The sequence below is a fragment of the Papaver somniferum genome, chromosome 3 (assembly GCF_003573695.1).
Source record: "Papaver somniferum cultivar HN1 chromosome 3, ASM357369v1, whole genome shotgun sequence".
In the NCBI taxonomy this organism is placed as follows: domain Eukaryota; kingdom Viridiplantae; phylum Streptophyta; class Magnoliopsida; order Ranunculales; family Papaveraceae; genus Papaver; species Papaver somniferum.
In genome coordinates, this window is record NC_039360.1 from 5,018,193 (window position 1) to 5,090,281 (window position 72,089).

At 36.1% G+C, this 72,089-nt stretch overlaps 4 protein-coding genes and 1 long non-coding RNA gene across 6 annotated transcripts in view; all 5 read left to right on the forward strand.

Moving 5' to 3' along the window:
* The window catches only part of LOC113355195 (60S ribosomal protein L18-2-like), a 2,223-nt gene extending 804 nt beyond the window's left edge, over window positions 1-1,419 (forward strand). Inside the window, exon 4 of the mRNA XM_026597983.1 lies at window positions 1,004-1,419. Within this exon, the coding sequence (XP_026453768.1) occupies window positions 1,004-1,159 (156 nt within the window). The 3' untranslated portion in view covers window positions 1,160-1,419. The remainder of the gene's footprint in view (window positions 1-1,003) is intronic.
* Window positions 1,420-1,519: 100 nt separating this feature from the next.
* Window positions 1,520-6,654, forward strand: LOC113355194 (protein GAMETE EXPRESSED 2-like). Of its 2 annotated transcripts, none has more exons than XM_026597982.1 (17): window positions 1,520-1,775; window positions 1,884-2,213; window positions 2,293-2,631; window positions 2,733-3,059; window positions 3,155-3,361; window positions 3,446-3,498; window positions 3,566-3,707; window positions 3,788-4,096; window positions 4,205-4,329; window positions 4,421-4,638; window positions 4,737-4,964; window positions 5,050-5,285; window positions 5,374-5,612; window positions 5,695-5,851; window positions 5,972-6,147; window positions 6,235-6,332; window positions 6,426-6,654. In XM_026597982.1, exons 1-17 carry the CDS (start codon window positions 1,568-1,570, stop codon window positions 6,454-6,456), a joined length of 3,423 nt encoding a protein of 1,140 aa, XP_026453767.1. In that variant the 5' UTR covers window positions 1,520-1,567; the 3' UTR covers window positions 6,457-6,654. The 2 variants fall into 2 exon arrangements, with proteins under 2 accessions (XP_026453767.1, XP_026453766.1); XM_026597981.1 differs by having other exon boundaries at window positions 6,433-6,654.
* Window positions 6,655-36,743: 30,089 nt separating this feature from the next.
* LOC113360879 lies at window positions 36,744-39,084 on the forward strand. Its single transcript, XR_003364839.1, has 5 exons — window positions 36,744-37,241; window positions 37,660-37,769; window positions 37,851-37,930; window positions 38,137-38,791; window positions 39,011-39,084. It is a non-coding gene; the product is annotated as an uncharacterized LOC113360879 (long non-coding RNA).
* A 4,477-nt stretch (window positions 39,085-43,561) lies between these two features.
* On the forward strand, window positions 43,562-45,879 carry LOC113355197 (probable acylpyruvase FAHD1, mitochondrial). Its single transcript, XM_026597985.1, has 7 exons — window positions 43,562-43,931; window positions 44,106-44,271; window positions 44,386-44,438; window positions 44,555-44,617; window positions 44,791-44,841; window positions 44,996-45,113; window positions 45,502-45,879. The coding sequence occupies exons 1-7, from the start codon at window positions 43,818-43,820 to the stop codon at window positions 45,615-45,617; spliced, it is 681 nt and encodes a 226-aa protein (XP_026453770.1). The 5' UTR covers window positions 43,562-43,817; the 3' UTR covers window positions 45,618-45,879.
* Window positions 45,880-46,066: 187 nt separating this feature from the next.
* Window positions 46,067-47,956, forward strand: LOC113355196 (epoxide hydrolase A-like). The gene is made up of 4 exons (XM_026597984.1): window positions 46,067-46,874; window positions 46,972-47,154; window positions 47,258-47,493; window positions 47,579-47,956. The coding sequence occupies exons 1-4, from the start codon at window positions 46,584-46,586 to the stop codon at window positions 47,871-47,873; spliced, it is 1,005 nt and encodes a 334-aa protein (XP_026453769.1). The 5' UTR covers window positions 46,067-46,583; the 3' UTR covers window positions 47,874-47,956.
* The last annotated feature ends 24,133 nt before the right edge of the window (window positions 47,957-72,089 follow it).

The following is a 72,089-nucleotide window of genomic DNA, read 5'->3' on the forward strand; positions in this document are numbered from 1 at the left end:
GATGAAATTGTTTTTAGTATTTTTATCTGTTTACTCTGGGTATGTTTTGATTGCTTTGAGATGGAAATGGATGTTTTTAGTATTTGTTGAAATTATGGTTAATAGTATTGACATTTAGTTGAGACACACAAATAAGCATTGTCATGAATACCATCAATATCTACTGTACTGAAATGAGCTCGCGATTGCTTTTTTGTGTTCTGTAAAGTGATTTGTTGTTCTTTATATTTGCTTTTGTGGAGTCAAGAGAATGGGCTTATTCATAATTTTTGTTTGTTGTTTGTAATGCTTATATGTTATATCTTTCCGCTACTTGTTGTTTTTTGTGTGCTTGTTTAAAACTATGAGGAATGTCAATGCTAATAGCAACATCTGTGTTTAGGTAATAGATCCGTTATTTTCCTCTTGTTCTGACCAATGTAATGGAAGAGCTAAGTTTGCATGATGTTGAATTCTGTTTGAAAACTTAACCTGTGATTCAAAAGGTAAGTTTAGTGATTTCAGTGTAAGTGTTTCGATGGACCCGTAAGCAAATAGGAATCTGATGTTTGGGTAAATCACGTTGTCTCTCCCAAAGATCCAGGATGTTGTTTGGAGGGTATCAAATGGTTTCATACTCTTGTGAAGACTCAGTCTTAGATGCAGGAGCTCCATCTGTGTGTAATAGTAATAGTCAGTTGATGCTACATGTAGCATAGCATGTGTTGCAGGTTTAGCACCATTAGCAGTAAATTTGTCTTGTTTGGAGTCTATTGTCTTCTATACATGTTTGCTTGCTTCTACTTCATCGTGGTACATGCATAATGAGGTTTCTAAGTTGGTCATTTATGTTTCTTACATTTGGTATTCGTTTTTGGGCGATCTTATAAGAGTTAAACAACAGTTCGATGATGTTTAATATTGTGAATGAGTCATCACTGGTTCTGTTTTATTTTTGCTTTCTCCAGTTTTTTTCAATACTTATTGGATTCAAATTCCTTAACTTTTTGTCGGTCCATTTCAGGTTCTTCTCAGAGGTCCAAAGAACTCTCGTGAAGCAGTGAAGCATTTCGGAGCTCCTGGTGTGCCACACAGTCACAGCAAGCCTTATGTGCGTTCCAAGGGAAGAAAATTCGAGAAAGCCAGAGGAAAGAGAAACAGCAGAGGTTTCAGAGTTTAAGTGGTTGTTTATCACATGCTTTTATCTCAAGTCAGACTTTTCAATCCCAAGTGTTAATCCTATCTTATATACACTGTGGGCACTCAAATTTTTGTTTATCTAGAATTTACGTTAGTAAATTTTCCATTCGTTGTTTTTGGTGGATTAGTGTTAACTTTTAACAAGACATCGATCTATGTTATATCTGGATTTCTTATCTGTTCTAGTAGTAAAATTGTGGTTCGGTGTGAGTTTGTTATAATAACTCTTTATATGCTGTTCTACAACTTATTGCTCTGAGTTTCTGACACTTGTTTAAAATAAATAATCTAGAAAACCCTCGTTTGGGCTTGATAAAACATGGTTTTCACAAGCCACGTTTTTGAGAGATCTAAGTTGGAATCATAACTGCCAGTAACTGCAAGAGCAATGGTCAACCAACATGACCCAATAAACTTAACCCGCCAAAAGTTTCATAATGCATCTGATACTCCACAGAATCCCAAATTGTGGAACCCTAAGAACACAAAAAGATTATTTTACTTGCTGGTTCTCCAAATGAAACCTTACACTCTAAGCATCCTTGCCAGCACAGTCTCCATACTTGCAGCTTTCACCACCAGATTTGCAAATTCAGGTAGGTTTCTTACAGTTGCAATTCTTTTGTAAATTTTAGTGTTTCTGTTTGTTGAAATTCTTAATGTATTCATGCAATTTTGAAGACCCATTTTTTTGATTTGTGCAGATAATTTTTCTTCTGTTCCTAGTTTTGCTTTTAGTTGGTTGGATGGTAAGGATACATTTCAAGCAGGTGAAGTAGCAATCATTAAGATTAAAGTACTAGACAACAACAATAACACTCAAATTGGTGGTTATAATCCTAATCCAACAATCACAGTGAATCGGAAGAAGGGTAATAGTTCTTATATATCTGGTGTCTTTTCATCTCTTCAAGGTGATTCTACTCAATGGAACATTTCTTTTGTACCAATTCTTGTTGGTGTATTTAATGTTCTTATCGATGATGAACATTTCAAGATATCCGATTCTTCACTTCATTTCAAAGTATCAGCAGGTAATTGAATTGAATTTCCTTCCATTTTTTGTTTATTCTTTTTCGTGTTTAGTAAACTAACCATTGCTAATGGTTGCAGGGAGAATGCATCCATCTGTGTCTGTTGCTTCGTGGAGAGGACTTGTTAATGAATTTGTAGCAGGAACAAAAGCATCCGTGTTAATACTTCCGAAAGACGCATTTGGGAATAATATCTCGTCAACTGTTGAAGAACCAAACTCTTACAGATTTGTAGTTTCCGCATTTTATGTCAATGGTACATTTTTAAGTTTTCTCAATGTTACTTACTTGGGTTGGAATGGATTTGGTTATGTTGGTATCGAATTTATCGCTTCCACAACTGGAAACCTCTTATTACACATTGAGGGAGAAAATCAAACTTTGAATGGTTGCCCCTTACCTTTCAAAGTGAAACCAGGTAACTTTTCAGTTTATTTTTGTTCTCTCTACCGTGGAACTGAGAAGTTCAAATTCAGTTCTTTGACACTTTTTTTTTTTTTTAAATTGGCAATGTAACAGGATCAGTGGATATTTCCAATTGCTTGGCCAAATGGAATTACGACACATATGTCTTGCAGATATTCTCTAAGTTAGAAATCTTTGTTTACCAGCAAGATGAATTTGGGAACCTTGTCCCAGGCTTATATGATTTTGATGCTCTAGTTATTGAGAAAGAGACAAAGTTGTCCATTCCTATACCTGACTTGCATTTTAAAGAATTGGCACCAGGAATCCAATTGCTTTCGTTCAGCGTGTTTGAACCAGGAGATTTTGTGCTCAGTATTTTTGATATGAAACAGAACCAGAGTATCTCTCATATGCCATATAACTTTACAGTATTTGTAGGTCTGGAATATTCTTACATAGCTGTGGTTCATTTTCATGGTTTAAGTTAGCATTGATTTTCTTGCTCTGACTAAAATATAAGTTCCTTGCATTAGGTTATTGTGATGGAGTGAATAGCGTCGTCAATGGAACTGGTCTGACTAGTTCTACTGCTGGAACTAATTCAAGTTTTTCAGTTTATTTGGAAGATATTTATCATAATCCCTCACCGGTTGAGGCAGAAACGCTGCAAGTGAAAATCACAAGGAAGAATGATTCCTACAGTATTCTGCCTACCATTTACACTAAGCAGAATGTTGATGGTATGAGATTTCTGAGAATTGTGTGGTTGCTGAATTTGCTGATCAATTGTTATCTTACGTATGACCCTTGCATTTCTGGAACAGGACCTGCACCCGAAGGAAGTGCCCCTGCACCATCTTTTGAATCAAAGAACAGTGTAAGCTTAACTTTAATGGTCTTAAGATATTATTTTCTAAATTGCTACTGACGATAAGCATTTTTAGTCTGGCGCAAATTCGACACTTCAGGTGAGTGCCTTTGATGTCACTTACACACCTGAAAAGTCTGGAGCCTATGAGATTCGAGTGTTTTGTGGAAATATTCCATTGAATGGTGGTCATCCATTTGCAATGGAAGTAAGAACAGGTATATCCATTGATTGGCTACTAGTTAAGTTACATATCTGACATTCTTCTAATTCTGTTTTTCGTTGTCAATTATTGCAGCCGAGGTTAATATTGAACTCTCAAAAGTTGTCCAATATGCAGCCAAAGTACCAAAGCTGGTTGAAAATCACTTTTCAGTGGAACTAGTTGATTCATTCTTAAATTTTGTACCATTCCAGCAAACAAAGTTGAGCCTTGAGTATCGTGTTGTTAATAGTTCTGGTTTGTTGTTCTGGACATTTGAAGATGAAATGAATGGGTCATATGTTGGCCACTACGCGGCGAAGGATATTGGCTCTTATGAGATATGTGTATCTTTCGAGGACAAACATTTGCCTCCTTGCCCTTTTTGGGTTTATGTATACAGCAGTAAGTTTCATTTTCCTGCAATATGTTATCTAGCTCTTCTGCTGAATTTTTCTAAGCATTTGGCATCCTTATCTGATTATAAACTACTTAATTCTTAATGCATTGTAGGCGAATACTTCCCTAAAGCTTTTAATGATGCTGTTTTTGTTTGGGAAGATGAATCAGTCTCTTTTGATGCCTTAGGAAATGATTACTTTGCTGGTGGCGCTGCAAATATTATTGAGTCATCAATGGTAAGTTTTTGCTGTCCATGGAAGCAAATTTCGACACATTTTACTCCACACAGTAGCTATTATGAGTACATACTCTTTGTTATGTTGGCAGCCACTTCATGGATCACTTCTCCAGTACGGCCGGTTGTTCAGATACACACCTTATAAAGGTTTCTTTGGCAATGACTCATTTTCTTACACAATATCTGATATAAACAACAACAGTGCTTCTGGAACTGTAATAATTTCGGTTCTCATTACTCCGCCCGAGTTTGTTTCCTTACCTTTTCAATTGCAAGCAACTGAAGATGTCATTAGTCCCAGAATTGGGTAAGGTATCACTTCCCAAATTATACCTTAAAATGTTACACAGTGTCTTTCGTACACACTTATTATTGCGTTGAAACACATTTCACATATTTTTGCAGTGGTTTTGTTGGGTTTGAGATAAAGTATTCAGATTTACTGGAGAATATTTCAGTGACTCTCAGTGCGAAATCTGGGACCGTCTTTCTCTCCCCCATGTTAATGCAGTTTTGGCAGCCTGCTTGGAGTGGACTGGTAGTGGGCCGAAGAGGAAATGAAGAAAAGGCTTTGGTATTAATCGGTGGTGTTGAAGCTATTAATTCCGCCCTGCAATCGATTCAGTATCTCGGGTAATTTGCGTTGAATCACATTATACATGCCTGAAAATCACTTACAAAGTTCCAGTTAAAAAACATCCATCTTATCTAATTGCAGAAATGAGAACTTTTGCGGAGATGATGCCATCAAAGCCTCGATGACGAACAAAAATGGAATGCATGACACCTATGTTTCTATTTTTGTAGAACCCGTAAACGATCCACCATTTATCCATGTTCCTGAAATTATATTAATCTCAGGGAATATCAGTACACACAGTTCGCGTATCTCTGATGAAAAGAGAGACAAGTTTGAGTTCTTAGTTGGAGATCCAGATGTTTTTTGTTTCCCCGGTATGTTCATTGTATTGTTTTCAGGAATGCACTCTGTGATGCATTGTTCACTATATTGCTATTGTTCATTGAGGAATTTTTGTTTCAGGTGGCGAGTCTCACTTTATGATCACGTTCTCCTTGGAAGTCAGTGATGGGATTCTAATAACCAGTCTACCATCCTATCTTAGTAATACTACTGAATTGAAGCTTAAGAACAGCTGCGAATGGCAACCCCTTCAGACGTTTGTCTCTATTTCTAAACATTTTACCCTGAGGGCCAAAGGTGTTAGATTTCGCGGAACACTTACAGACTGCAACACTGCCATGCAGCAACTGCTATATCAAGTGAGTGAATTCATATCTCTTTTCGCAAAATATTTCAAGTTTCAACCCATTCTGGTAAATTGAATTCTTTTTATTTGTACAGGGTGAAGGTTATGGGGCAGTTTTAACAATAACAGCAAATGACATGGGAAACTATGGGTGTTACCCAGATTGTGCAGATAAGATATCATTACCACTTTATACCGAGGCCACAGTAAATCTAATTAGGAGACAACAGATCAGTTCAGGATTGTTTTATAGTAAGTCTCCAGAAGTACTGCGTCTGCGCTTGGGCTTCTTAATTTTTTCTTTTTTATAGCTTCTTCAACGTGTGTTCTTATGCCGTTCAAACTCAGATGAACTTTTTTCCCTTGTTGCAGCAATAAATTCGGTAATAGTGACCGAGTTCATAATGATATCTCTTCTTGGAGCAGTTCTTCTGTTTTACTTTTGTCGATGTGCGCATAACCTGAGAAAGAAAATGAAAATGAAAAAGGAAAAGAAAATGAAAAAGAAAAGTAGTAAGGGGAGTGCAGAAAAATCTGCGGAACCATCTGTAAGTTCACTTCAAATCGCATTTTAGTACTCAAACTGTTTTTCGAGTAATTTTATTCATGTACTTAGGTTTCCTTTGGTATTGCAGGTAATTCCAACTTCATTAGACAACACAACTCACTTACCAACAGAATGTTCTTCGAACCCTTCCTGGCTCAAGAGCAAGTTTGCGAACTTCCGCCAATGGTAAGAACATTTCCGCCAAACAGCACATGCACAACAGGAATAATTTCCTTGGTTTTCTATCAGCTAGTCATATCTAAGAAATTGTGTTCTAAGTTTTCAGGTCAAGTCGAAAATTTGGAAATGATGAAGCTACAAAGAAGGACGAAAAATCTTCCTTTACTCCGGCCAAGTGATCAGTTTCAGTTGACAACAATCGGCAATGCACCACCACCTGCCATCAAGGAGAGGGATAAAAATTATTAAACTTAATATCATGTATATACAGATCAAAGTAATATCTAATATAATCTATTTATCTTTTTTATTTTTATTTTTTTTTATAGTGGGGCCTTAAAAAAATCAACGGGCCAACAAATAATATAAGAATTACTGTTTAGTCCAGTTTTTCATGATCCAGTTAATGGCTAATCCACCCGTGAAAAACATTTACTCCCTCTCCCAAAAACATGTTTTTGGACTAGATTATTTACTCTCTAGTCCAAAAACTTCGTGGAGATTATAAAGTGTATTTTCTAAATGTCTAAAATACCCTTCCAGGTCTAATTAGTATCAACATGTAAATGTTACTAGTAGTATGTTTCTACATACTAGTAATATCAATACGGTGATACTACATATTAATATGTACTATACTAGCAGTAATAAAAATATCTTACTAATTTGTTACTAGTAAATAAATTAGATAACTACTTTACTATACTAGTAGTATACTACTATACTAGTAGTAACATATGTAGTATCAATACATAACAATTTTTTGATATGTAGTATCAATACATAACATACTACATATCAATATATAACACATAACATACTACATATCAAACATACTGCATACCAATATATAACATACTACATATCAGTATGTAGTATCAATATATAACATACTACATATCAATATGTAGTATCAACATATACTAGTATAGTATAGTATGCTATACTAGTAGTATACTAGTATACCAGTAGTAACTAGTACTAGTAGTAACATATGTAGTATCAATATATAACATACTACATATGAATATGTAGTATTAATAAATAACATATAACATATTAATTTGTAGTATCAATATATAACATATTACTACTAGTATACTACATACTACATATGTTATTACTACATACTACATATTGACGATATATAACATATTACTACTAGTATGCTAGTACACTACTACTAGTAGTAGTACTATACTAGTATACTAGTTACTACTAGTAGTAACTAGTACTAGTAGTAACATATGTAGTATCAATACATAACAATTTTTTGATATGTAGTATCAATACATAACATACTACATATCAATATGTAGTATCAATACATAACATACTACATATCAAACATACTACATACCAATATATAGCATACCACATATCAATATGTAGTATCAATATATAACATATAATATATTAATATGTAGTATCAATATATAACATATTACTACTAGTACTAGTACTAGTTACTACTAGTATACTACATATTACATATGTTATTACTATATACTACATATTACATATTACTACTAGTATGCTAGTATACTACTACTAGTAGTATACTATACTAGTATACTAGTAACTAAGTATATTACATACTACATATGTTATTACTACATACTACATATTTAGTAATATATGTATTAATATACGTAATATTATATGTAGGGTTAGTAGAGTAATTTTACTCTTTTCAAAACTTTTCAAAACTCTTTTCAAAACTTTTTCCACTGGACTAGACAGAAATCCGGGTCAGGTTTACTGGACTAAACAACAAAGTTCTCACAAATAATTCGTGCTCGTGCCATTATAACACAGGTTGAGGCCTAGCGTATGGTTTACATATATATAAAACCTGCTGCATATCCTTTCCCATTCCTCATCCTTCCGCCTGTATTTAGAAATCACAGAACAACTGGGAAATGATAGAAAAACGATGGCGGATGAATCTTCTAGGTCGAAAACTGAAGAAATAATGAGCTGTGAAACGGATTTTGAAAGGTCGGCTTTGATCGATTTGGAAAATACCGTCGCGCCTATATTGATTGTAGATGTGGAAAATCCTACTACTACATCCAATGGATCTCAAACACACATATTGAAAATAAACAACAAGAGATGAACATGAACACAAGATATACGTGGTTCGGTATGATTACCTACATCCACGGGGGGTGAAATGATGATCTTATTACTCGATTCAGGGTTTACAAGGGATGATTCTTACACACAAATTTACTATTCTCTCACAAGGATGCTAGTATTCTTTTCCCTCACAAACTTGCCCTCTTTAACTCTTTACAAAGCTCTCTATTTATAGGCTCACATGATGATACACCCAAGTTACAGTGTGAGTCATAGTATATCTTATTTGATGTTCTTCTCGGGTGATGAAATGATGTTCCTCCCTAGATGTTGACCCGAGCTTGGTAAGTGTGGCTCCCAATATTTTTCCTATCCGATGTGGGTTGCTTGGTGTAGTATAACCCGATGTCGCCTTCTGTTCTGGTCCGATGTTACTAGCCCCGGACCCTACTTTGACCAGATTCATCTTATCTCCACAGCTACCTTGTCAATGCATTTATTACTCTAGCGTCCGACAGACATCTCTTCCATCACATCCGAGCTTTGCCTTTACACGTGCTGGATTCACGAGTCCTTATGGTATCTCTTTCTTTGTGCCAGTCTTTAAGAAGATGATTCGGTGCTTCACTTCTTCCTTATCATTGGTACGACATTGCTTAAGATCGCTCCACCTGGGTCTGTGGATTATTTACACCTACATTTATTCCCCTTCTTTCATTCGTGTATTAGACACGAGGGGAAGAAACTGCTTCGGCTCCCACGATACTAGCTATGCCGCGTTTCCCGCCATGCAGTTCCCCATTAACTCCACCTTTATGACCTGCTACCTTCACTCCCGGTCATAGCCACTCAGATTATAAATCAGTTAAACCCTTGATTTTCCTTTTCATTTTATTTTCGAAACCCAACCTTCTCTCTTTCATTATCTCCACCACTTTCTTTCACTGCCGCTTCTTCGTTACCAAACCTTCCCCTTCAATACCCTAGTTTTGTTTAAGTCCCGTCACTACTCTTCCGTTGTTGTTGTTGTTGTTGTTGTTGTGGGTTTTGATCTTCACCGTTTTCTTCCAACTTCGCATCTTCCGCTTCCCGTCTCCTTTCCAATTCTTCCATGGCTTCTTCAACTCCTTCTATGACTGAAAAAAGGTGTGTGAGTTATACTTTTCGGATGAGGATGGTGTTTCCCTTGATTCCTTGTTTATTGTTGATAGTCCCTCCAAACATGATCATCGTGCTCTTCATTCTCTCTTCCCTGACGATTATCCTCCCTTTTCATGTAGGAATGACAAGCGAACCTCCAAAAGCTTGACTGATGAGCAGTTCATTAATCAACTGAAAGATGACTACAACCTCCATGGTTATGACGTCAGATTGTTATCGGGTCAGAAAGGTACTCTAAAGAAGGAGGAGGTAGAGAGATTTCAACATTCGGCCGAGGAGACTATTATCACCAAGGGTCAGCTCGAGCTCCAGTTACGCATTCCACTGTATGACGCAAATCGCCCCTTTGTCTATGAGGTCTTATCTCATATTCGTCCGTTCCGTGCCTTGACTCAGAGGAATGGTAATACCTTTCGCCTCATGGTCGAGTGGGAGAGACGAGGAAGAGATGAATGTTCTCTGACATCTTGGTCAACCTACGATCCTTCTCAGGCGAGTGACTACACCTCCGCTAGCTTTGTTGGTAATTACCGAAGTGGGACTACCACCAATAGTGATCTTGCTGGTTTTGCTGCTAGTCCTCATCGTAACAAGGTTCCTACTGGGGGCTTTAAGAAGTTAATACTGGACGAAGACCCCGAAGGCGGCACGACCTCAAATAAGCATGCTCGTCATACTAGTGATGCTGTCTGGGATCGGGTCCCTCTTGCCATCCACGACCCTATTTTGAGTGGTAGTCATCCACCTCCCGAGTTTCCTGTTGAGCCTTTCCCGTTCTGGGTGGTTAATGCTGATCAGGTAAGGTTTTATTTATTTTGCTCGGCTGCTCGGCCCGATTATCCAATCAATTTTCTAATTATTTCGTTCTTTCATAGCCCAAATCCCAGAGTGGTCAACCTATGGTTACAACTACTCGGAAGAGAGATAGAGGTTCTAACACAAGAGTCGAGGAAGAGACAGGAAAGGTAACAAATATACTGCTCTATTCTCAGTACATGTACTTGCCCTTATTTGCTTCCTTGAATGGATCTGACAATGGCTCTTGTGCAGAAGTCCAAAGCTGATAAATGAGGAGTTGAGAGTACTTCGGCGAAAGTTGGTGAGGATCCCGATGATCGGCTACCCTTGTCTCAATTTCTGAGGAGATCGCCTCGGATACTTTCTGATGTTTCGTCTACCATTGTAGGTGGTAATTCTGAAGAAAAGGGTAAACAGTCAATGGGAGAGGAGTCTTCCCCGAGCGGGATCATGCCCCAACAATCTACTGGTAAGGGTGTTTCCGTAACTGGTGACAATATCGGTGTTGTGATGTACGACGACGAGGACGAAGAGGAGATCTTTGGCATGAAAGAAGAAGTTGATGGTCTGGACGGAAAAGAGGAGCCGAAGCAGACAAATGATTCTTCTTCTGAAAAAAGCTCTGCCCCAGAGAATGAATTATTGGATAACCAGCGCCCTATTTCCCCTATCCCGAGCTCGGGCGGAAATACTTTCTTTACCTTTTCGGGTCCTGTCTGCGATTCACTGGGGGCTCTTACTTCTCCAGACTTTAGCTCGTATTCTTCCGACCAGATGATCGCGGCTGTGCCCCTCTACGCCGGTTTGAGGAATGCCTTTAACGCCATGGTAAGTAACTTATTCTTAACATTATGATCGATGCAAAAATTTGGACGGATGTTGTTTAATGATCGGGGTCGAACTGTTCTAGATCGAGAGTCGGTCACTGCTGGAGGCTTCCCTTCATCAAAAGGAAGTAGAGGCTATGAAGAATCTTCGTATCCAACTGCAGCGGGAGCAGAAGCGAGCCCGAGGCCTAGGGAGTCAGCTGGCGAACACCTTACACCTTACGCTTGAACACCTTACGCTCCCGTGTGTCGGGCTGTAATTTTCTAACCGCTTGAACACTTTACGCTTTTTCAAACATGTTGTTTTAAGTGGTGTTGTGTCACCGAACGGCTGCTCTTTTGGAGGGCTTGTTTATTGTGACTTTGTTATTTTGTTGCCTTTGTTGACATCATTCATAATTGTTGGTTTTTTAAGTTCCTGCATTTTGTGTCAATTATTCACATGTTAGTAAAAATTCCATTTCTGCCGAACACACTCAACAGGGAGGGTCATCGGACCCAATGCCATGTCCCGACTGAGGTATCTCATCACTGTCATTCTGATTCAGTGGAAGGGTACTTAGTCATTCCTAGGTTCTATGTCCCGGTAATCCCGGGTCAGTTATCAACCAACTGTCCCGGGCAAGTGGGTTCGATCACTTGCGATGGGAGCAATGTTGTATGCTCGGTTATCAAGTAATCATGCCTTGATAACCGGTTGCTGGCTTCCTACCACCAGAACCCTTAGACTACCTCGGCACTTGCACACTGCCACCGCCCCGAGTTCGAATAGTCCATCGAGTGTAAGTCACCCTGGCACTTGCACAATGCCGTCGCCCCGGGTTCGAAACGACCATTCGTGTGTGAGTCACCTCGGCACTTGCACATTGCCATCGCCCTGAGTACGAATGACCATTAGTCGCAGATGTCATATTCCCTACCCCTCGTGGATTTTTAAAGGAATCGGATGACAAAGTACCTGCTTACGCACTACTCATGGGTGATACAACTTCAGGTGCTGAGCATTCCATGGTCGCACTTCTGGGGTTCCGTCTGGTTTTAATATCTTATACGCTCCCTCTCCCACTTTTGACATGATAGTGTATGGTCCGCCCCACTTCGTCGCCAATTTCCCGTCCTTTTTGTCACGCTCATAACTGGGTAGTTCCTTCATTACCAACTTCCCTGGTTGAAATTCTCTCGGACGGACACGCTTGTTGTATTCACGCTGTAATCGTCTCTGATAGTTTTCCATTCTTTGCAGATCCATTTCTCTAGTCTCTTCTAAGTCATCAAGCTTGGCCAGAATTATGTCCGCCGAGATGTTTCGCCTTCATGCTTCAGTCCTTGTGGTGGGTATCATCGCCTTGGTGGGAAGGATGGCTTCAGTTCCGTATGTAAGCATGAAAGGGGACAGGCCAGTCTCCTCCCTTCGGGTGGTTCTGTAGGACCATAGAACATTGTAAAGCTCTTCACACCATTCGCCGTATTCTCCATCCAACTTATTTTTTAGGTTATCCGCTTTTGTCTTGTTTGTAATTTCTGCTTGCCCATTACCCTGTGGGTAAATGGGTGTTGCCTTACTATTTCGAATTTTATAAGTGTTAAACAGTAGGTCGATGTTCTTTCTTGCAGTTGTTTTCTATTATCAGAGACGATTGCTGCTGGAATGGCAAAGCGACAGATGATGTGCTCCCAGATGAACCGAAACACATCCTTGTCCCGGATATGTCTTAATGGTGTGGCTTCCACCCATTTGGTGAAATAATTTGTAGCCACGATCAAATAATTTTTCTGCCCCGACCCGACATGTAATGGTCCCACAATATCGATCCCCCACTTGGCGAAGGTCCAGGGACTTACCACTGAGTTTAATGACACTGCTGGTGCATGTATCTTCTTGCCGAAGTTTTGGCACTCGTCACAAATTAATGCCATGTGTTTTGCATCCTCATTCATGTGCGGCAAAAATACCCCATAGTCTTGGATCTGGCCGACAGACTTCTACCCGAGCTGTGATTCCCCGCGGCACCATAATGTAGCTCATTCAAGATTGAGTTCCCTTCTTCTTTGCTTAAACATCTTAGGAGCGGCCCCAGATAGGATTTCCTGTATAGGATACCGTCTCGCAATTCATATGCTGCTTCTTTACTTTTGATCTTATTGATCTCGGGTCGTCCCTTTGGTAGTTCTCCCGTCTCTAAGTATTGATGGATGGGTTTGCGCCAATCACCGACCTCATATTTATCAGTCGTAGTTACGACCACATACGCCTTTGTGTCTTTTATTTCAGGTATGGATGGCATCAGGACCCTCATGACTCGGATGCCTTCAATACTCGAGTCTGTTAACATTGAGGAAATATAGGCTAAAGCGTCTGAGTGTTGATTGTCTTTTCTGCAAATGTGTCGGAACTTGATATTGGGGATCTGGTCGATGTAAAATTGGGCGAGCTCCCGATACTTCTGCAATACCGGATCATAGATAGCGTATCGCCCACTAATCTGCCGAATCAGTAACTGCGAATCACTATTTAGTCTTACATCATGAATTCCTAGTTCCACAATCAACCTTAAAAACATGTATCACAACTTCATATTCAGTGACGTTGTTTGTTACCTTAAACTCAAGCCTAAACGAGTGGACCATCTTCTTTCCTTTCGGTGTAGTGAAGACTAACCCTAAGCCCGATCCGTCTTTATTGGACGACCCATTTACGAAAACTTCCCATCGTGTCGGACTGCACGTCTCGAGGAGATCGGATGGATCCTCTCGATCTTCTTCCATGCCCGGGATATCCTCAATCTCGTCCTCATCGTAGGCCTAGCAATGCTGTTATGCATATAGGTTTCAAGAAACGTTTCCACCAAGACTCCATAACTTCTTATTGACTCATCAGGTAGGGTGTAGAACCAGTTCCTCGCCTCTCCTTCCAGACTAACTGGAAAAAACTTACACATGACCACATCACTATTCTTCCATTGTAATAGCGACATGGAATACATCTTGATGTGCTCTCCTGCGTCACCGGTGCCGTCGAATATGGAAGGGAATGTGAAAACTGTACATTTCGGGGGGAATGAAGTTCGTTCTAGCTCTTGGGTAAAAGGAGTCTTCTTTGCTTCACTAATTACTTCTGCCAACTTGTTGTCCTCTCCATCTCCAGCCAGCTTCTTAACCATTTGTTCAAGCTGTTTGAGTTTAGCTTTAGTCGAAGCATCGGATCTCCCATTGTGTACTTCTCCATCGGTTTAGGAATTATCGGGAGGACCATATCCACTTCTCATCCGGTTCGGATCGGCTATACGCCCTCGGCCAGGGGTTTGTGTTCGGGTATGCCCAGATCGGGTGTGGTTGCTTGAGGCTCCTTGACTCGAGGACCCTCGTGATCTAGATCTCTGGTTTCAGAGCTGATAATTCTCATTCTCTAGTGCCAGATTTCTTCTCTGTAATTATATCATCAATTCTTCTTGCCTTCTATGATTTGGAAGGATTGCCATCAAGGCCGGGTCCGTGCTCTCGTGGCTAGAGTGGCCATTTGGATGGGTTCCTGGTACAATTGGTGGTGCCGCTGGGGGTGCAACAGGTGGTGCGGCTGGTGGTGCTACTAGTGGGAGGTTTTGGGTTCCATTCCTCTTTCCTAGCCGGATTTGCCTAAGCCTTTCCTCCTCTCTGTCCAAAGCTATCCGATATTCAGCGTGCTGTCTGGCTCTCCTTCTGTCCTCCTGCATCATGAGTACTTCATCATCGTCTTCGTTGTCAGATGCTGTCAGTCCATCTATCATGTTTGCAGGTCTCCTCTGGCTTGGTTCAACATCTCCTAAGATAATGTTGTCGGCATCCTGTCCGAGATTGACTTCCTCATCAACTGTAGTCATCCCTCCAGCAGGTGCTTGATTTTCCTCGGGTAAGTGTCGATGATCACTCCCTTGTCGCGAGTCAGTCACTCCCTGTTGCATGCTGGTGCCGGACACAGTGCGGTTCCTCAGAATCCTGCCCGTCCCGGATGTGCTATCCATCGGATCGGGTATGTCTTTTCTTCCGAGATTCGTCCCTACCTACGTCAGCAAACATACAACTCCTCACTTTGACCTGTTTTCGAGAAGGTTTACTAACGAAGTACAGACAAAAAAGTTCTGACATCCAGAAGAAAGTCCAACCAAGTACGATCCCTTCTACAATGCCATGCTGAGCTCAAAAAATTAGGTGGTTTTGACTAGTAAAACGGTTTTGAAAAAGCGCCTTGCTACGTCACTTTCAGTACTCTTACCATGCATTAATCATTATTTGTCCTAACATTCCTTGTACCTGAAATCATTAACTGCTCGTACAACTGGTCGAAAAGTTTCTTTCTTGGCCTAGTTTTGAGGTGGTGACATCCTTCAATTATTCTACCGATGTCACCACCAACATATTTTATTGGAATGAGATTTTCTCGACTGTTCTCCACAATTTTTCCTTGGAATTCCTCAAAGATAACTCTACCTTGGGATTCTTTGGGTTTTTCGTTTTAGCTACGTTGTAAGGCTCTTGTCACGAGATCAGAACGAGATTGTCACTAAAGTGCTCATCAGATCCTTTCGAGCCATAGTTTTGGTGACCCTAACTCAATGGTTTTGAGCCGATTCACCGGTGTTAAGGCTACGTTCATAGTTTTAATGAACATCAAGGAAAGAAAACAACCAGCGAGAAGAAGTTTTGATCTAGCTACAACCAAACATAAGAAATGTTATTTTGGGAGCTTTGAATCTTTCTAACAACTCGTCACAACGAAGGAAATAGGAAATAACAACACTACCAACCAAAACTTAATACCGAGATTAAAAGAATGTAAAGAACAACCATCGAGATGAAGTTTCACTTTAGCTACTACCAACATCAAAAGATGTTATTTTGGGAGCTATTGAATCTTTCTAACAACTCGTCTTAGTAAGGGAAATAGAAAGAATGATATCATCAAACAAAAATCAACACCGAGAAAGAAGTTCTACTATATCTAACTCAAAAAGTATAAGTAAAAAGATCATTTTTTGTAAAGAATAGCAATTCGTAAGTTCCATCTACTAGGATGTATGACCAAAAATGTTCTTCCCTTAGCTTCAACTAACACACAAGGTGATTTAGGAGCTGTGGATTCCTCTCTTTTAGCGACTGATTTCAAGGTATCCGAAGATGTTATACGATCCCCATAGTCGGCGCCAGAATGTAGATGTGGAAAATCCTACTACTACATCCAATGGATCTCAAACACACATATTGAAAATAAACAACAAGAGATGAACATGAACACAAGATATACGTGGTTCGGTATGATTACCTACGTCCACGGGGGTGAAATGATGATCTTATTACTCGATTCAGGGTTTACAAGGGATGGTTCTTACACACAAGTTTACTATTCTCTCACAAGGATGCTAGTATTATTTTCCCTCACAAACTTGCCCTCTTTAACTCTTTACAAAGCTCTCTATTTATAGGCTCACATGATGATACACCCAAGTTACAGTGTGAGTCATAGTATATTTTCTTTAATGTTCTTCTCGGGTGATGAATGAAGTTCCTCCCGAGATGTTGACCCGAGCTTGGTAAGTGTGGCTCCAGATATTTTTCCTATCCGATGTGGGTTACTTAGTGTAGTATATGTCGCCCTCGGTGAAAAGGCAAGGGTACCCAAATATACCTCAAGCTAAAACATTTCCTACCTATAAGTCCTTTCTCCGAAAGTGATTGTATATGGACTGAGTCGAGACAATGCAACTAATCGATTCACACTTCGTGTGATCGTCTATGGATACGAGATCAAAACAATACAACAACGAAGTATGTTTATTTGATAAAAAGGTCCGGAGTTAACCAAACACAATAGGATTGCTTATCAAGTAAATAGGAATTAACGTTTGTGTAATTTACTTTAATTATAATAAAACAATTATAATGCGGAAATATAAAGTAAATGACTTAACAAGATTTTGTTAACGAGGAAACCGCAAATGCAGAAAAACCCCGGGACCTTGTCCAGAATTGAATACTCTCAGGATTAATCCGCTACACAAAATTAAACCAACTTCGTATAGTTGAGACTAAGCAACTAAACCTATAGTTCACCTAGTTCCGTCTGTATTCCCACGCCTCCAACTTATGAATAAGTCACGTACTTGGAACAATTCCTTTGGTTAGTATTCCAAACAGTAAAGGAACAACAAATTTGTTTGGTATCAACTCTATTCAACCAAGTGATGTGAGTCGGACAAAGGCTCTTCTGTTTATCTTAACATAAACTCCTTTATCAGGTTCTTAGATCTATCTTATGTTCAACTACCAAATGTAATTGTTAAGACTTTGCAATCAATACTTTTAATCACAAAGAATTGTATTGATGTCGATCTGCACAAATAATCAATCCAATCTACCACAAGGATAAACCGATTATAGTTGGATCCTCTTATACCGAAACAAGTATTGTGCACAACAAAGATTATGAACCCCAAATCAGAAATCTTCGATATCTTCTTTGTCTTCAAATCTTCTTAGATCTTCAATAAACACCTGCACACAACAACTTGAATCTCTTGTAATCAATCATGCATAGAATGGAGTTTGTTAACAATGGATTATCACAAGATCGTCTTTAGCACTAACAACAGTCTAAATATCCCTGTCGAAACTTCGATCTAGTTTGAGTGAATCTTATATCAGAAGAGAAGATTCTCAAGCATAAAAAAACTAGGTGCAATCAAAGTTCAACCACCGTTAGTCAATCAAATCAATCTAAAACACAAGATAAACCGCAATTATCTAGTTTCCCACCAACAGTACTCGTAGAACTTCTCAATCCCAAAGAAGACTTTAAACTGAGCGGATGTAAGAGATTTCGCCTAATTAGGTTACTCTCCTCTCTGAATAGGCGGCTACACCAGTAACAACACAACCGAGGAAGTTTGCTGTCACGAAGGATTAGTTTGCTAGAAATGAAAACTTCAAGTATTTATAGATAAGGAAGTTTGGGCACCAAGGAAATTCCAAAACCGAAAACATTCTCAAAGATATTCAATATATTCCAAATTCGGTTTCCATAATTCCTGGAAATGCTCTGTCCAAAATAATGACCGAAAATCTCTTTGGAAAATCTCAACTAGCAAATGCACATTACTAATTCTCATTTTTCCTAAAACAAAATTAACAACCTTAATTAAAAGATTCTTAACTTATTTATATTTCGATCCTAGGATTTTCTTCCTGTAGCTATTAAGGAATAACTTTGAATAATAAAAGATAAACATTAAAAGATAAACATTACTGTACGTGTTTAAAGTATGTCGACATCCTTACTTTTTAAGTCCTCTTTCATATTTACAACCTTGAAACCGATTTGCCACACTTCCGCACAAGTTTAGAATTGGTTCATCTGACTTTCAAGAACTATGTGATTGATCAAGAACACTCAATCACAAATCATGGGTTTAACGATTCTACAAAAACAAGTTTCGTTTCTACCTCCATGTGAGTACTGTGCATAGTCACACTAGCTTTACAAAATTCGGTTGACTAGGTACTAGTATCGGTTCCCCACATATATATGCTATATAACTTATATGTGTTGCACATGTCCATAGGATCGGTTCCCCTTTCTGCTACAAACTTGCCGCACCTCATACAAGGATCGAATCCCCTTTGTGATGTGTTGCACCTCTTCATAGGATCGGTTCCCCTTTACCCATATTCGGTTCAACAAATCACAAACTCGATCACACCATCTCAGGTGATTACTTAAGATCGGTTTCACTAATAAAAGTCATACCAATACATAAGTCAGGCCTTTGTGAATAGTTTTACCAAGAACACAAACAAGTCGTGAGCGGTTATACTAAATCACACATATTGGATGTTTACAAGATATACAATGAATAACAATCCCAATATGTCTGGCGATTTCCTTTTCGATTCATAAACAAGTTTATGAACTTACTTCCTTAAAACACATGTAAAAACATTGTTTCCTAGGATGAAATCCTCACCTCATACCCATACATAATCACGATAGCATTTAAACGATTATGTCAATGTCTTATCTACAAAGTTTAATGGTTCAAATAAACTTCATATTGTATTCCTTAATACTATGTCTATCTAGAGTGTTCATGCTTCACAGTTTCATTTTCAATATGCACGACTTGAAAGATACGTTAGGGAATGAAACAGTTCAAGTCAAATATCATTAACCTCAAGTGGAAGCATGATGTTGTCGGTGTAGCTTCTTACTTCTTTACTTTTTCACTGCTTCAAGTCTTCTCAATACTTGTAATGTCTCATATCCTAATACTTTCAATCTAACCTATACGAAGTTGACTCTAGTACATAATCAAACGACTCTTAAAATGAGTTTTGATTCACTAAAATATGACAACCAAACTTGACATACCAACACTTGGTTGGTTCAACCGAGCTATGCTCTAACACTCTGTTCTGGTCCGATGTTACTAGCCCCGGGCCCTACTTTAACCAGATTCGTCTTATCTCCACAACTACCTTGTCAGTGCATTTATTACTTTAGCGTCCGACAGACATCTCTTCCATCACATCCGATCTTTGCCTTTACACATGCTGGCTTCACGAGTCCTTCTGGTATCTCTTTCTTTGCGCTAGTCATTAAGAAGATGATCCGGTGCTTCGCTTCTTCCTTATCATTAGTACGACATTGCTTAAGATCGCTCCACCTGGGTCTGTGGATTATTTACACCTACATTTATGAAGTGATTAAAAAGTGTCTGCTGCATGGTGGTTATAAAACTGCAAGTGAAGTGCTTGAAGATTACAAAATCTTCAACACTATTCGTATAACATTGGAAGACGGAAAAGATAACCTTCGTTATATAACCTGTGTTGATGAGTATATCTATCGCCACACACTGCATGTCAATGCCAAGATGCTTTGTGTGTTTTCTACCCTGTTATCATTACCTGACGGTGCCCTCGAGGATCAACACAAAAATTGGATCCATAATCAGTTAGAGAGAGTTGAATATAAACATGAGGAACTTCTTTCGGACTCCATGAAGTTTTTTGAATTTACTTGGTATAAAATGATGAATCGGGAGGACGAGGATGGTCAGAGGGAAATACATAAAACAAAAGGATGAAAAGCTCATGCATTTCCAGAAACATGATAAGATTGAATTCCTCGATGCTGATAACGTTGGTAAAAAGATGCAAGAGTTCGAGGAGTTCGAGTCTGAAATCTCTTGCAGGAAGGAGGGTCGGGTTTTGCTAGCTAGACGTACCAGTACTTATTATAAGACATTACGTAATGTAGAGGATCAATCTTACAGGCTAGTAATTATATTTTCTAAACTGCTACCTGAGGGCGACAAGGATCTTGCAAAAAAGTGGGGCGAGGAAAGCCTAAGATGGTGGAAAGAGGAACTGAGGAGGAGTATAGGAAGGCACGAGCTGTTTGTAAGAGGAGGAAGAGTATGAACTCTTCTTCTGGGTTTCTTTGATGTGCTCATCTTGCACCAAATCACATCTCATCAAGGTACCCACATTATAGATACCTCCGTGAATTGCGGATACTTTTTGTTACATCCGACATAGGATTTCAGCGACGATTGTTGCGGTTGGTATTGAAAAACCATGTCGACTGAAACAAATAAGTATCCTCCAATTTCCCCACCTTATTAAGAACTTCGAACTAGCTTCTAAAATAGAATTGGAACATGTATTTCTTTCTGAATCTTCAACTCTGGTGATTTTTCACCTTATAAACATTCAATAATATTTTCACTGAACAACTACAAACATGCACACCATGAAGAATTGGCTGTGTTTTCTACTCGTGTTGGGCTAGATAAAATTAGGAGATTGCGCCACCTCTAGTCCATCCAAGTGATCACTTTCAGTTGATAGCAATTGGAAATGTGCCACCTCTTTCCATCAATGATTAGAGGGACAGAAATGATTGAACTTAAAACTAAAGATATTACCCATACGGGTCGTGCTATCCTTCACGGTCGCGTATGAAGGATTTATGAGCTAGCAACTTGCTGGTCGTTCAATAAGCTGACATGTATTTATTTTGTTACAACTGGCGACAACCATGAGAAATATACATAATTTTTAGTATATCCTCAAACTTAATTTATAACATGTACAAATAGTTTAGTCGAAGGGGCGGAATCCTACTCTAAAAAGTAGCACATGATTAACCACAAGAAGTTAGTTCTGAGTATGTTAGACGAGAACAGACCCCTATTTATAGAGAATTTCTGATTTGAGAATGTCAAACATGTGTCCTTTCCTATCTTTCCTATTCTTATCTCTGTCCTTACAACCGTACAGGTGTACTTTAAATTCTTCTTTATGAATCTACGTGACATAGATTGTACACGTGCCTGTCAATAAGGAAGGGGAGCTATACAGTTCCTTCTAGTAAGTTATGAATTTAAAGTGTATTATGAGTGTATTATCATCAATGGAAAAAGTCTGCTAGAATTTTTGCATCTTTTTGTATCTGTTAATTCATCTAAGTTATTTTTTTGAATAACTTTTTGTATCCCAATTTAAGTGGGTACGTATCTGTATGATTGTCTGCATGCTGTATTTTATTGTTAGTTTAATCCAGGATGTATCCAGTTTTATCCTAACTATTTTTTGATTAATTGTTTTTCTAAATTTAAGACCAGGTATAACCAGTTTCATCCTAATTATTTTTAAATAACATTTGTTTTATTTTAGTTTAAGTCAAAAGGCATATGATTTCATCTTAGATTTTTTTGAATGATTTTCCTAAATTAGGTTAAGCTATGATGCATCCAGTTTCATTCAAGCTATTTTCTGAATAATTTATTTTTTCTTTGTTTAAGTCAGGATGCATCTAGTTTCATCATAGTTATTTTCGAAAAATAATTTTATCTTTGTTTAAGGCAGGCTGCAATTATTTTCGTCCTAGCTATTTTTTCGAAAAAAGAACTTTCAAATTTATTGTGAACAATGGATCTTGTTTTGTAGATCATTTAAAACCCTTCCCATACATATGAATTGTAGTTGCAGGAAATCTTACACTACACTCTTCATGCGATTTCATTATTAATCAACTCATTTTAGGTTTATATTCTTAATTTTATTGATTAATCTTTGGATGTTCTTACAAGAAAAGATAAAAGACTCAAGAATGATCTCTACTCTAAACTTTCTCTCTCCTATTTACTTATTTCTTACTCAAAAAGATCTCTCTCTCTTTACCACTCGAACGACTATTTATAAGGAAATACATAGTGGCTGACAGCTAATCTGTCCCTTATTTTCGGGTATGGTTTGTGACATTCTCGCAACCTTACAGATGTTAATTTCGCAAACTCTCTAATTTTTGCAGGATTATCATATCTTTCTCATGATCTTAGCTGACGTCATTTATTTTATCATTTCTGAAATTGTTCCGCGACGCTGTTGTATTGTGTCACTAATAATTTCGCTGAAACATTATCATTAAGAGATTCTGATCCTACATCTTGCCTCTTCTCATATCTTATCTACAAAGTAGAGAATGATGTGAGAAATGCCGCAGCTGTTCATCTTTTCATATTCTACATTTATCACACGTACTCTCTCTTCCATTTACTTCTTGACACGTCTTCTGTAACCGCTACTTTTCAACCGCTCACGTCTTTTCGTCTTAATAGTGTTTATTTCTTTGAGTAAAAAATCTCCTTTATATACTCTTCCCCTTTTTCCACTTTTCTTTTTAATCTCTCTTCTATTTTTATTCTCTCATCTCTCCAACTCTGTTATCCTTCTGCAAATTCTGCTGCTGTAATTTTTTCTTCCTTCAATCCTTTTACTTTACATACATTCCCATACTCTATATTCAAACATGGATCCAAGTGGTCATAGATATGAGAAGAATTTACAAGATGTCCAAAAAGATCTTGCTGATAAAGGTTTCACACTCTCCACCATTCCTGGTGAGAATGCCAAATCAATTCTTTCTGTCAAGCTTTTCTCTGATCAATATTGTGATGATCAATCAATCATAATTTCGCTAGGTCAGATTCTCGCAGGTCTCCCTATTCCTCTTTATAACCCAGATCTTCCTTTATTTTATGAAATTCTCGCTCATTCGGGATTTTCGCGAGCCATCTTCCAACTGAGTGGGGACTGCATCCGTCTGATGCTAGAGTTCGCTAATCGTGGTGCTGGTAGAGGATCTGTACTCCAAAGAACTTAGGGATCCTAAATTCGCAAACCTAGAGATAGTTGCTGAGAAATATACAGTGGCGAATTTCTTTGAGAACTATGAACTTATCTCCATGAAGAAAGAGAATACTCGCTGGGGTATTCGCTTAAAAAGGAAAGATAACATTGATGAAGCCAAAATTCTTATGCAAGATATTGATTGGCATTCTGGTAAAAACACAACTCCTCGCCAATCCAAAGATGATAAATGGTGTGTTTTTCCTTTAATGCTAAAAGGACCCTACATTGCTGGGTCAAATTCTTCCTGCGAATCTCGCTGCTTATCAACCTTGGGTTTTCTCTTGGCCCGAAGGAGAAGAGAAAGAGGTATGTTTTTCCCCTTTAACTCATTTTATATTTCTTTATTGATTTTTCTATTCTGTTCGCTAACTCTTGCGACATTCCGCAGATCCAAAAACTGAAAGATAGTTATAACAGGACTGGGAAATCTAGTACTCTGTTAGCTCTTCGCTCATACACAGATGAGGTAAGAAATTTTCTCTTATGATTTTAAATAGTACTGTTACTTCCATGCTTCCATTTCTTATTTCTATCTGTGTGTGAAGATTATTGCTGAAGTAGAAGAATCTGCTGATGTTGCGAAGATTGGTGATAAAGGTAAAGGTGCTCTTCGCAGGAAAAATCAACTGGTCCTCCTCCAAAGAAAAGGAAAGTTCGTTCTTCTTCCCTTCAAATATTCCTCCTCACGAAAATTCTGAAAGTGATAAGGGTGATGAGGACAACGATGATATTGCTGCAAGTGAAGATTCTCCACCTGAATCTTCTATGGCTAAGTTATCTGGCCTCTTTTCTGATTCTCTACAAGGAATGGGAGATAGCCAATTCGCAATACCTGCAAAGCTCTCGCTACCCTTTGCGATGTTCCTTTACTGGATGGTGATAGCTCTCTTCGTGGAGTTTCTAGATCAGTGACTCCCGTTTTTGCATTCTCTCAATAGTCTGGTATATTTTATCCTTTTACTTCTTCATTGTTATAATTCAAAATTTCTTTCTATATTAATATTTTTATATTTTTTCGCAGGCTGGAAAAGCTTCTTTTGCTGTTGCCTCAGATCTAGAGAGAAGACGTGAAAATCTTGAAAAGAAGAATCTTCAATTTCGCAAAAAGAATGAAGAATTGGAAGCTGAAGTTAAAGGTCTTCGCGAGAAAAATAGACAATTAGAAATTGATTCTTCCTCGTATAAGAACAAAATTTCTAGTCTTCACAAGCTAATAATCAGCTTTACGGTATGTTACTTTTCTCTTTTCTCTTTATTCATTCATCCTGTTGTTTTATCTTATTTAAATGATCCTTTTTGCAGACATTTATGGTCTTTCTGATGAAGCTACCCTTCTTCGTTCATTTCCTAATGCCTTGGATAATGATACCCTTCTTGAGCGTCTTAACAATTCCTTAAATAGCTTCTCAAATGATAATTTCTTCTTTCTCTAAATGAGCTTAGATCTAAATTTCGCCTCTTAGAAATTGATCATAGATCTAGTTTAGGCTTAGCCAACGATTTAAGCGTCTCCTTCTTGATTCTAAAGAGAAAACCAATGAGTTAAGAACCAAAATTAGTGGTCTCATAGATGATAAGGATCGCATCTCTGATCAAGGTGCCAAGGCTGGCGTTCCAAGAGGCTCTTCTTGAAGTTCAACTTGAACGAGATGAAGCTAACCGCAAGAATTCGAACTCTGCGAAAGGGAAAATCAAATTCGTTCTCGTCTTCTATAAGTAGTGAGGATGAATTTGTTTGGGCTGCGAAAATTTAGATGATGCTAGAAAAGTTAGGTGTAAATGTTAGTCTCCAAGTTGAGCATACACCTTGATTAGAGATATGATTTCTGACAGAGAAGGTTACTAACTGCTCTTCTTTACTAATTTTTGCTTCTTATGAATTCTCATCAAGTTAATAATTGATTGTCTTTTGCTCGCAGATTCTGAAAATAGATATCGTGAAAAGATTGAGAACTCGAAGCTGAAAAGGAGGAACTCGCAAAGAATCTTTCTTCTCGCAACGACAAGTATTCTAGATTAAAGAATCAAATCAAGATCACTGTTGCGAATTTTAAGAATGATGCTATGCATTTTCGCAATCAAACTATCCAAATGGTTTGTGATGATCATAATATCCCACATTCTGATTATCCTTGTCTTTTAGAAGAAATCCCACAGAATACTCCCAGTTTGATTATCTCTGATAGCGAAGCTGACGATGAAGAATCTGATAGTGATGGAAGTTCTGATGGTGATGAAGATTCTGACGCAGACGAAGAAGGGAATAAGTCTAATGAAGATAATGAAGGATTAAGAAGTAGCTTTTTCTTTCTTTGATTCTTTGTAATACTTGTACATTTATTTCTTCTTTCTGTATATTTGTTTTCTTTCATTTTGACCTGCATATTAAAACAATTCTTCTTTGCAATACAGTTAATCAATATAATCATTCTTGAATCTTTGAGTAAATCTATCATATGGGAGCAAATAACATTTTCTAATTTCATACATTCCCATACTTGCCTCTGTTATTTGAATCCAAATGAGAGATTTCATAAAAAAATTCTTATTGTATAACTTCGCAATATTGTGCGAAATGAATTTAGTTTCTTTTCAAAATCTCATTCATGTGTGGTCTTATTTTGCCTTCCTAATTAAAGGTCTTATTATGCCACCTCTTGTCATTGCGACAAAATCGCAGGACGTCCTTGCACTTTCATGCAAAAACCCATTGATCTTGCCTTAACTTTTTCTTTTGTATTATGGCCTCTTCAGGAATTTTGCGACAATATGACAGGCCTAAATATTCTTGCGAAAATAAAGCCCCATGACATTGCCGTCTTGCGACGAAATCGCAGGACGTCTTCGCACTTTCATGCGAAAACCCATTGATCTCGTCTTATCTTTTTTGTATTATTGCCTCTTCAGGATTGTTGCACAAATATGACAAGCCTTAATATCCTTGCGAATAAAAAGCCTCATGACATTTGCGTCTTAAGACACTTATCAGCTCCCTAATGGAGGGTGCCGCCCTTATCTCCCCCCTGGTTGCCCCTTCAAGGAGGCGTACTTCTACCATACAAGGTTAGCTCCTCCCATCCAGTCTTAACAACAACCAGTTGTTTTCGCAGCCTCTTATCCCTTTTACCTATAGGGCTTATGGTTACGAGACTGCACCCTAAGTGGGGTTTTCTTCAGGCCGAGTGCAGTATAAGCCAAGACTTGTCAAGAATGGCAAGGTACGCTTCAAACTCTGGCACTCTTGACTCAACCGTGTACCTCGGCGCCTTGATCAGATCTGCACTCCTTGGGAGAGTCCTTATTACCTTAGTCGCCCAACCAAGTCATATGCTTAAGAGAATCCAAGGTGCCTCTCCCGGATGGGCTTATTGACCCCAAATCTCCATGACTCAGGTTCCGGGGTGGTGTAGCCTTTCCCTGAGCCATGCAACAGGTACCCCTTATATGACGTACTTTAGGTCTTACATTTGCCTCTTGCGAAATTGTATTCGCGAACTAGGGTGTACGCCATAAAGGTTCGCCTCTTTCTCTTTTGTCATTCTTCTCTGATTATTTTCTGTAAAATTCATTATCTCTGCGAGAGTCTCGCAAATCATTATATTGTATTGAATTTCGCAATCTCAATTTTGTTGTTCAATCAAATGTATTTTTGAGAATTTTACTTATTGCGAGAGTATCGCAACAACTTAATCATTCATACATTTCTTGTTTTTATTACCTTTGCCATCCTCTGCTTCTTTATTATTTTCTGCTACTGCTTCCTTGGTAGTGGTATTCATCATTTTTTTCTGAGCTAGCATTAATTTCGCAACATTCTTCTTTCCTTTCGATTGTATCCACCATCAACCTCTCACTTCTTTGTACATCTTGATTTTGTGTCGCCAGTTTTCCTTCTTGTTTTGCTCTTCCTTCGCAAGATTCTATCTCAGTTTCGTAACATCTCTTTCCTTCAACCCAATCTCCCTTTATGATTCCTACACCATTGGGGTGAGGGAATTTGATGCACTGGTGGAAAGTTGAAGCTACACCTAGAATCCCATGTAGCCAAGGTCGACCAATTAACGCATTGTAAGGTGATTCTACATCAACGACACAGAATGAGATTTCAGAAGATATTCCCTTCATGGAATTCACATAGTAACCCTCCCCTTAGGCTTGTTAGAAGTACCATTAAAACCATATATCTTATAGTTGATGGTATAAGATCATCATCTCTTCCACCCATGGTTTTATAAGTATGATCAAATAAGATGTTCACAGAGCTTCCAGTATCGACTAGAATTCTATTGATTTCCCATGAATCTTCAGATTCATCATCCTCATCTTCTTTGGTTTTGGATTAATTTCTAATTTTATTACCAATGGATTGTCACACACCTCTTCTTCTTCGGAAATTTCTTCTGCAGTAAAAGAAATGATATGTTTCTGCCATTCCTCTAGTGGCGAGATTTTCGCAATATTCATAATTTCTCTTCCGTCATTATCTCTTGCGAACACTCTACTCAAAACAATATCATGGAAATCTTCAATTGTCTTATATGAATGTACGATAGAGTGACAGAATAGATTTTTTGCTTTTGCACAAACTTCTATGAAGAATGTTTCTTTCTTTTTCATAGTATTCACTTTGTGATGTTCTGGTGGTGGTGGTAATGGTTGAGATTGTGAATGCCCTACCAGAAAGTCGTTTAGTTTTCCTTGATCTATCATTCTAAAAATAATTCTTTTTACATTTCTGCAATTGTTTGTGGTATGTCCATGAAAATGATGATAAGAACAATATTCATGACTTCTGTGGTTTGGAGGTGGTTCCGTTCCCATGTTCCACGGTGTTGGTATATTTTCCATCAAGATTATAGCTTCCCATATATTCTCCACACTTGCATTTAGAGGTGGCATCTTGATTTCTTCCCATATTACCTTGTAATTTCCTTGTCATTTATTATAGTTTTGTCTTTGACCTCCATAAGTTTCTTGCGGTTGATCGAGCCTTTGAATCTTGTTATTTCCTCCACGATTGTAGAAATTTCTTTCTCTTTCATACTCTTCTTGATCTAGGCTCCCCATAGCTACCAATTTCTGCTGATTGTTACTTGTCACCTTCTCTTGTTGTACTTGCGAAGTATTCGCCACTGTGTTTATTAGCTTGGGTAATAAGCTTGCATTCGTTGTTTGTGAGCTGGTGTTCGCAACTGGATATGATTCCATTTCATTTTGCCTTTCCTCTAGAGCAATGTATTCTTCTTGAAGTTCTCGCACTTCAGTCATTGTAATCGTATTCTTGACTCTGAAAATTTGGACATACAATAGGTTTGTTGCAAACATAGCATTGATAAATGATAATATGAGATATCTCTCATCTACACGACCAGCCATTTCGCTACACATAGTTCTCCATCTTTTAGTCAAGTATTTCAAACTTTCGCCAAACCTTTGTTTTAATCCAAACACATCTTCTATACCAGGTCGTGAGGAATTATTACTTGTATATGCCCCCAAGAATGTAGTCTGCAAATGATTGAACGAGGTTATTGAATTCTTTGGTAAACCTTCAAACCATTTTAACGCTTCTCCTGTTAAGATGGATGCGAAATATTTGCACAATACCGCATCATGATTTTCCCATTGTAACATGTACCTCACATAGGCTTTAATATGCTGAATTGCACAAGTTGTTCCATCAAAAATGCTGGTTAATGCGGGCAAATTGCATTTCGGTGCTATTCCTCCTAATTGTACTTCCCTTCTAAATTGAGTTTTCGCAGCTTCTTCTATTGTTTCATCCAATTGTCTTCTACCTACTTCTCCTATGTTATTTAACATTCCTCTCATTTCTTCTAATTCTTTCAAGATTTGTTTATTTACACCTGAATCTTGATCCATTGGTCTCTTTAATTTTCCTTCTCTTCTTCTGCGTTCACGTCTATCTTCTCTCGCGAAATTTTGCATCTCTTCTTCATTATCCTCATCTCGTCTTCTTTTGCGATTCTCTTCCTCATCTCTATCTTGAATTCGCAAATGATGATGTATTTCATTTTCCCCTCCATAATTTTGTTCATTTCTTATCAATTCAATTCGCTGTCTTTCATCCATTCTCTTTACTCTATCACACTCCTCATTGAGATTGTCGTTATTTCGGTTTTGTGTACGCCTTCTTTCTCGATTGTCATGATTGTTCTGGCGAATTGTCTCCTGAAGCTTTTGTTCTTCCATTTACGCTCTCAATATTTCACGTTCGCAGATTAAACGTGCTTGTTTAGCATAATGTCTTTCAATTTCTTCTTCAATTGTCTGTTGATTTCTTTGAGTTTCTCCCACATGTAAAATTCTTCTTCCTTCCTCTTGATTTCCTTCGCCATCTTGGTTATTTTGTCCCTGATTTTGTCCGTTCTTTTGATTTCCTCCAATTTGCCCATCATCAAAAGTTTCATTTTGTGGAATGTAACGATCATCAGTTCTTTCTCTATTTTTACGATATTCTTCATTAGGATTTGGTATTTCTTCTTGAATATTGTTTCCAGCATTGATTGTGGGTGAATTTCGCCTCATTTCTCTTCTAGTCGATCTTGAATATGATTTTGTAATACTTCTCGATCATCTATTCTGTAGTCTTATATTCTCCATCCTTAATTCGTGATTTTGCCTTGTTAAATTCGCACGTTCTTCTGCCTCAGCTCTTCTTTCTTCATGTATTCTTCATCTTAATGTTTCTAGCGCTCCAATTTTCTCACCTCCATGAATTATTCCTTCATCTGCTTCTTGATTTCTCTCTTCCTGTCTATAATTTCTGTTTTGTTGCTCTTCTTCTATTTCTTCTGCTGAATTTGATCGCCAAGTGTGTATGCTCACCCTGTCATAATCTGTATTCCTCTCTTGAACTAGTGTTTGTTGAATTGGCGGTTGAATTTGATTTTCTCTATTATTTCTCATTCTAGTAGATTCTCCCATTTCAATTCTTTCTCTTTCAGCAATTCTTTTGCTTCTTCTAATAGTAGTCGGTTGTTCGGATGTATTTCTTCTTCTAGCCATTTCTTCAATGTTAACAGTATTGCAAGAAATTATGAAAAATTCTTAATCAATCACTTTAAATTTTCACAAATCTCAATATCAGTCTTTATATTTTTCTAGAATAATCTTCAACTCCTCCATGTTTCTAGCGCCATTATGTAGTTGCAGGAAATTCTACACTACATTCTTCATGTGATTTCATTATTAATCAACTCATTTTAGGTTTATATTCTTAATTTTATTGATTAATCTTTGGATGTTCTTACAAGAAAAGATAAAGGACTCAAGAATGATCTCTACTCTAAACTTTCTCTCTCCTATTTACTTATTTCTTACTCAAAAAGATCTCTCTCTTTTTACCACTCGAACGACTATTTATAAGGAAATACATAATGGATGACAACTATTCTGTCCCTTATTTTCGGGTATGGTTTGCGACATTCTCGCAACTTTACAGATGTTAATTTCACAAACTCTCTAATTTTCGCAGGATTATCATATCTTTCTCGTGATCTTAGCTGACGTCATTTATTTTATCATTTCTAAAATTTTTCTGCGATGCTGTTGTATTGTGTCACTGATAATTTCGCTGAAACATTATCATTGCAAGATTCTGATCCTACATGAATTTTATTAAAATCCAACTTATATTTTGCAAGTTATGATCTTTTTTGTTATTGTGTTTTTTTTTTTAAATTGGAGAGAGAAAAAGATAATAAAAAAAAAATAAAACATTCAGATTAGGGACATTATTATTTAGAATTTTTGGAGTCCATTTCATCCATTCCTAATGTTTACATTCCATCACAACCATGTTTTAGATATACTTGGACAATGAACCGAATTTCTCTTATTTTAAATAATTGTTATACCTGATGATATTTCTCTATATCTAATATATGGAAATCTGTAGACGGAGGACCACAAACTTTAATTATCTAAAACTCCTCGATATCGATCAGTTACATTTAGTATCAGTTGGTATCACCGATACCGCTGTATTGTATTGGCATATGCGAGGACCGATACGATATCGTATCCCGATGTGACAAACCATGGCAAGGTGGATCAGATCTAAAAAAAATCATCTCCAAAAGCTTCACTGGGGGCCTTAAAAAAACATCGGGCCGACAAATAATTCATGCTCGTGCCATTACATCACGGTTGAGGCCTAGCGTGAGGTTTACGTATATACTCCCTCCGTCCTAGTTTAGATGCCTAGATTGAGGATTTTTTTTCCTAAATTACTTGCTAGATTTCATATTTTTTCCACTTTTTATCCTAATCTAACCCTAGGATGGAATCATGTCATAATATAGAGAATTGTGTATTTTATTTTCTAGATACAATCTTAAATACTCCTCTCTATATATTTTTTTTGTTTTGAATTGTTCAAGAAAAACAAAAAACTAGACACTTAAAAACTAGGTACATTATATACTAGACTAGGGTAAGTGTGGAAAAAGAAATTAGCTATAGGACAGAGGGATCTAAATCCTAATTTGTGTGCAAAAATTAGGACGGAGGGATCCAAATTAGCCTAGGGTAAACTAAATCCTATTTCTTAATTTGCGTGCGAAATCTCATTTAGGCATCTAAAATAGGACAAAGGGAATGCAAAACCTAAACATTCGTTGCATATCCTTTCCGCCCTCCTCTCCTTCCGCCTGTCGTGAGAAATCACATACCGACTGAGAAAGGAAAGAAAAACGATGGCGACGGAATCTTCTAGGTCGAAAATTGAAGAAACCATAAGCCGTGAAATGGATTTTGATGGGTCGGCTTTGATCGATTTGGAAAACATTGTTGTTCCCTATGTTGATGAAGTGATTAAAAAGTGTAAGCTGCATGGTGGTTATACAAGTGCAAGGGAAGTGTTAGAGCAACTGCAGTGGTGTGATCGTAACCAAAAATCAAAGACCAAAAAAAACGACCAAATTTAAGTTTAGTCCGTGGTGTTACACTAGGATGGAAGAGTAAATTTGGTCGCTAGAAAAAAGTATACATCAGGATCACATTATATGCCCGTCCCATCACCAGGATCACATTATATGCCCGCCCTATCACCAGGATCACATTATATGCCCGCCCCATCACCAGGATCACATTATATGCACACCCCATCAGCCATCAGGCGAACTTTATATGTACGTTTCATGAGGATCACATTATATGCCCGCCCCATCACCATGATCACATTATATACCCACCAGGAAAAGATGCGCTATTTGTTAAAAAAAAAACTATGTCGATAAGTATATCTATCGTTACGCACTGTATATCAACGCCAGGATGCTTTGTATGTTTTTTACCCTGTTGTCGCTACCTGATGGTGCACTTCACAATCAGCACAAAGAATATAAACACGAGGAACTTCTTTCGGACTCCATAGAGTTTTTTAAATTGGAAAGGGATATGGATCATCTGGACAGGGATGCTCGGACGGAAATACAGAAACAATTGGATGAAAAGCTGACGCGTTTCCAGAAATATGATCGGATTGAATTCCTGGATGCTGATAAGATTGGTAAAAAGATCAATCTTATTATAGGGGCGGCATTCTAATAGGACAAAAAGGGTCATTACATGATCATTCAAGGTATCCCTTATCAAAAAGTTGGAAATGACAAATTAACCCTCATTATTGATAACTTAGTTTAGTGATGATAATCAAGTTTAGTGTTAATGATTAATTTCACTTATATTAACTCAAAATCAAAACAAAATCAGATTTTTAGAGTTAAAAAGAAAAAAGTTTATAGGAGAAGAAAAAGAAAAACTTTTGTGATATTTGTGAAACCCTATTTTGATTCACTCAACCAAAATGAGTGATTCCAGTGACTCGGTATACTTCTAAATTAGTTCTCATTAGCTTTTTCTCGCTCAAAATTATCTAAAGTACGTAACAAAATCAAAACTTTTAAATTTTCAGAAGAACTTACGGTTGCAATTTTGCTCGTGACCAACCGTAACTCTTAGTTACGGCTCGTAAGTTATCGAATACCAACCGTGACTGGTTAAATTTGGGGAAGATCCAATTGTAAAACCAGTTACGGTTGGCAATTAAATTTGGACAACAACCGTAACTAAATTACGGTTGGTAACTAATGAATCGAGACCAACCGTAACTACCCTACGGTTGGTGTGTCAACTTAACTTTTGAACCGTAAATCATTATTTGATAAATTCTTAAGACACAGGATTATTTACGGTTGGTATGGTTGTTTGAGTAACAAACCGTAACTCAATTACGTTTGATAAATATGATGCAAATACAAACTGTAACTTAACATATTTCTCAAAACTAAGAACTTACGGTTGGTATTTTAGTTAAAACCAACCGTAACATCAACCCAATCTACAGTTACGGTTCGTATTTGAGTTATTACCAACCGTAACTCACATGCAACCAGAAATTTCAATTTCAATTTTCATACAAAACCCTAATTTTTGATACAAAATTAACTTAAATCCAACACGATAAACTAAACCCTAACTGGATTTTTCCAAACATTTTTCGAATCGTCGATTAATCGAAGACGATGAAATTTTCAGTTTTAATGGAGGTTACGGTTGATGAAGGAGAAGAGAAGATGATGAAAAAAACTGATTTGATTTTTTTCTGATTCATTAGGTTTAAAAAATTGATTTGATTTTGGTTGATTTAAGATGAAAAGGGTAATGTAGTCAATTTACATCCCCTTTAGGACATCCCCTAACCAACTAAAGGGACATTACCATCACAATGCCGCCCCTCTCATAAATCATGCCGCCCCTATAATAAGCAATAAAAAGATGGAAGGTCTTCTCTCCTCATCAGTTCGCCAACTATCCGAACACCAAACACATATTAATACGTGCTGTTTATATGCATTTTTACAACCTCAGATTATATTCGCAATTTTTTTTAGCTTTCTTGAATAGTTTATGAATTATTTGCTGCATTAATTCAGCCATTATTTCAACCTCATTTTACACTATTCCACCATATTCATCAGCGTATCTTCTTATATGTTCATGTTTGTTGGTGATTATGTTCCATAATCTATATATACACCATTTAGATCATTGTTTTTCACACAATATACCATAAAAAAATCATAAATAATAGTACTCAAATGATTTTTGATACATGATAAAAATCATAAATATATATCTACCGAATTTTACGCGCCGAATTGAGATATGTTAAACGTATTAAACACGAATATACGCATTTCTGTTTTCCTTTTCCCGAATCACACATAATCGACCAAACTAATATCTTGTCCAACCGATTAATGAGTGTACTTTTATCACTCCAAATTTTTACTGCCTCTCCGAATTGCTAACTATGCTCCCTTATTTTTCTCTCTATTTCTTTCTTTATTCATGGCAAGTTATTAATATGTAAATCTGACGATTGAGAGGTATTATTTTCTTTTTTTAATTCAATTTATGGAAATTTTGATTTGATTCCACTGCATAATCAAATCATATTTATATCAATAAATACATTTTTTATTGCATGAAATATGTATCCGTTATCTATCATGCATTGATGGTACGAAGGATATAAAATGAGAGAATGGTCGAAATTGAAATGAATTTTTAGAACATAGAGAGGATTCCAGTACCAGCCATCATATATCAACGATCATATATTTTACCTCAGATATGTGGTCATTTTTTCAATTTCCAAATACAAAGAGTTTTAACTTATAGCGTTAATTTTTAATTTTTTCTAAAAGGGTTTTCCTTATATATAATTGGAAAAACAAGAAAATTTCACATGTATTAAATGGCCCATGGTATAATGTTTACACGACATTCACTACTATGTAACCATCGATTTAGTATGCATGCATTATAAATTTAATGTACGTAGTGAATCCCCTTTCTATCAAGAGTACAAAACACAGTTTATCTAAGTTTGCCTGTGTAAGTGGTGGTCCAGATTTGTCCTTAAAAAGATAAATTCATGGTTGTCGTTCTCCAGACCACACCCTATTGATCGCATGTGTGGCGTAACTAAAAATCTATGGCCAGGGTTTCATCAGTTAAAACACAAAAGAAACACATAACTCAAACTCTCATTAGGTCATCTCATCTGTTAGACTTTTGGAAGAAAAAAAATAATCTACCAGCTTTTGCAAATTACTTCGTCATGGAACTGAAATTTAGTACCTTAATTTCGATCAAGGGGTTGCTCGATATGCTTCAAAAGAAAAATGGTTGCTCGATTATTATGATTATAGTCGCTTTAATTTTACTGTAAGTAATCTCAAAGCATTCTATCATTAGGAATTCAGTTTCATTTCGAATTCTAGGGTATATGAATTTTGATTTCATTGAAGTTGCAAAAAGGATAAATGATAAGGATAGGTTTCATTTTTGTGCATTAACCAATCTACTAAATTATTTGTTTTGATTTTTTTAGTTTTAAAATTATTATGATTTATTAATTACCCATTCGATAAAAAAACAATGGAACCATATTTTACACATCATTCCTTGATTTTCTTCCTTCTCTCATGATGGGTCTGAAATTTGAAACGACAGAATGTCATCAAGTTTTCTTGGCATTGATTCATCTCCTAGACTAGATTAGATACAAGAAATCAAACCCAGATTCAATAAACTGAGTTTTGTTTGAACGCGAGGTGAAATCAAACAGAAAAAAAATTACAGGTTAGTTCTATTACTTAATACCATGTGTCTTAGTTTAGGCTCATTTACGATAGATTTGTGAATTTGGATTCATTTTGATTTTGTGATTCATATCAGTCTCAGCCTCTCAGGGATTGGGAAAAGGAAATGGATTATTCGAGGGGTGTGAAAGAATTAGATTTGGATACTGAATTCACTTGGAAAATAATTGGATCAGAAAAAGTGTATGGTCATAAACATTTTTTCTTTCAAAGATGCTTCTCTTAATGTTGTCTATTGGGAGATTTATGTTTCTATCTCCCCAAATGAAAGCTATTGCATAGCAGTAGTTCTTCGTTGCTGGGAGATAAAATTGGTCGGGATGCATAATGGTCCGAGCTTATAGCCGCGTGAACATGCTTCAAAGGTATCTAAACTAACCCAGGTTGCAATTTACCCTCCGCGTAGTATACTACATAAGAATTAACCGTGGGTATCCTTAATATACAAAGAACATCATAATTTATTTTAGGTCTATTTTGCGTTTTCTCCCCTCCCAAGATCGCTAATTAGTGTTTCCTCCCAAAAAAATCAAAATTAGTGTTTCCTCACATCGTTAGTTTTCCCATCCATTGTTCAATTAGCTGATTCAGCCCCTATGCACGCATGGCATTGACTGCACACGTGTAAATTGAAGTACCCGAAATACCCTCCCATACAAACTTAATCTAATGGTGGTAGATAAAGTGAAATAATGAATGGTGGAAATTCAACACTGACAGCACCATCTCCCGTTCTTCCTATTGCTTCTAATCTTCAAAACCCTATAAAACAAACTCAACGGAAACAGCTGCAGATGCAGATCTCCTTCTCTTCTACTCGATTTCAACATCAACAACCATTCATATATCTCATATTCAGAAGCGAACCAAAATCAAATCTAACTACAAACCAATCTTTGTTAACTAATTTCTCAGCATCAAACTATATTCATCTTCGAAATCTCTCTTTTCTGCTCGGAAACAACACACAAGACCCCTTCAATCATCATCAAACCCATTTCAGTTCCGAAATCAAACATAACCCATGTTTCATTAACCTCTACTTTGTTTTACTTATTATCGTCTGCCCGTTTTATATGCACGAAAACATTACACACTTCTATTATTTAATTGAAAAGGTGAAATTATTCTTCCCACAGGGTTTTGTTGATTTTTGAACCCGTTTGCTAATTTCAACCTACATTATGAAGGAATATATTCTTTGTAGATTCATATGTGAATGCAGTTGAGTTCTTAATTAATTAGCTTTATAAAGAAAAAGTAGCCATGGAAATGTTTTCTAATTTATAACATGTATCATTATCTTTTTTGCAGATGTTGACTTCAAATTTACATGTTTATTATAATTTAGTGACTGAGAAATGTTATTTTTACAGAGCCAATTTTATATTTGTTGTGTAGAGGAATTAGCCGCTTTTTATTTGGCATTATCATTCACATAGAATTTTAGGCACTACTTATAGATCTTTCTGATTTTTGCCTTTAGGGCATCACATTATTTTGTACACTGAATTTGATTTTTTCGTTGTTGTTAAGGGTGACTCCTAAGCTGGCACCAACCCGTCAATACCCACATAGGCAACTCCTAAGTTGACACCAATACTGCCCACATGACTACTCCTAATATGAAGCAACTATGATCATAGGTATAACTACGTTACCCGTCTCTTCATTATTTTGTAATTTCATAGTATTGCAAGCGTGCTAAATATGCATTTTTTATTTAGATATGCTGGTGGTTAACTCTGTGGATTTAGAGGTTAATTAATACAAATGTAGATGGGAAGTGGTTAGTGTTGGCAATCAGGTATTTGAAAAGATAGCTCTACCATCTTCTATATGAGGGCGGTCCCTTTTTTTGCAAGACTAAAATGATGAGACATTTACTTGGTTGTCTTATTTCATTGCTAGGAAACTAAACAAGTGGAATATTGACTGATTTTTTGAAACATTTTTTAGTTGTTTTTTCATTGTAAGGTTGTTTTGATTTTTTTATTGTTTTCGTACTTGCAGAAATTATCAGCAGTTAGGATTAAGCTAATGGAAGTAAAAGACGATCTCTTTATATGGCATTTTTTGTGGCTTAGATGTAGCTCGCAAATTATAATATGGTTCTAAAGATATGATTCTATGGTTGTTCTTATTAGTATTAGCACCAGAATCTATGGTTGTTCTTATTCGTATTAGCAAGGGCAAGTTGTCTCAGAATTTGGCTAAAAACGTATGATTTTGGTTTGGTGTATTCGCACCATGTTCGTTTAGCTTTTGTAAATCTTTATGGCTTTGTGGGAGTTGATTCTGATGTAAAAGAATGTTTATAAAAATTCTTGACTGTATACACTTACGTTGTACTACTTCTGAGGATACACTAATGTATGTGCACATAACTTTTGATTTCCAGCTGCAATTTCCATTGTTTGTACTTAACTAATACTAGAATTTCATTGACATTAATGGATATAAGTTTTGGACTAAGATCATACAAAATGCCTCTCTCGCTCGAACCTGTTCTATGATCCTCAAATCTAGTTTTCTGGATCTTCAATTCACGAAAAACTATGTATTATCTCAATCATCTGTTGTTCATGTTGCAGTGTTCACAGTATTCTTTCAATTTTCTGGAAAATCTCATTGGAGGATTCTTTCTTGACATCTCTCATATTAGGGGGTACTTTCTTCTTCCCTATAAATACAATTTTGGGATTATTAATTTATGTTTATATTCTAATCTGAGTTGTTCTCACTCTGCAAGTAAATTTCATATTATCAATCAAATTTTCAATTTAAATAGTGGAATTATGGAAGTTTTTTTTTTTCTATATCGCTTATGTGTGCTATTTTCTCTTAATCTCATACTCAACGCTGATTGCTTCATTTTTAAATTTAGCAATAGATAGGACCTCTAGAGGGAGGTCTGCAATCAAGATTGGAAGCAGGAATGTTGTCGCTATGGATCGAAAGTTGTTTTCTTCTACAATTTTAAGGTTTCTAAAAAAGTTTTAAGTTATATATGTTTGTTGATTTGAATTTAGTAATATAATGCAATTTGTTTTGAATTTTCCTGATTACCCACATCATCATCAACATGTTTCGGTTATTCGATTAGAATAACACAGTCCAAAAGATCAAGATTTTTCGGTTATTCGATTAAAATAACACGGTCCAAAAGAACAAAATTGCTAATGGGATGACCAAATTCTGGGGTGTACCAAGCCCAAAGCAAAAGCTATTTTGTTTTAAAATTTGGTACATCCCCAGAATTCGGTCTTCCCATTAACAACCTTGCAAAAGAATATGAAAAAACATAACATATATTATTCGGTCTTATTCTAACGGCACGGGTTAAGTCCTAGTTTAGCCTATAAATAGAACTATAATCTATGTACGATCTGTATCCATTAATAAGAGTTTCCTTTGTTCTTCTCTATTTATCTTTGCATTGCCTTTAATTTATCTACAACAACATGCCATATATTTTATCTACAACATCATGCCATATATTTTTTTATCCAGGTGCTTAATTTACAAGTAGCTAGCAATCTCGTTTTTCTTTCAATTACTATATATAAGTGTTTGGTTTAACACCTTTAGTATTTGTTATTTTCCATTTTCTTTAGTATTTGTTATTTTTCATTTACTTTTTCCTTTTCCATCCAATATTAGTATATTTGTGTGTTTCTCAGCACATAGTAATATAATAATAAAATGGCTCTATATAATTTTTTTTTTTATTAAACATAGCAAGTGTCAAAACTTTCCAAGATGGACATCCAAGATATATACAAAAAACAGAAAATAAAAAAAACTATTTTTCTTAGGTTTTAATAAGGTTAAATAGAGTTAAGAACAAGTGTCTTTTGCAATGAAGAATCTTTAAAAAAATCAATCCATTGCATTGATTTTTATCGGTTGTCACCTTTGTGAAACCTCGAACGGGCGATATCTAATAATAAAAGATTCATATTAATTGTGGTCTAGTTTAGTTTTACATCAGAACTCAGAAGATAGTAATTTTTCCACGTGCTAGGTAGATGCACATCCGCTCAAAAGATTTCAGAAGTATCAGTGAATCATCAAGGTTGTTTTCCGCTTGATATTATGTGAGAGATTGATCTTTCACCATTAGATAATGCGCCTTCAACGCTTCGTCGATGTGACAATGGAAACGTTAACATTGCCGTTAGATTTTCAAAAAAGACGTCAATACCTACAACAATCATATATTCCAATGTAGTGGCATTAAGGTGCATTTCAGCATCCAAACCTCAAGATAAATAGTTGTTTTTTCCCCATATATGTCTAAGACTAGAAACTCCAACTTGGAAAAATTCAACATTAATCAGTAGAGTTACGTTAGTGATAACGTGTTATGAATTCTGAAGGAGCATGTACAAAATAGAGAAAAAAAGAGAAATTTTATTCATATGTGGAATAATTAAGCAAAGATTTAGACCTCATTTTACCATGTTATACATTTTTTTACCCCACACCTACCTCTACAGGAATAGATAAATCTGTCTCCCACAGAAATACCTACGAGTTTTGTTCCGTCTTTTGATAATCAAGGTGAACAGGAACCAATTGATATACCGGACTTATATTCCCGAAGAACAACCTAGAAATATCAATCACCTCACAATAATCTTAATCGACTAGCGAAACAAGATATTGTGGAATCACAAATGATGAGACGAAGATGTTTGTGATTACTTTTCTATCTTTCCTATCGAAGAAATTAATCTCGATCCAATTTTACAATTGTACTCAATACGATAGAAACAGCAAGATCAGATCACGCAACTACAGAGAAAATAGTTAGGTCTGGTTTGATAATCCCAATGAAGTCTTCAAGTCGTTAACCTACATGGTCTCGGTAGAAACCTAAGGTTAAAGGAGAATTGACTCTAGATTATACAACTAGTATCACACAGGAGGTGTGGGGATTAGGTTTCCCAGTTGATAGAGTTCTCCTTTATATAGTCTTCAAATCAGGGTTTGCAATCAATGCTACCTTGGTAACAAAGCATTCAATATTCACCGTTAGATGAAACCCCGATTAATTCAAGCTAATATCTTTCAACCGTTAGATCAAATCTTAGCTTGTTATACACAAATGAAATGCACGTTCATTTAGGTTTGTGTAACCGTACCTAAACGTGTACACCTAGTTGGTTCAATAGTAGTTAACCAATGGTTTTCCATATGAGCACTTTCATATCAACCTTATTCATCTTCACCATAACTAGTTCAAATGACTCAAAAGAACTAGTTAGAGAGTTGTTCAATTGCTTAGATCTCATAGAAGTATATAAGACACAATCGAAACAAAAAAAATTTTGATTCACTCGAATCGATTCATGAACATTATAGCCATGGTTTGCAAATATGCATTCCTTAGTTTATATCTGTCTTAGTTCACGAATAAACTGTTTTTAGAAAATAACCCACTCAAGTATGCATACTGGTACGCATACTTAAGTACCCGGATTGAGTTTGTTTTCAGTTCAAACTCCAACACAAATTCACGGGATATGAACTTCCGGCAGTACGCGTACGGGTACACATACCTAGCTTCCGGACATCCTGAACCAGTAAAGTACGCATACTTTAGTTCAAGGATTTTGGACTTACACAAGTATGAGTTCACATACAATGTTTATATCCATTCAAGGTTATATATTCTAAACTCTCATTTCAATCATTGAAACATTCTTAGAGGATGTTAAATAGAGGTTATTCACACACTATTTTTCATCAAAGCGATTTTCAATATATTGAAATAATCAACATTACTTTCGTCACTTGTAAAGATGAACTTGGCAAAAGCAAAAGCTTACCAACACATATTTCGAGAAATAGATAAGCGAGATAAACTCGGTTCGAAATATCAAATGTGTACAATCGAAGTCTATATAGCAATACGACTTTTGTCTCAAGATAGGAGATAAAGTAGATAGACTTTTGAGTGATAGATAAGTTCAAATCTCCATATACCTTTTAGTCGATGAAGTTCCACCGGTTCCTTGAGTAGTTCTTCGTCTTTGCATGATGAACACCATGGAGTCTAGAGCTCAACTACACTTTCTATCCTAGTCCGAGACTTAGCTATAAGTAGACTAGAAATCAAGACTTATAGTTTTGGGAACTAAACTTGACAAACAAGCTTGAAATAGCAACGCTTGCGAGTTCGACCGAGCAGTGCTCTAACAAATCCCCTTTCTATTTAGCCTATAAATAGAGCCATAATCTATGTATGATCTGTGTAGTAAGAGTTTTCTTTGTTTTTCTCTCTTTTTATCTTTGTATTGACTTTAGTTTATCTACAACAACATGCCATATATTTTTTTTTTATCTTTTTTTTTTATCCAGGTGCTTAATTTACAACTAGCTAGCAATCTCGTTTTTCTTTCAATTACTATATATAAGTGTTTGGTTTAACACCTTTAGTATTTGTTGTTTTCCATTTTCTTTAGTATTTGTTATTTTTCATTTTCTTTTTCCTTTTCCATCCAATATTAATATATTTGTGTGTTTCTCAGCACGTAGTAATATGATAATAAAATGGGTCTACATAATATATTTTTTTATTAAACATAGCAAGTGTCAAAACTTTCCAAATTGGACATCCAAGCTCTATATACATACAAAAAACAGAACTCTAGATACATATAAAAAATAGAAAAAAAGAAACTATTTTTCTTAGGTTTTCAAGGTTAAATAGAGTTTAGAATAAATGTCTTTTGCAATGAAGAATCTTTAAAAAATCAATCCATTGCATTGATTTTTCTCGATTGTCACCTTGATGAAACCTCGAATGGGCGATATCTAACAATAAAAAATTCGTATTAATTGTGGTCTAGTTTAGTTTAGAAAAAATCCTTAATCATCAGAACTTAGAAGATAGTAATTTTTCCACGTGCGAGGTACGAATGGATGCACATCCGCTCACAAGATTTCAGAAGTATAAGTGAATCATCAAGGTTATTTACCGCTTGAAATTATGTGAGAGATTGATCTTTCACCATTAGATAATGCGCCTTCAACGCTTTGTCGAGGTGACAACGGAAACGTTAACATTGCCGATCGATCTTCAAAAAAATCGTCAATGCCGACAACAATCATATTTTCCAATGAAGTGGCATTAAGGTGCATTTCAGCATCCAAACCTCAAGACAAATAGTTGTTTTTTCCCCATATGCGGAATAATTAATCAGTAGAGTTATGTTAGTGATAACGTGTTATGAATACTGAAGGAGCAGGTACAAAATAGAGAAAGAAAAGAGAAATTTTATTCATAATGCGGAATAATTAAGCAAAGATTTAGACCTCTATTTATCATGTTATACATTTTTTTTACCCCACACCTAGCTTTCTTTGGTTTCATTTCTGAGCCTCCGGAAGACGTTATACCAATATGTGTCACCCATCTAAACTCATTTGGAAACGGTCGGTCATATCAGAATGCGATGATTCGATGAACCATTAGTGGCGAGTCAAAGCAGGTGAGGCGACGAGTAAGCGAGGGAGACATGCCAGATTCAGATATAAAAAAAGAAAAAGAAAACGCAACAAGGTGGTCCATTTGAGAGGAATTAGGTCCTATTCCTGTCTTTATTCTGTTACAAAGTACCCGTCAAGAGTCTATCTCGGAATCGGAACTACTCGATTTTCAGAGAGAAAAAGGTTTGAAATTTATGGCGACAGCTGCATCTGCGTATATGAAGCTTCTTTCAATGGGTACTAAAATTGTTGCTGTTGGTAGAAATTATGCTGCTCATGCTAAAGAACTCGGCAACGCCGTCCCTAAGGTCTGATCTCTGATTCCTAATCTGGGTTGTTTTTAGATTTTAATTTGATCAATTAGATCATTCAGATTCTGGGTTTTTAATCCATCTTCTGTAGAAATGATATTTGGTCAAATCTGATGGATTTGTTCTTTGTGTATTTTTGACGAATATGTTGTGGGTGTTATTTTGTTTTAGGAACCGGTGTTGTTTATGAAACCAACATCATCTTATTTGCAAAATGGAGGAACAATTGAAATTCCATATCCTCTAGAATCACTTGATCATGAAGTGGAATTAGGGGTTGTTATTGGACGAAAAGCCAGAGATGTTTCTGAAGCAGCTGCTATGGATTATGTTGGAGGTATGAAATGAAACCCATTGCTCATTGCTTTGTCTTGAATGTAATCTGATGCAAGATCACAAATGATATGTCAATTTTGATGTTTTTTGTTTTTGTTTTTCGCATGTCTTTTAGGTTATGCGCTTGCCCTGGATATGACAGCGAGGGAGATACAATCTAATGCCAAGGTAAATGATTGTTTGATTGTAGTATAGTTCTGTATGTGTTTGTTAATGAACATGAATACGGCATCTACCATGTTTATTACCTATTTTAAATGATCTTGTTGCGTAATTTTTGTCAGGCTTCAGGCCTTCCATGGACAGTGGCTAAAGGGCAAGACACATTCACTCCAATTAGTTCAGTTGTAAGAACAATAGCTTCTTTATGTCTTTCTTTTTCTCCGCTTTGTTTATATAATTTCGAATTTTGGAAAGAAGAAGTAAACTAGTGAGGAAATAACATCAAACTCTTAGCCACTTGTTAAAATCTAGAAATATCGTGTGATATTCGCAACTTACACATTAATGTCCTTTGCAGCTGCCCAAATCAATGGTTCCAAACCCGGACGACTTGGAGCTATGGTTGAAGGTTTGTTTATGCTTATTCTTCTAATTTATTTTCTACAAATTTCCTGCTCGTCTCTATGAAGTAGCTCTCAGTTTGTTCAGACGCCATGTTGTGTGCGATCCTCTAACTGACTCATAACTACATCGATGCTGATTGGTTTCCTTTGTATCCATAGGTAGATGGAGAAACCAGACAGAAAGGGTCAACCAAAGATATGATCTTCAAGATTCCTTTTCTCGTTAGTTACATAAGCTCTATCATGACACTTCTAGAGGGAGATGTCATACTAACAGGTATAACACATTTCTTTTCTCTCTTTTGTTTAGCAGTCTTCTGAAATTCTCTTCTGTTGGAGTGAAATATTGGGTGTGCTTTCAATATTCCCAATAACACCTTGACCCCACGTAGTGGCACAGGGCATGTGAGGTTATAGACCTATTTCCGTCCTAACCCGGTTTGTCTGATAAACACTCTCAAGTCTGCCCCTATATAGAAGAAACTCCATTTTCCCCCTCATAGCCACAATCCTGGCTCTGTCACTGTAGATACACTAAATGCAACGACCTGGATCATTCCTTTTTTCTGGTCCTTAGCTTCAGCAAGTGTTCTATTATTATTTTCTCCTGCTCGGCTGTCTAAAATTTCGTGCTCACCCTATATGCCCAATGGTGATCTTTGTAGGCACTCCACAAGGCGTAGGACCTGTAAAAGCAGGGCAAAAGATAACAGCTGGTATAACAGATCTCATGGATATTTACTTCGATGTAGAGAAACGTAGAAGACAAGTAGGTGGTTGAAACTTGAGATGAACCTCCACCTCTGGCTGTAGCAATGGCAGCTCTGACAGGTGTAAGAGTAATTCGTTTTTCATCAGTTCATTTCAACTTTTATACAGTAATGTTATCTCAAAACTAGTTGTAGTTACCAATAAGAATCTTAACATACAACTTCAGCCTGTTGGATTTTGTATATCCATCTTTCTTGTAAAGTTACAGGATTGCTGAATAATGATTTTCCGTTGCAAATTATAACCTGTTGAACCTGTTGTACTTTTATGAATCCCTGCAAAACCCTAAAGTAACTGACAGATTGACATGAGTTTAAAACTTTCAGTGTCTGCTGTATTATCTTATCAGTACTTTTCACCATTACTGTATAACGTTTCTCGGCCGGACCCAAGAAAACTGCCTGTTGTTTAATACCTATATGTTGTCCTGGAGTTAGCTTTCGTACCTACACTGGTCCATTTCCATTGATAAATGGGTGTAAATCCTGATGACTTTTACAGTGGTAAAGTTATTGGGATGAAACCAATGACCTTTGTACCAAACTCGCCGGCATCAAATTCTTTATCGATAAATAAAAAGAAGAATAATCAAAGGCGTACCAAATAGTGTCTGCATGTGATGCCCAGACATCTTATACATGCCTCAGTAGTTGTTGCAAGATAGGTGGAAAGTGAATTCCCAGGGCACATGTTTCTTAATTTTGTAGTAATAATACTTTGGATTTGTAGTGGGTATACTTTGCTTGTTTGGAATCCACCTTAATTGTATGATATAGGGTTCCTTTATTAGGTGGCTCAATGGGGATAACCATTAAGAACGTTTTCAATGAGAATAATAATATATGGAGAAATTCATTTAAAGTTTTTATTTTTAAACATAAATTTCGGGCAGGTTTCTATATAAATCATCCTCCTTAACCCATCCAAAAACAGCAAAATCAAAACAACACAGAGATCTAGAGTGTGTGTCTGAAAAATGGAGGAGGATATGGGGATAAGCCATAGAATGGTTGATGTAAATGGAATCAAAATGCATATAGCAGAGAAAGGGGAAGGCCCAATTGTATTGCTGGTACATGGATTTCCATCACTCTGGTATTCATGGAGACATCAAATTCTCTCTTTAGCTGCTTCTGGTTACAGAGCTGTGGCTCCTGATTTACGCGGTTATGGCGATACGGATGCACCCACTTCCCCACAGTCTTATACATGTTTTCACATAGTTGGTGATCTTGTTGCTCTTATTGATTCCCTTGGGCAAGATAAGGTTAGGATTTAGACAACCCCTTGTTTTCTTGAAATTTCAAAGTTAAAGTTATGATTGGAGGAGAAAAAAAAGCTAATGGTTTTTCTTGCTGTTGCAGGTGTTTGTGGTAGGACATGATTGGGGTGCCATCATCAGCTGGTATCTCTGCTTGTTTAGGCCAGACAAGGTTAAGGCTTTGGTGAACCTTAGTGTCGCCTTTACTCCTCGAAGGCCTACCATGAAACCACTTGATGCCTTAAAAGCTATCTACGGCAATGATTATTATATAATCCACTTTCAGGTTTGATTCCTTAGGCCTTGAAGTTTATGTGCATGTTCCCAATTTCCATGCTCTAGCTTATGCTATCTGTTTCACTTATTTGCGTTCTCTTTTATATATACAGGAGCCTGGAGAGATGGAAGCTGAATTCGCCCGGGTTGGTACAGAAACAATCCTCAAGAACTTTCTGACCCGCCATAGTCCAGCTCCACTTATGATATCAAAAGATGAGGGGTTTCCAACCGATGTTTCAATTACATTGCCTTCATGGTTATCCGAAGAAGACATTCTTTACTACACTAGTAAATACGAAAAGTCAGGCTTTACCGGAGGATTCAACTATTACAGAAATTTTAATGTGTATGTACCAACAAATTATTCACATTCAACTTACAGATTTGCTTTATTCTAAACTACCATGTTTTCTTGGCTTCCTAATTTTCAGAAACTGGGAACTGACGGCACCATGGACAGGAGCACAAGTAAAAGTACCAGTTAAGTTTATTGTGGGAGACCAGGATCTGAGCTATCATATTCCAGGTGTGAAGGAATATGTACAGAGTGGTCTAATGAAGAAAGATGTACCGTTTCTGCAAGAAGTAGTCGTACTTGAAGGAGTTGGTCACTTCATCATGGAAGAACGAGCAGACGACATCAGTAGCCATATTATCAGTTTCTTGAAAAATTTCCAAGAAATTTCAGTTCCATCTAGTCAAGTCGGGATATGTGCTATATTGTAATTGCACTATGTAAGAAATGCAGAGTGCAATTATAGTGTGAGTCTTAAGAGTGCAATTGAATGTGTCAGTCACCTATTCTAGAAGAGCTTTTGGCTTCTCTCTAAAACAAATCCATTATTGCTGTAACTGCACCAATTCTGTGCTACATCTGTTGTATCATGTGAGCTTGCAACATCATCTCACTTGCGTTTAAGCTACCAGCATTGCTTCAAAACTGCACCAATTCAGGGTTACAAATCCATTATTGCTGTAAACCAAATCCATTTCCTCCAAAACCACGGCATGTTTCAGTACAAGTTTCAACATCACAAACTCAAACTCATTCTAGTCTTTAAAACCTTGTCAACAAAATAGAAATATCATTTGGATGTCGTTATAGCTAGGATACATTACACAAGGCTAAAGAAGAATCAACAAAATTCAAATTTGAAGTAACTGTTTGAACCATATACATGAAGTGGGCTTAATAGCTCTTCAACCCATTAACTTAATTGGGTCATGGTTTGAAGCCTAAGCCCATCAAAGGATTAGTAACTAATGTACTAGCTTCTATATAAAAGATGACCAGATTCATTGTATCCCTATAAAAAGGTGAATCAGTTTGCTGGTAAGACCAGACCAGGTATATCCCCAAACCTGCAGGTTGGAGTTACTCTAGGTACATATTTATAATCTGGTCACTCTAAAAAGAGGGGATGAAGGTGGATTAATTATTGGACTAAATACATTTATACTATCTAGACATATAAATCTAATTATAAATAAGGATGAATCCGAAAAGCATTTGATCCAAATACATAGGTAAAATGTATCCACGTAAATATTCGACTGTATACAATTCCTCTACAACCTATAAATAGAGATGGATATTGTGCAAGTGTAAGAGACTGCAAAGGGGTAATATCCTGAAACCGTCATTCCACACAAGCGCGATCGATCTTCACATGAGGGTTGGCGAGCAGAACGGGTACGAAGTGATCATGATATGACACACGGATCAACAGAAAGGAAAGCTTCTGATAGCCAAATAACCGCTACGGAATCCATCACTTTGTTATATAATCAGAACGACGACCAGGATCTAGTCATTTGCAGAACAACAAACACAAGCGGGAGGAATACCTCGGCAAGCAGAGTCGGGGGGAGTCGGGGGGAGTACCTTGCAAGCAGAAGCGAAAATAGTTCCTCCACGAATGAAAGCAAAATGAGTATTACAACGAAATTTTTTGGAAAGCTTCGCCTGCAACTGAGAGCCAATTATCATGGACGTCGTACATGAGAGTAATCTTCAATATATCTCAGTGTCTCACTAAGGATGCAATATTTCAATGCCAAATAAATAAATGAAAACGCATGCACCGCACGTGTGAGGATGGTAGTCATCAACATTGACACACTTATGTCGGGGTGAGCATCAACATATTCGATTCGTAAACGGTCTCTTATCCTAGTCTAGTAGCGATCTCAAGTTGTATAATCATATACATGAAGTGTGATTAATATCTCTTCAACCCAATATTAACCTTAAATAAAACACTTAATTGGGTCATGAATTGAAGTGTAAGCCCATGAAAAGTTAGTACCCTAATCTACAAGCCTCTATACAAAATATGACCAGATTCACTGTATCCCTACAAAAAGGTGAATTAGTTTGCTGGTAATTATATGCAAAGTCCAAGTATATTAATTAATCTGGTCACCCTAAAAAGAGGAGTTGAATATAGATAAACTCCTATCAGGCGAAAGCCGACTATTTCTTTCCATCTTCTTCATCTGCAACTTATAAAAAACAAAACCCTTGTTCTGATATCTCAGTTCTGCCAAACAGATCAGAATCTTTATTACAATTTTTATGTATTATAAATAAAATTTCTTCGCTTCGTTGCGATTTTAGGTTTTAGTTCGGTTTTTCTTTTTCTTTTCTCGTTTAGTGACAAGTTATTGCCGGTTAAATTGTCTCATATCGCCGATGGCTTATATACGCTATGAAGTTGTATTCAATCATGACCATATGTTCTAAGTGTGTTCTTGAATATGTGTCATATCAATATGTTGCAAATTCTCACATGCAAGATCAGTGGCTGTGAATTATGAATGTAGCAGCAGTTTTATGTGTTTTTTTTATAATTTCCTCCGCAACCTATAAACAGATATGAAAATCTAACTCAAAAGTACATATTTTCTAATTTTCTCTCCACAAAAACCTGCATTGAGCTCTTACTCATTGAGGCATCGGAATTTCCTTACAGGTACAAACCCCACTTTCATCTACCAACAATTATGGAAGAGTCAAAGTTGAAAAAGAGCTGATTTATCAAGTAGCTGGAATTTTCTCATCCATCAGGAACGTATCACGAGGAATACTACTGAATCATCAAACATTTTATATTTCATCGTTAGGTATGAATCTCAAGGAATATTCTTGAATCATCTAACGCTAAAATTTCATCTTCATATACGAATCTCGAGAAGTGTTGTAGGAAATTTTTTGCTACAACACTGACGACAAAGCATTACAAATTTCCATCCCGATATAATAATTTGGTCTAAATACAGAGTCAAAATGTATCCATATAAATATTGGACTAGATTCAATACCTCTATAACCTATAAACAAAGATAGAAATATAGCTCAAAGGGTAAACATTTTCTAATTTTCTCTCCACAAAAAGAGCTCTTACTCATTGAGACATCGGATTGTCCTTGGAGTATCCCCCACTTTCATCTACCAACAATTACTGAAGAGCCAAAGTTGATAAAGAGATGATTTATCAAGTAGCTGGAATTTCCTCATCCATCAGGAACATATCACGAGGAATACTACTAAATCATCAAACAGTTCATATTTCATCGTCAAGTACGAATATCATGGAACATTCTTGAATCATCTAATATCTAGAATTTCATCTTCATATACGAATCTCGAGGAGTGTTGTAGGGACAATTTTACTACAGCGCTAACAACAAAGTATTACAAATTCACATTCCGATATAATATACTTTAACACACTATTTTTCTGATGCTACATAATATCTATGGTGCTTCTCCCGAAACCTAATTACACGAAAATATACGACAAATAGTCGTGTTATTGTTAAGGCTCACAAAACAATATATGATGCAGTGATTTCGATCCATCAATCTCTATCAGGCACACTTTACTATTCTCTCATACAGAAATGAATCCAACGACTGAGAATATTTTTAGGGTTTTGAGAGTTGGATAGTTGAAGAAGCCTTAATGGATCCAGGTTCAATAGACTTTTTGATATGAGTTTTGTTGTGACTTATGAGCACCCAATGTGGCTGCTGCAGATCTACACTTGCCAAAATACTTTTCTACAAGGATGTGAATAAATGCAATATTTTCATTGGAAAAATAAAAGCAAAAAAACAGTATGATCCTACTTCACTATCTTTTTCATACTAAACATAAGTTGGAATACAAATTAAAATATTTTGGGGTGGCAATAAACTTCGGATAAAATGGGAGATTTTGAGCAATGACAAAGAAAATATATACATACAAGTTAATATGAAAAAATGCAAAAAGACAAAGGTTTTGTAGTATACATCAATACCATTAGATGGCTAATTAACTAAGGAATTCCTAATTTAAATTTGTTAATGTAGTAAATTGAGACCTTGAACGTAAAGTTACTGATGAATAAATTGGCACGCCAAGCGTAGTGGAACATATGATTACAAAGGAAAATCGGCGATTTGAACCAAACATGGAGAAATAATAAGAGACCCAGAAGATGCACAACCACACAACACAAGATATACGTGGTTCACCTTTACAGGCTATATCCACGGCCAATACCACCAGAAAAACTTCCATTATAATCAAAGACCACTACATGCTCTTTACACAATCCACAGAAGAAAACCCAAACATAACACTAGTGGGAAATGGGGTTTCTTCAACCCACAGAATCGACCCCCGTTGACCGTCATTTGACCGTTGACCGATGAAGACCGTCTAGGATTAAGAAAAAACACGGAAAAAATCTGAGACGACTAAAACTAATCGCGGAATAATTCACATTTTATCCCTGAGTCAACTGCAGACCCAACGACCGATGAAACACGATTTACCTTTGGTAGATTTTATTATTCAGCGTATATATACCTCTTTCTCTCTCCCCTTTCCAGTCTCACTTTCTTCTTCTTCTTCTCCCAGCTCTCGTTCCGCATCTCTAACCTAAGAAACTAGCTCCATGGAAATGGAGAAATTAGTAACCCTAGATGTTAATTCAACCAAACTAATAAACCCTTCTCTTTATTCTTCTTATGAAATCCCTAAAGGTAGTATTCCATTTGTAGATCTTAAATCTCTTGGGAACAGATTCAATCCATGTTTTTTTTTTGTTTTCAGTTTTAGGGGTTTTATCAAAATCTCTAACTAGATCTAAATTAAATAATCAACTGCTAAATCTGTTGGTTCTAGGGTTTTTAGAACTTGAGAATCTTGGGATGTTCTTTGAAGATTTATATTGGTTGAAGTCGTCTTCAATCTGAGAAGTCAAAGTCAATACCCTCACACCAAGAATCGATTTCTATGGTTGGTTACTTTTTATTTTCATTGCACAATCGATTTTTTTAGCTCACTGGTTAGATGTCCCCTGCTTAATTGTTTTAGTTGAATCTCTTTAGTTGTTTGCATAGGAAACTGAAAGTGGATTGTGGTTGGGTCATTCGTAGATGCCATGGCAGGAAACTGAAAGTGGATTTTTGATATGAGTTGTTGCTGGATCAATTTCAGGATATGTTATATTTAATCCAGCCATATGTATTGTTATCCTTCTAAATGGAATACTAGTGAGGGAAAGAGTTGCTCCAGCCATATGTATCTGCCTTACAAATTAAGGTAAGTCGAAAATTTTCATTACTAGTAGATTTATGTTAATTGGTTGTGTTTCTGGAATGGAATATTGAAGTGAGTTTGTGTATTTTACAGGACTCATATGTTTGTGTGGTACTGGATATTAGTGTTGTTGAACATGTTGCTCAACATTTTCTCTATGTTTTTCTTATAAAGATGGTAAGAGTTCAACATTCAGCGTTGCTAAAGTAAGATTGATATGTTAGGAATACGTATACTTTTTATTCTTTGGGTTTTTTTTTTCTGTTCTTGAGAAGGATTAATTCAATTTTAGTTTGAGTTATATGCAAATGGATCCACTATTTCTGTTAATTTAATGGGAATTTTGGTTCATTTCAAGATTTTTATTGCAAGTTTACTTTCATATGTTTATATTGTACAACAAACTTTGCATTATGATTTTGAGAAGTTCGGTTACTATTTTTCATTGTTATTGTTATTTTCTTCTAATTCATATTCTTGATTTTTTTCATTAAATCGTCACTTGTGCATGCAGTTAATGGATGATTTGATGTCTTGATTAATAATGTAAGTTACTAATTATTCTGTAATGTGTATATTACGTCATCAAACTCTTCTTTCAATACTGATTTGGTTGTTATTTCCAGGTAACAAAGATGGTGGTGCTTAAAGTAAGTAAGTATTACAGAGTTGATGATGTATGCTGCTGGTTCTAATAAAGTTGTTTGAAAGCTGTTGTTGTTGGTTAGAAATGATAAATGACTTAGATTCTGTAATTTTGATTCTCTATAAGATTCTAACTGTTGGGTCTCTATGCAATTCGTTTTTGCAAGGTATAAAATTGGCTATAGAAGGGGTGGGAAACAACTTGTAAAATTATATTAAAGGGATTGTCTATTCGTGTTTGTAAAGTTCACAAGAGGATGAAGTACAACAAATGTTTCGAAACTGCTGGTAACATTTCTTCCCATCATTTATTCAATCGTTTAGATCTTTATTTTGTATCTTGGTATAAAAATCTTGTGTATACTTCTAGTTCTAAGTGATATTTCAAAAAAGAGCTAAATTTTACTTGTAGGAAATACCAATTGGTCATAAGAATAATATATTAGAGTTAGTTTGGTCCAGTTGACCCAGTCAATTGTCTGTTTGGTCATTTTTAAAAATATAAATTATTATTTGGTCCAAAAAATTATTGTTTGGCCCTAGATTGGACAATACCCACGCGGGATGACGTCATCAATGATGTCACAGTCCTTTCATAGTGGCAAAATACCATTTTTTCTCTTTTTTCTCTCTCTTAATAAAAATAAATAAATAAAAACTTAAAACTTAAATATCTTTTGAACCATATGTCCAAAAATGATAAATTTTATATATTCGGAAAGCCCTCGACGATAACTTTCCAACGAGTACCATTGTCGCTATGTTTCAGAGCTTTTAATTTTTGCCTCATTTTTTAGCTATAAAATGAATTATTATACGAGTTCATTCTCCAAAATGAACTACTTTAATAAACTATTATACGAGTTCATTCTACAAAATAAACTACTTTAATGAATTAGCATGCTAGTTAGACCATTCCAAAAAGTGAACTCTTTGGATTAAATAACATACGAGTTCATTCTACAAAATGAACTACCTTACGACTTCATTCTACAAAATGAACTGGTATAATGAACTATTATTACGAGTTCATTATACAATATGAACACCTATCACAGGTTCATTCTACAATATGAACTACCGTTTACGAGTTCATTTTAAAAAATGAACTACCATAATGAACAACTATTACGAGTTCATTCTACAATATGAACTACCATTCTTAATTACTATTACGAGTTCATTTTACAACATGAATTATAAATCCTACAATATGAACAACTATTATGATTTTATTCGAAATTAAGAACATCTATCACGAGTTTATTCTTCAATATGAACTATAATAATGAACTACCATTGCGACTTCATTCTTCAAATTGAACAATTACTATGAGTTTATTCTACAAAATAAATTGCTATTGTATACGAGTTCATTCTACGAAATGAAATGCTAGAACTAGAATGAATTACCATGTTATAAAATAGTGTTCATTCTCGAATATGAACTACTATTATACCGAAAAAATTAAAAGCTCTGAAACATAACGACAATGGTACTCATTGGAAAACTATCGTCGAGGGCTTTCCGAATATATAAAATTTATTAATTTTTGACTTATATTTTGAGAGATATTTAATTTTTAAACTTTTATCTATTAAGGTTAAGAGGAGAGAGAAATTAGTAGAGAAAATAAAGAAGAGAGAGAAAATCAGAAAAATGTTTCACATGAGGAGGAAAGAAAATAAGAGAGTGAAAAGGTACTTTAGATATTTTAATATTTTTAAATAATTATGGACCAAACGGAAAAAGTGATTTTTGAAAGGACCAAATAGACATGAGACCACCTAAAAAAGGACCAAACCATATATTTCCCATTTTACTTCCTCTACCGATTTATGGTCCATTATCATGGCAGTATCTCATTCACAACTATCATTTCTTTTATGCATTTATCCTCATAGCAAAACTGAGCAGTTTTTTCCCTTTTAAATGAATTAGTGTGGCCTATTTATTTGGTTTCTTTGTAACTGGCAGAAAACGACAATATTACTTAGGATGATGATGATGATAATGAAGGTGATGTGAATGAGACTTCATTTTTTTCTAATTATTTTAGCAGTGTATTGTGTGGCTTAAATGTTCTATGTATTGATTGGATTTACAATTCGAATTATGGTAGTACCAGAGTTTTCGCATAACAGGTTTGGTTCTGGCAGTCCACAAGGGAGACAAGAGGCCGGTGAAAACAAGGAAAGTTCCTGAAAACATTCTAGGTCAAGTAAAGAAGCTTATGTTGAAGACCCATATGATGCAGCTGAAGGTGCAATTATCTGCTTGTGATGGGGGAAGATAGGCGTTGATGTGGTTAGTTGATTGGAGTGCGAGTCAGGTGGTGGTAGAAGAGAGTAAGGAGGCTGATACAACTATCGGTAAAGCTTCTCACAGGCTCTCTAGAGGAATTCACAGTAAGTTACTTTCTCAATGTTCTATTATAAATTTATTTTCTTTTCATGTTTTATTTAGAAGACAGTTTGTGGTATGCCTATTCCTGAACCCAGTTTAAGATTTGTGTTGCCTCTTTTATTGGTTAATCCTCGCCTTATCAAATTCATCCGCCAATGCCGTTTCTTAGCATTAACTTTCTTCTTACCTATTAGTGCTCTTTCTAACTGTCCGACACCAAATGGTGACGGCTTAGATTTCTTCATACCAAAAATATGACTAACTAATCCTTTTACAGGTGTTTGGAAATGTCCTTGTTGGTGGTCTGCCTTGTCCTTAACTTTTGATGTTCTTCTTACTTGCATTGGCACGTGACACTAATGGGCTAATATTTATGTATCTTTAAAAAAATAATCTTAAGTCATAGAATATATAATGAAAACATAAAAGAGAGAAATTTATGCAGAAATGTAAATGCCATGTGTGTGGAAGACCAAGGTGTCAATCTAGTGTACCATATGTTACTTAAGTTTACATAGAACACTGAATTCCATATTCTTGTCCTTGCCGAATGCTGAGTTAATACATCCTTAAACTTGTGAGAAAGTGCAATGAGGGAGTGCAATTTCCTATTAGAACAACAGTGCATTTTTCTCTTTGGGTTCTGCCTTCATGTTGTGGAGTCCCACATGGCTTCCCAAGCTGTCTCACACTTGGCAGATAGTATGCCAACATCTATGATGGGATGATAACTTTTCACCTTGTCTCATTATCTTTCAGGAAAGCATTTATAAATTTGGCGTGGTTCCAATTTAAATAGGATACCAGCGAATCTATTTTTTTTCATACTTGTTGTATTCAAATCTGTAACTGACTTACTAAACTTTTGTGTACAGGGATGATACCATATTACCATGCATGAGTTATCTCAATTGGAGATATGTTAACAAGAGATGATGACTTCATTTATGAAGGCATTATTGCTTCTTCTTCTTTTTTTTTCATTTTTGGGCTTACTGCTGGTTTTTACAGGGTATAATTTGGGGCATCAAATTTCTTATTCAGTTATTCTAAATTCGTCTGATATGGAGGAGTGGATTTAGTATAACTTATTTAATACTAAAATCTCAATTATTTAGCCTTAGACAGTCTACAAAAAAATACTAAAATCTCAATTGTTGGTTTGGGCAGCGTAAATGTATATCCTCTTGCAATCACCATTTCCGTTGCCGTGGGCTCACCATTCTGACATTATCAAGGAAACTCATATTTCTGTTAAGACGCCTCTATCTATAACATTGAAGCCTACATGGCTATCTTGGTTAGTTTTTACGAATTGTAAGAAAGCATTATCATATTACTTTGTTTAAGAGGTTTTGTTTGCTTTTAGCGCAAGTGTAAACTGAATTCAAATTTGAATAGAGCATTTTTAACGGTCTCTTTGATATTTTTCGGTGACAGGGGGAGAATTATGTGAAGGCACAAGTGGTCTTGTAGCTGATGGCAGTAGATTATTACCTTCGGTACAAGCAAGGAGGTAATACTATTTCCTTAACATCTCAAATTTGTCCTTATGTTAACTATGTCTCAGTTCACCATTGTGATTGTTTCATCTCAAATATTGCAGATAAATCCTGTTGCAATCCTCCGCCGTGCTCAGGGCTGTGTTATAGTTGACAGAGATAGGGTTCACAACAAAGAAACAAACACGTCTCTCTGCTATTTGTGAGGCAGCTCCAATGAAGAAAGTTGATTCAGCAGCTCATTGTAAACTAGGGTATTCAGACTTGCATTTGTCTTTAAGAAACATGTGAACATATCAGCCAAGACTTATGTTGGTCCAAATTGAGGATTTTTTTTCCTGATTTTGAAGCCAAGTGCAGGTTTCATTTCATTGAAATTTTGCAATTTGAAATTGTATGTATTATACAATTAATATTGGTTTTTAAATAAATTTCCATTTGAATTTATGCATGTAGGCTTCATTTTATTGTAATTTGAATTTCATTTTAGTCTCAGTTAGATTTTTTTCAGCTCAGTCAGATTCAATGCAGGCAAGTCAACAAATCTGAATCTATTATTGTTTTATATTAAAATGTATATCTATGACTGATAAGTGTCTGTCTTAACACGTTGACCGTTAGAATCGGTCGTTGATATAGGTTGTTCCGCGACCCGCAGCGCAACATCATAGATGACAAAGACGCTCAAACAACGACCATTTCCGCGATTGTTGAAAGATGTCATTTAACTCGCATCTATGACTTGCACTGACGGTCGCGAAACTGGTATTTTCCACTAGTGTAAAGAGTTAACAAGACATACCTGAGAACACCATTGAAGAAACTACATAAACCAACTCTCTAAAACATTCTTCAAACCAACATCATATCTTCTCTTATACACCTTTTTCACGGCTTCTAGTAACAGATGAGAAACATGAAAACACTAGAAACTTGGTTTAAGAATTTCCCTAAACCCTAGAATACCAAAATCCTCTCTCTACAAGTTTTTATCTCACATCAATATTGACCTTCATGGTAACACTCGACCCTCCCAAACAAAGAGACCAAAATCCGAAGCACAAGGATTCACCACTCTTCTACGTTAGATTATTTACAAATCTACAATTCTAGTTTTATATAGAGAGAACACAAACTTATCTACCAAGTATTTGTCTCCAATTAGGAAACTAAAATTCTTTCCTAAAATCTATAAACATAGATTTGGAAATCCACCTTAATGTGGAAACATACTAATAACGGGAAACCCATAATCTGAATATGGTAAAGGCCCAAAACAGGAAACCAAGGTTTTGCTAACAGTTGCTTATTTACTGAAAGAATATGATATAATACAGTGAATGTTACGCACATCCATCTGTCTCGATATACCAAATGAAAAAATGGACCTTGAATGTGAAGTTACTTATTTAAACACATATACATACAAGCTATGAAAACGGATCAGAGATAGAGGGAGGGAAGGACACCAATCACAATCCCCGTTTTGAAAAATTTGATGAATCTAACTTCAAAAGCTGGAAGGGGAAGATGTTAAGTTTAAACTGTTGGAAATTCAGCATCATAATCATTAAGATTGGACTTAAACATGATTATATAATAATCCACAAGATGAAAATCAGCCTTGACCCTAGTATTAGCATATTCTGATACCAAAACATCATAGACAAAACTATCTGATCAGGCTGAAAAGTAATAATTTATCATGTTCATATGCAATAAACCAGCACAAATAAGACTCCCTAGTTCTGAATTAGGCATCACCATAAGGAAACAACGTAATAACATGATTGTACAAAACTATAATGATGAGAAGAAGGAAATAAAAGTATATCAAGTAGAAACAGGAATATGACTTAGCTTGTACTTCTATTTACTCTTTCTTAAGTAATGGATAAAACAGAAAAACAGTATTTATACAAGAGGCTAGAAGAGGGCTTAGTCATTAGCTATGTGTCATCCAACCTATCCATCATTAATTGGATGACACCTCAGCAGGAGACTCAAAGGACGCCTAAGATGTTGACTATAATCCAACTTAGCATTAATCCAGATTAACCAAACCACATGATTACCTTAAGTTAAATAGGATTACCTTAAGCCAAGTAAGATTTGTTTCTAAACTAACAAAAATTCTAACATCTCCCACTTTGGTTAGCAACAAACTCTTTACCGAAAACTGTATGCTTAAGTCTAAAAGGTACGCTAGGATTCGACCATAGAGACCCATACACCATTTAAGAAATGCGTACGCCATTTCTACAATCATAAAACTAGACGGGCCATTTTATACTCAAGTAAACTGCATATTAAACTTAATACATACACTTTAAATGGCTTAACCTTATGCCAAAACTAAATTTTATTCTTTTAAACTAGAAAACTTAAACTTGAATCGTTTCTTCATAAGATCTCAATGCAACTTTATATGTTCTTATCGCAATCAATATGATTTCTAAATACATCTTCGTTGAGACAAGTATACATCTGGCTCAATTAAGAGGCATGTTTCTGTCGAAACATATAACAAGTATACATCTGTCTCAATCGAGATATGTCGTATAAGAAACTTAACATCTCCGGAGAGATTCTACTGGCTCAATTAAGGTATGTTTGTCGAGATAATTAACATCTCCGAAGATACATCTCCAAAGAGATTCATCTGACTCAATTGAGTATGTATGTCAAGACATTTAACATCTCCGAAGAGAACAACTGGCTCAATTGAGGTATGTCCGAAAAACTAATCTGCGTCTCACTCGAGACTTGATCTTCGAAAATATCTTCATCTGTGTCTCAAAAGAGACCTTGATCTTCGAAGAGATCTTTTCCTGTGCCCAAAGAGCTATGTCTCCTAAAAGACTTATTCTGTGCTCATCGCAAGCTATCTCAAAAGGGAATTTCTGTACTGATCTCCCACTAATATTTTGTTCCTTAAAAAACATAAACAGCCAGATTAAGTTAAACAGTTAAGATGATAAACAAAACAGATGTTATCATGCTCCCACTGTTTTTCAGGACCCTGCCCCCATGCAATGTTGTTTATACTTTAATCTACACACTAATGAAATATTAAAATAAATTCAATACCATAAACGGTTCACCTTTGGGTAAACCATGATGCCAGAATCTCAAAAACTGCCAAGTAATAAACATCTTAAACTCAAAAACAAGACTCGGTATCATCGCAAAACACCTTTGGGCAGAATCGCGACATACATCAGTCTAACCTAACGAGTTTAGGATAAACATTTCATGCATATCAAAGTAACAACTCCATTAAACCTTTGGGTCTAATAGAAAAAAGGAAAATTAAACCAAGAATAAAACATGATTCATGATTCATTTCAAACATTGCTAGTATGAATCACCTTTGGGCGGGTTCACACTTGCAACATACAAAATAAACCACAAGAAAACCTTGCTTCAACTAAAGACTGATAAAGAACTCGTTTGTCACTTTCTGATTCCCGTGTTTTCAATTACGAGCCTCTTCATCTCTTTATCTACGCTTAGCCACATGCAAACAGAACTTTGTATCGCAACAGTTTTGGCATTGAGTTTCTGTAGTAACTTCTCAACTAACTAAACCACAGAAAAAAATTCAATCTTATTAAAACACTTTCATTACTCTCAAAGTATGACTTTGGCAATGCTTGTCGAGTAATAAAAGTACAGAATATCTTCATTGTAACTGTTGAAGTCCAAATTCGCTTTGTAAATTAAAAAACATACATGACTGCTGCCAAATAGAATGACTTAGAAGTTGAAAAATCACATGGGGAAAATTCTTCAATGGCTGGTCAGCTAAAACCCACAGAGCTGAAGAATACCACCAGAACGTGCATCTCCAGTTATACACATGGATACAAGTTGACCTCCTTTTGACTCCAACTTCTGCCATTCATAAGGCTTTACAACTATGTTTCTTTCCTTAACTGAAAAATGATGAATTCTTTGCTTCTCTGATTTTGTGGTCTGAGCCACAAGCCTCTTCATTACTTTATGTACACCTTGGTCCTTACCACATACAACTGGTGCCTTGTAGTGCAACACTTTTGGTATTGCTTTTCTGCAATAACCCTTCCAAAACAATTAGACCACAAAAAACTGCATTCTCATTAGAATACCCTTTCGTACTCTCAAAGTATCGCTTTGGCAACGCTTAATCGAGTAACAGAAGGTACAAAATATTCAGTTACAACTTTCAGAAATTGCAAAAATAATCACCACACTTGCAATGCACTAATGTACTTTGAAATCCAAGTTTGCACCTTAAGAAAACACATACCTTAATCTTGACTATTAAACCTTTGGGAATAATAGAAAAGTAAAAATCGAACGACGAAGTAGTTAACTTGTTCTTTGTGTATGCTTAACCTCCACGAATAGTTCAGTTGCATCCATTACAGAAGCATGTTGAAGTACCATGACCTGTAATCATACTTCTTATGATTACTAGGAAAATCCTCACATAGTCTGTCGCTGATATCTTCACAATTCCTCTGCCGTCTTTACCTTCTGAGCATTCCATTAGAAACTGAAAATACAGAAGCTACCTAAGAAAAGGACCGTGCCATGTGAGGAAGCTATGGACTAGTTTAAATTTGAGACTCTCTTCCTTTCTTTGCCATGGGGAAAATTCTTCAATGGCTGGTCATCTCAACCCCACAGAGCTGAAGAATACCACCAGAATGTGCATCTTCAGTTACATACATGGATACAAGTTAACCTCTTTCTGACTCCAACTTCTGCCATTCATAAGGCTTTGCAGCTATGATTCTTTCCTTAACTGAAAAATGATGAATTCTTTGCTTCTCTGATTTTGTGGTCTGGGCCACAAGCCTCTTCATTACTTTATGTACACCTTGGTCCTTACCACATGGAACTGGTGCCTTGTACTGCAACACTTTTGGTATTGCTTTTCTGTAATAACCCTTCCAAAAAAACTAGACCACAAAAAACTTCATTCTCATTAGAAAACCCTTTCGTACTCTCAAATTATCGCTTTGGCGACACTTAATCGAGTAAAGGAAGGCTCATAATATTCAGTTACAACTTTCAGAAATTGGAAAAACAATCACCATACTTGCAATGCATTAATGTACTTTGAAATCCAAGTCTGCACCTTAAGAAAACACATACCTTAATCTTGACTACTAAACCTTTGGGCATAATAGAAAAGTAAAAATCAAACGACGAAGTAGTTAACTTCTTCTTTGTGTGTGCTTAACCTCCACGAATAGTTCAGTTGCATCCATTACAGAAGCATGTTGAAGCACCATGACCTGTAATCATACTTATTATTAGGATAACTCTCACATAGTCTGTCGCTGATATCTTCACAATTCCCCTGCCATTATTACCTTCTGAGCATTCCATTAGAAACTGAAAATACAGAAGCTACCTAAGAAAAGGACCGTGCCATGTGAGGAAGCTATGGACTGGTTTAAATTTGAGATTATCTTCCTTTCTATGTTTTGAATGGAGAAGACTTTCGCAAATCCTTTACTTCTGAACAAATCCTCAACACCCAAAAAAAAAGAAAAAAACTTCCCGTCATCTTTCAGTGTCGCAGCATGACGAGCACCACCAGAAAACAAGCTTTACATGCTCATTTTCAATACCTTGGAGCATCCGGAAACTTGGGGACAATATCATCTGTGTTACCAGCAGCTCTGAACTTCCCAATATGGATTTCAACCAAATAAGTGGACACTTCCTTTAACTGAAATACATAGTGTAAGCCACATCTCCAGCAGCAACTCCTTGAGCCTTAATAGTCAACATCGAATAGAGGAGATGCATAAGCTTGGATTAACTCATCATCATTAATCTCCTGATCACTCTATTCACACAGACTCCATAACCATTAGCTTTAAGTTCCGTTAATCTAACATAAGTATCCATCCGGACATCCATTTAGTTAGACAATAGCCTTTCATCATATACTCATGTGAACCATTCACATTTCCTTAATCAATTTCGATGACCATAAAGTTTCTTATTCGAGACACTAGATGGTACCAAAAGTCAACAATTTCAACAGTTAAGAAACTGCCTCCCACTGTCTTTAACTTAGCACAAAGGAACAAAACCTCTACCTTTTAGAAGTAACTTTCTCAAAGAAACACTCTCGTACTTGAGCAAGCACAAGTCTCCCGAAGTTAGCCAAAAAAAACTGCATATGCCAATTCTACTTGACCCACCACGAACTAGAAAGGGTTCACATGTATTTAGCTTTTTATATACACCCTTTTACTTAGAAGAGGACAAACCCGATCTCTGATTTTTTACCAAACAACATCATCCACAACAACTTGAACATTTCAGAATATTCAAGACCAGGATAAGTATTAGCATCAAGTGTTGGTGAATCAGATCCTTTTCTTTGTACAGTAGAGATTACAAAAACACTTTCACACACATACAAAGATTAACTGAATAGATAACTAAATCAAAACCTTACTTTGTATACACCCTAGTTAAGAATACGAAATAACCAGGGGAAATAGAAGTAGAATGTTGGAAATTCAGCATCATAATGATTAAGATTAGACTTAAACATGATTTTATAATAACCCACAAGCTGAAAATCAGCCTTAACCCTAGTATTAGCATATTCTTATACCAAAACATCATAGACAGAACTATCTGATCAGGCTGAAAAGTAATGATTTATCATGTTCATATGCAATAAACCAGCACAAATAAGACTCCCTAGTTCTGAATTAGGCATCACCATAAGGAAGCAACGTAATAACATGATTGTACAGAACTATAATGATGAGAAGAAGAAAATAAAAGTATATCAAGTAGAAACATGAATATGACTTAGCTTCTACTTCTATTTCTTCTTGCTTAAGTAATGGATAAAACAGAAAAATAGTATTTATACAAGAGGCTAGAAGAGGGCTTAGTCATTAGCTATGTGTCATCCAATCTATCCATCATTAATTGGATGACACCTCAGCAAGTGACTCAAAGGACGCCTAAGCTGCTGACTATTATCCAACTTAGCATTAATCCAGATTAACCAAAACATGATTACCTTAAGTTAAATAGGATTACCTTAAGCCAAGTAAGATTTGTTGCTAAACCAACAAAAATTCTAACATAAATCACAAGTCTCACTGAACTGTTGGGATTCTTATATGAATACATCGAGAAGATTCACAAATATTACTAGTAAAAATGAGCTACTTTATTACTTTTCTCAATCTTTCAAAATTCTATTACAAAGCGACATACTTAATATGCTTCAAAATAATAGTAAGAGAGAATTTTATTGCAAAAAATTAGGTGGTTACATGATGTTTATCCTCTTGTTTAGCGGATTAGAAACCAAGGATGCAAATTACAATACATTTTAAAATTTCAAAATGCTATCAACAACATTATTCCCATCCCTACTAATAAAAGAAACATTGCTAAAATTTAATCATGACAAAAATAGTCATGGAATCAATACTCTTATATTAATTGTGCACAATATTACAATGGAGCATAAATCCTCTTTATATGTATATGACAATAGTCTAGAAAGGTAACAAGAATAATACAAAATATGTTATATACAAGGAAACTAATATATACTAGAGATATGCAGTATACTCTAGAGTAAAAACTGATAGATATGTGGATATATGCGATATACTCTACTCTATAATGACAACATTATATCTCTTAACACCCCCCCAACCCCCCCCCCCCCCCCCCCCACCCTAAACTCAAGATGGTATAGAACACATATTAAGTTTGGATACCAGAAACTGGACACGATTAGAGGGGTGTAATTTAGTGAATAAATCTGCTATTTGTAATTCTGAAGTGGCAAATTGCATCCCAATAGCCTGTTGCTTGTAATGATGTCGCACAAAATGGCAATCAATATCAATGCTTTTTGTGCGCTCATGAAAAACATCATTGTGTATAATGTGAATAGCATCTTTGTTGTCACATGATAATAGAATGGGTTCTGAAAGAATAACTCCCATATCATCAAGAAGCCATCGTAGACAAATAATTCCAGATGTGGCGTGAGAAAAAGCTCGATATTCAGCTTCAACACTAGAACTAGAAACAACTGTTTGTTTCTTACTGCGCCAGGATATTAGAGAGTTTCCAAGAAACATATAATACCCAGTGCTCGAACGATGATTAGTAACATCACCAGCCCAGCCCAGCCAGAATCGGATTACGCCCTGAGATTAAGATCAGAAGTAAAAGAAGAATGTAAAGCTTGGTATAATGTACCTTTAAGATAATGCAAGGTTCTAAGGACAGAGATAGAATGTGTTGAACGTGGAGGCGACATGATGACTGCATGACTAATATATATCAGGTAGAGTCATAGTTAAATAATTTAGACTACCCACTAGCTGGCGATATAGTGCAGGTTTAGATAAAACTTCTCCATCCATAGGATTTCATATTTACCTCTAGAGAAGTATCAACTGTTTTGTTATCAGTTAGCAGTGCACGACTCAGAATTTCGGAAGCATATTTTACTTAAGAGATAAAATAGCTTGTAGATGATGGATCCACTTCAATGCCAAGAAAATATTGCAAGTGACCAAGGTCTTTCATCTTAAAAGATGAACTCAATTGAGACTTTAGAGTATTAATACCTTATAAATCACTAACTGTGATAACCATGTCATCACCATAAGGAAGAAAAAGCACAATCCCTTTGTCTGATAGTCTAAAGAATATAACAGAGTCATAAGCACTTTGACTAAATCCATATTGAGTGGTAGGACTTCTGAACTAATAGACACATTTTTGTGTCTCGTTTGATCTCAATTATCTATTTTGTTAGTGCTCATTTTTGTACTTATTATGGTGTTTTATGTATTTGTAGGTATTTTTGGAGAAAATAAACTCTTGAACCATCGAGTTAAGTAAATACCTATGGGTATTGCAAGTTCAGAAGCTATTGCGGGATTATTACCAATTGATATAGCTTGTTTGATCATCTCCTGAATATCATCTAGAGATGATTCATGTTTCTTTTCTATCTTAGATGATACGGGTGCTGCAGTGAACCATGTTTGTGTAGTTGTATTGAATTTCCTTCTCCATAAACTGCAACGGAGAAAAGGCTTGTGATGTTGTTGCAGCTGATGGTTGAGTACAGTTTCTGGCTATGTGTCCAAGCTGCTTGCAGTTGTGACATTGAACTTGAGATATATCACGACTTGTTGAGGAAGATTGATTTTTCTTGAAATTATAGTTTGGTCGTGAAGGTACAACAAATACAACTGGGATGTCTAGTTTGATTCTTTTCCTTTTTTGTTCAATTATGAGTCCAAACAGTGCAGCTTCTACAGTGGGAAGAGGTGCACGACGAAGAATGTATGCTCTAATAGATTCAAACTCATCTTTTAACGTCATGCGAAATTGAACTAACCATGATTATTCTCGGTATTTTCCCACAATGGTGCATCAGCAGTCCACTTTGGTTCCATTAGTGCCAACTGATTCCATATGACAGACATATCAGAGTGGAAATCCATTATTTTCTGGTCATTTTGTTGTTTCAAAGATCAAATATCTTGTTCAAGTTTGTAAAGTTGAGCAACGTTGTTTTGAATATACCTTTTAGAGAGAAAGTTCCACGCTTCTTTGGAAACCTCGAAACTGGTAAACTGCATACTAATGGTTGTAATCATAGTGTTTCCAATCCATGCATGTAAGTATATTGTGATTGTTGATCTGCCAATATCTGAAAATATCACAGGTACAAATTTTTCTGCTTTCTCTCGAGTAGTTGTTACATGGTATTTTTCTATACCATCTATGTATTTCCATAATCTTTTACCTTTGAGAAAGCTCCTGAGGAAATACCAATGGTTATAGTTGGTTCCATCAAACTTTGATGTAATAGTTTGAAACTCCTCTTGAGACATGATGGATGAATAGGTATCACAATAGAAGAGATCAATGACGGAAAGGATTGACATGATTTCAAAGCTTTGACAAAGGAATCTGATTAATGGTAGTTTGTAGCGGAAGTTTGGAACTTGTGTGACTTTGATGCCATGGCAAAGATAGTTATGAAATCGATATTCTTATGTATTGATTGTGCAAAATTTTACAATGGCACACAACTCCTCTTTATACATATGATAATAGTCTAGAAAGGTAAAAAAAATAGAATATGTTACATACATGGAAACTAACATATACTAAAGATATGCAATATACTCTAGATTAAAGACTGATGGATGTACAGAGATATGCGATATACTCTAACTCTAGAATGACAACATCATGCCTCTTAACAAATCTCACCAACAAATTATTAATTCATCTAACCAAGATGCATCCGATATTGACTGGACAACAACTTTGGCATCTTTAGTCAAATGGAAGGACTCGACCCAAAAAGGAATTTCTCGAACCGCCTTACATTTTGCAGCCTCCGTATCATTACCTCCATTTGCGAAAATTTCTTTGACTACCTTGGAGTCACCTGGAAAAATTGGCATGACGATGCCAATACCCAGTTCATTAGTTTCATAATCAAAGAAGCATCAATTGAATTTCTACATTTCTAAGAGATTCTTATGCGTTTTTATAGAGATATATGTACCGACCAATTGAATCTAGGCACATCCGCTTTTAGATGAATCATTCAACAAATATTACATATAATATGCATATCTGCTTCTAAGTGTGGATAATTCAACAAATATTACCTATAATATGTCATATCGAATCCATGCACCTTCATGTCATCATGGATGGCATAGTTTTATCCTTGCTAATCTCGTGTGGAAATAAAACATGCACAATTTTCACTATTATATTGTAGGATCAGAATCTCGTAACAATTATGTATCAACGAAATTATGAATGGTACAACACAATAGCGTCGCAGAAGAATTTCAGAAACGATGTCAGCAAGGATCATGAGAAAGATATGATAGTCCTGTGAAAATTAGAAAGCTTGCGAAATTAACATTTGCAAGGTTGCGAGAATGTCGCAAACTATATCCAAAAATAAAGGACAGATTAGATGTCATCCACTATGTATTTTCTTATAAATAGTCGTTCGAGTTGCAAAGAAGAGAGAGATCTTTTTTGAGTAAGAGACAAGTAAATAGGAAAGAGAAAGTTCAGAGCAGAGATCATTCTTGATTTCTTTATTTTCCTTGTAAGAACATTCATAAATTAATCAATAAAATTAAGAGTGTAAACCTAAAAATGAGCTGATCAACAATGAAATCATATAAGGGGTGTATTGTAGGATTTCCTGCAACTACATAATGGCGCTAGAAACAAGGAGATTGAAGATCGAAAGTTGAAGATTGTTGATTGAGAATATTCAAATCAAGAAAGTGATTAAACAAATCAGTGAATCAGTTAGAGAAAAGATGAATAAAATTAATGAAAATGGCAAAAAATTGGAGTGTAATATGATAACAAAAAGCTTGATTAATGAATTCCATGAAAACATCAAAGGAAGAATACATAAACGAAATTTTGAAGGAAAGAAAATTATGGCGGTGGAAAAAACATCACCCTTGAAAGATTGGGAAAAGCAAAGAATTGCGTTCATGGCGGAAGAAATACCAAAAGAAAATTTGAACCATACATCTCCGTTGGTCATCACAGTGCCTATTACACGAAAAGAGAAGGAGACAGCAATAAAATCCACAGGAGAATGGATGTTGAACAAAACTTTAATGATACAGGAAGTTCAGTTGATAATATTTTATCATGCATTCCGGGGAATGGGATTTAAGAGAGAAGAAATGTCCAGTTCAACATATTTTGTTCACGGCTTTGGAAAATCCACAACAAAACCTAAAGGAGAAATAGTGGTACGAATTCCACTTGGAGAAATCGAAACACATGTAACATTGTGCGTGGTGGATATGGAATCGCCATATAATATGTTATTAGGAAGATCATGGATACATGCGATAAAAGCTGTGGTATCAACGTTGCATCAATGTATTAAATTCCCCACTCCAAATGGAATAGGTGAAATCAGAGGAGATGTTGACAATGCGAAATTATGTCATCAAATTGAAGTAAAACATTATGAAGGACAAGCAAAAAAAAACAATTTCGCGCAGAAAATTGGCAAAGGAAGCAAAGAAGGAAGAAGAATTTAGAGTATATATGATAAGGGCAAAAGAAGGCAAAGGAATACCCAGCGAAATTTCGGAAGAAGGGAAGGACCCATAAAAGCAATAAAAGAACCACACCAATGGGAGAACCTAAACCCAGTTACACTGCCGCAGAACCAACAAAAGAAATAAACGTTGGGACTATAGAGGAGCCTCTATGTTGAGAATTGGAACCAAAATGGATATAGAAGAAGAAGAAAGAACTGTTAACTTGTTGCGAGAATATAAAGATATTTTCGCAGGAAACATGGATGAGATACCAGGAATAGATCCATCAATTGCATGCCACAATTGGAGATTAACAAAAATGTGAGACCATTTAAACAGAGAATAAGAAAAATTGCAACAACTTACCATTCCCAAATAGAAGAAGAATTACAGAAAATGCTTGAGGCGGAATTATAAGAGAAGCTAAATACCCAGAATGGATAGCGAATATGGTCCCAAAGAAAAACAAAGGAATCAGGATTTGCATAGATTTCACTGATTTAAACAAAGCTTGCCCCAAAGATAGTTTTCCGTTACCAGATATTCCTCAAATGGTGGAATCCGCAGCGGGAAATGATAGGGTATCATCTTTAGATGGGTACAAAGGGTATAACCAAATCCCTCTCGCTGAAGAAGATCAAGAACATACTGCTTTCTTTCCCTAGAGGTTTATATTGTTACACGAAAATGCCATTTGGTTTGCGAAACGCGGGAGCGACATATCAAAGAATGGTAGAGAAGGTGTTCGCAAAATGGATACAAAACATTAGAAGTATACGTGGACGACATGTTAGTAAAGAGTAAAGAAGCTAAAGACCATGTACAAGACTTGAGGGAGATTTTTGAACAAATGCGGCAGTATAACATTAAATTGAATCCTGAGAAGTGTACTATTGGAGTTGCATCGGGAAAATTTTTAGGCTACATTGTATCAAAGGAAGGAATACAGGTTGATCCAGAAAAAGTGCAAGCAGTTCGTGACATGCCAACACCAGCAACAATAAAAGATGTACAGAAGTTGAATGGGCTTCTAGCTTCGCTGGGGAGATTCATTTCGCGATCATCAGACAAATGCAAATATTTTTTCGATACTCAAGAAGGGTGCAAAATTTAAATGGAGTGATGAATGTGAAAAGCTTTTCAAGGAATCAAAGAACATCTTATGAATACAACTATTTTACAAAAGGCAAACCAAGAGAAGAAGAAGTATTGATTACCTTGCGACAACGTCGCATGCATTAAGTGTTGTGTTATTGCGAGTAGACGCAGGAGTGGAGAAACCCATTTATTACATTAGCAAAACTTTTAATACCTGAGAAGAATTACTCAAAGATTGAAAAGTTAATCTTAGCATTAGTTTATGCATCATTTAAGCCGCATATACTTTCAAGCACACAAGATAAAGGTATTAACAAAAGTACCAATTGAATCAGTGATGAAGAATTCTAAAAGATCAGGAAGGGTGGAGAGATGGAATGCACAAGTAGGCCATTTGATATTAAATATGAATTTTGTCTTCACCAAAATCACAAGTTGTTGCGGATTTCTTGGCAGAATTTCCTTTAGAAGAAGATGAAGCAGTAGAAAAATGATGGATGTAGAAGAAGAACATGGAGATCCAAAAGATTTATTAACAGAACCAAATAGATGGGAAATTGGTAGATGGATCATCAAATGGAGAAGGAAATGGAGTTGGAATTGTTTTAATTTCGCCAGAAGGAATAAAGATGGTTTTCATTCAGATTGGAATTTGCATCCACTAATAATGAAACAGAATATGAAGCTGTGATACATGCTTAAAATTCGCAATAGAAATGAAACTAGAAAATGCCAGGATCACTAGTGATTCGCAGCTAGTTATTCGCCAAATAAAAGGAGAGTATACTACAAATGAACCATCCTTGAAGAAATACAAGAAGCTGGTTGAAGAATTGTCAGCGAAAATCCCAAAATAAAATGGAGGCACATTTCAAGAAAGGATAATAGACTCGCAGACGCTTTTGCTTTCATCTCAAGCATGATGACAGATCCAACTGCGAGATGCATAAAAATACAAACACTTCTGTCACCATCAATCAATAAAGAAGAGGAAGATGATGTGATGATAGATAATGAAAAGAAGAACAAATAAATAATGTCGCAGACTGGAGAATGGAACTTCATGCATATTTGGCGAAAGGAGAAACACCAAGAAATAGATTGGAAACACACAAGTTAAAAAGCCGAGCAACGAATTATGAATTAAGAGATGGGTTGCTATACCGAAAATCCTTTAGTGGACCATCACTCAGATGTTTGACACGAGAGGAAGGAGAAAAGGTGCTGAAAATGTTACATAGTGGAGATGCTGGCAATCATAGTGGAGGAAGATCTTTGGCACATAGAGCAAAAATGCAAGGTTATTACTGGCCATACATGCATGAAGATGCAAAACAAATATCAAGACGTTGCGAAGATTGTCGGCGGACAAGAAAATACATGCACCAGGAGCACCATTGTCATCTTCAACCAGTGTGTGCCCTTTGGAAAATGGGGCTTAGATATTGTGGGGCCATTTTTACCAGGAACTGGACAAAGAAGATACTTAATAGTCGCAACAGATTATTTCACAAAATGGACAGAAGTGAAGGCAGTACAACATATTCGCGACAAAGATATCT

Coding starts and splice junctions, on each gene's coding strand:
- LOC113355194 (XM_026597981.1), top strand. CDS start 1,568: ATGGTCAACCAACATGACCCAATAAACTTAACCCGCCAAAAGTTTCAT. Junction 2,214..2,292: donor TCATTTCAAAGTATCAGCAG/GTAATTGAATTG, acceptor TAATGGTTGCAG/GGAGAATGCATCCATCTGTG. Junction 3,499..3,565: donor CTTTTGAATCAAAGAACAGT/GTAAGCTTAACT, acceptor AAGCATTTTTAG/TCTGGCGCAAATTCGACACT.
- LOC113355197 (XM_026597985.1), top strand. CDS start 43,818: ATGGCGACAGCTGCATCTGCGTATATGAAGCTTCTTTCAATGGGTACT. Junction 44,272..44,385: donor TGCTATGGATTATGTTGGAG/GTATGAAATGAA, acceptor CATGTCTTTTAG/GTTATGCGCTTGCCCTGGAT. Junction 44,439..44,554: donor AGATACAATCTAATGCCAAG/GTAAATGATTGT, acceptor AATTTTTGTCAG/GCTTCAGGCCTTCCATGGAC.
- LOC113355196 (XM_026597984.1), top strand. CDS start 46,584: ATGGAGGAGGATATGGGGATAAGCCATAGAATGGTTGATGTAAATGGA. Junction 46,875..46,971: donor ATTCCCTTGGGCAAGATAAG/GTTAGGATTTAG, acceptor TTGCTGTTGCAG/GTGTTTGTGGTAGGACATGA. Junction 47,494..47,578: donor TATTACAGAAATTTTAATGT/GTATGTACCAAC, acceptor CCTAATTTTCAG/AAACTGGGAACTGACGGCAC.